General features: G+C 40.8%; 2 protein-coding genes across 4 annotated transcripts; both read right to left on the bottom strand.

Annotated features, from left to right (window-relative positions):
• Positions 1-2,047: 2,047 nt before the first annotated feature.
• Positions 2,048-4,803, bottom strand: LOC129118319 (calcium homeostasis modulator protein 6-like). Its single transcript, XM_054629648.2, has 2 exons — positions 4,270-4,803; positions 2,048-2,464 (listed from the first exon to the last, which is right to left on the bottom strand). The coding sequence occupies exons 1-2, from the start codon at positions 4,801-4,803 to the stop codon at positions 2,048-2,050; spliced, it is 951 nt and encodes a 316-aa protein (XP_054485623.2).
• A 12,219-nt stretch (positions 4,804-17,022) lies between these two features.
• On the bottom strand, positions 17,023-51,347 carry DSE (dermatan sulfate epimerase). Of its 3 annotated transcripts, XM_054630117.2 has the most exons (7): positions 51,223-51,347; positions 50,778-50,847; positions 38,426-38,894; positions 26,792-27,045; positions 22,848-23,087; positions 21,586-21,793; positions 17,023-20,077 (listed from the first exon to the last, which is right to left on the bottom strand). In XM_054630117.2, exons 3-7 carry the CDS (start codon positions 38,839-38,841, stop codon positions 18,316-18,318), a joined length of 2,880 nt encoding a protein of 959 aa, XP_054486092.2. In that variant the 5' UTR covers positions 38,842-38,894; positions 50,778-50,847; positions 51,223-51,347; the 3' UTR covers positions 17,023-18,315. The 3 variants fall into 3 exon arrangements, with proteins under 3 accessions (XP_054486092.2, XP_054486093.2, XP_054486094.2); XM_054630118.2 differs by lacking the exons at positions 50,778-50,847; positions 51,223-51,347 and having other exon boundaries at positions 38,430-38,507; XM_054630119.2 differs by lacking the exons at positions 38,426-38,894; positions 50,778-50,847; positions 51,223-51,347 and adding an exon at positions 32,846-35,866.
• Positions 51,348-55,809: the final 4,462 nt, after the last annotated feature.

Genomic DNA, 55,809 nt, shown 5'->3' with positions numbered 1-55,809 from the left:
CGCGGGCTTTGTCAGAGTGACAGAACCGGTAGCCAACCAGAGAGCTCAAAGGTGGGACCCCGGTCCCTGGCCCAATAATTCAGTGTATAACACCGAAGTTTCTGGATAAAAGGGGGGTATTTGGGGGTGACAGAAAGGCGCGAGTTTCCAGGGTAACAGGTGATGGACAGATAACTGGGAAAGAGGGGGAATTCCAGACAGAACCATTATACAGAAAAAGGGGGTAACAGAACATTCCAGCTTAAACCGGGGGAGCATAATAACGCAACGCAACAACCCTCCTCTTGCCACTCACTTTTGAGAGGTATTAACGAGATCCTCTCTCAATCCTCTCCTCTGGACTAAACAGGCCCAGCTCCGGCAGTCTCCCCTCATAAGAGAGATACTCCAGATCCAAATCACCTTTGTGGCCCTTCTGCTGGGGCCTCTCTAGTAGCTCCTTGTCTTTCTTGTACTGAGGAGCCCAGAGCTGGATACAGCACTTCAGATGTGACCTCACCAGGGCTGAGTAGAGGAGCAGGAGCACCTCCCTTGCCCTGCTGGCCCCACTCTTCCCAATGCACCACAGGACACCAGTGGCCCTCCTGGCTACCAGAGCACTGCTGGCTCATAGTCATCCACCCAGACACCAGGTCCTTCTCTACAGAGATGCTCTCTAAGAGGTCAGCCCCTGCACTGTTACTCCATAATCATCAAGTTTCTCAGAAGGAAAAGAGCACTGAGTAAATAAGTGACTGTGATGAATATGTTTAAAAAATTCTTTTCTACATGAGAATTAAATCTGGTTTTGCCTTCATGTGTTATATTTTTAGTTTATAGTGAGAAAGAAGCTTCAAACTCGTTATATTCAGCTAGTTAAAATAGGCTCTCCCCTTCTTCCTTCCTTGCAAAATGAATGTAACGAATAAATTCTTGGGTTTCTTGCCTGCCTGTCTGAATGATTTTTGAATTTATTGTGTAGAAAGAGAGAATTTCTGGGAGAAGTAAATGGACAGCCTGGACCAAACAATTTGACTTACATATCTAAAACTGTCATAGCATAGCATCCCCAGCCGGGTAATAATTAGCATTGACTCCATGATTCCAGAAGGCTGATCAATTGCTTTATTATACTATACTTATTAAGAAACCCATCATCCTTACAGACAGTCCAATACAGTTTGACCTAATTGGTCCTTTAATTAAAATGCCATCACCATTGGATAATTAAGAAAACACCCTTTGGTAAACAAATCTCCATAACACATTCCACATGTTTACAACAACAGGTGCAGCAAGTGAAGATAAGAATTGTTTATCATTCTTTTCTTCGATATTCTCATAGCCTTCCCTGGGACAATGCCTGGGAAAGTTGTGTGTTGCTCTCTGTGGCTAGAGAGCTGCTGCCACATAAAATGCTCTCTTAAACAACAGCTTTTCAGGACAAAAGTGAACTTTATTATTCTTCACTCAAAACTTGTATCTTTATTTATTATATTAAGATGTTGTTTGATAAGCATACTACTACTTGCTAATATGGATTGCAGATTTTTAATGTCCTTAAGTGTATGAATGTGCTTTTAATACTTGTTAATATATAAGCTTCACCTACATCGCCACAGTATGCATGAGCCTAACCCCTCAAGACAAGCTAAATTTTTTAATCTACAGCTTGCTCTAAGCTTCACTGAAAGCTTCATTTTAAAGAGAGAGCTAAAAAAGTAAGCTGCATTTCTGATGAAATCTTCCATTCCTGTCTTTGTCTCTATGATAAGATTTGGTATTGTCACTCCACCTGCCAACTGCTTTTAAGGTATCGGTAATAATTTGACATAATATGTGCTGATACCTTTGTGGATGCTGATTATTTTACATACAACTCTTCTTAATGGACAACAACATAAGAAAAGTGCCTTTTAAATGTACTTAAGCAAAAAGTAAATCTACTGAGGATTACAACTATTAGCTTTCCCTTTCAGCTTGCATAGATTTCAGTAAGAACAGAGAATAAGACTCTTCTTATATCAGTAGGCTAAAAGACTGCCAGCATTGCAAAGGATTTGTTTCATTACAACCCTGAAACGCTTGCCTGGGCTTCATCCACAAATTCAAAAACATTGAGATGCCGACCTTCTTCCTTGAATTCAGCGTCGTTGCCTCTGACGGTGTTCACATACTTGTGTAACATGCTGTAATACTGCTCTTGTGAATTAAAGGTATAAGAGACTGAAACCTTCTGCCAGTCTTTGTTGCTGGGAGTACGAAATGGTGCTGGGTCAGTGGCTTCAAAAAAGCAATTTGTATTTCTTTCTGCTAGCTTGCTTGCATGCTCTTTGGCTTTGATCTCAAAGAGTTTATGTTCTTTTCTTGAGTAAATTTTCCAGAACTTGAACTGAAGGTAGCTGACAGGGGAGAAGCAGTGGGTGATACACGTTGAAATCAGTGCCACAGTCATGATGCTGGCTATCAGGAACCATCCTATCAGCTTGAAAAAAGGATATATAGGTTATTGGTGGTTTTGCATGACCATATGTGGGAGTACAGAACATAACACTGAAAAAATAAGAAAACTGTAAGCAAAGAATCCTGGAGTGCATGTAACTGTCTGTTTGCTGCCAAAGTAGGGGATCCCATGCATGCAATTCAGACAGACATACAGACCTTCTGCACCCCTCAGCTGATCTTGTCAGATTAAGGATGAATACCGAAAAAAGAGAAGATGGACAGAAGTTATTTACTCAGTTATATCCAGCTTTCTTAAGTTGTAAGGCAAGATACTGACCATCAGTTTCTGCAGTTGTGGTCACATTTATGGTACAAAGGGTGCAGAATCTCTCCATGTGCTTTGTGCTGCAAATTAGAGCTCCTGCTGGCTATGTTCTCATGGAATGTAGTTACTCTCCCTGATGTCTGAGCCTGCAAAAACAGCTAGTTTTTGCACAACGCAGAGGAAAGGTTGTGTCCTGTATGTGTTGTAGGCAGGACACAGATGTGACTATTGAATATGGGAATTCATTCTTGTTTTATAGCTGATTTTAACACCCTTAGACAAGTCTGAGAGGTCCCATCAAAACCAAGTGTCCTAGTAATTGCTGGTGTCTCCTCTACTCAGGGGTACTTAGCTAGAAGCTCTAGGCAGAGATCCTGCAACATGCTCTTTTACCCCAGGATGACTTTTTCTTCAAATGAAAAAGTATTGAGTGCTAAACGAAAAGGAGTTTGTGTTCTTTTTGGTTCTTAATTTTGTTGAAAGTAGATTGGATATAAAAAATAGTGGTCAGTAATAAAAATATACTCACACTTTTCCTATTTTTGTTTGACTGGATGTTTCTTTTAGATTCTACTGCAATGTCAGTAACAGTCAGGCTTCCTTGTTTTTTCTCCTTTCTTATCCTATCTAAAATCAATGGTATAGAGTTTGCCCCTTTTTCTTGGAGAAGCAGTATGCTAAGTATTTAACAAATAAAAACACATTTTTGTTTTAATAGGCTTTTGTACTAAACAGGAACTCTTATAAACTTAACTCCCTTAACCAGCTCTTAATGTTTTCCTGAGAAAAAGTTGCAAAACAGGGTTTTCCTATTGGAGTTAAGACAAAATCCACACAAATATAGAAACAAAACTGCAGTGCTGCCAATAAACCAAACAAAATCCACAAGTGTCACTGTTTTGATCATGCAATTTGCTTTCAGCACAAGCAACTTTAACAAGACAAATATATATTTTAACTATTCTTCTAGAATACAAGTGTGAAATTATTAAGAGTTTCAAGCACTGAGGTTTATAGTCAAACAAGCTGTTCCTATTTGTTTCTCTTTCCAGATGTCCCCTTGCAACCATTCTCTTGCAAGGGGACATCAGCTTCCCCCCTGTGTTAATGATCTCAGCTTCCCCTCAACTAATGCCTATCTGCAGAAGTTTGAGGTATTCAAAGACATAAAAGTAGAGAAGAAGAAGAACTCAAACCATGTCTAAGTTAATTGAGAAGAAAACTTGTTGTGCAAAGTCCCCTTCTCTAGGGTGGTTTCCTGCACATGAGGTTTTGTAAATGACAGTACCAAACCATTACCATGCAGACATGCAAACCCAGAAAGTATTGTAAAAATACACCTGTTTCTTTTCTGTTGCAGCTTTTTTGCCAATGAATATTGGCAAGCCGTGTGCTTTTGGTACCTGATATTATATAACATGAGGGAGAAGGGCTGTTTACAGTTCCCAGCAGGCACTTCTATGCATTGAGCAGCCAGGGTTGAAGCCCATAGGGTGAGGAGAAGAGCAGTGAGGCTTTACCTGGGACTGTGCATGAAAGCTGAGGCATACACTTGACATCGCTGCTGATAACTCTTCATCACAGGGCATTTTGTACAGCTGCTCTTGGCTGTAATTTGTGTTATTTTTACAGAAGAGGTGTGCTGTCATGTTGCTCCCGCTGGCTGCACACTCGTAGAAGTTGGCTCCAAGCAGGGCCACCGCTATCCAGGTGAGCGGGGCCACCGAGGCTTTGGCTGTCATTGGCACTAACAGCTGGCAGACGTGGGCCCAGGTTCGCCAGGAACAGTATTGGGGATACTTCTCCAGAGAGCACATGCCTGTAAACAGGCGCCATGTCCGGGTATTCACCATGTAGCCAAGCAGCAAGAGGACGAAGGCAGGTGCTAAGAGGAAGGAATAACCATACACCAGGTTCTCCGAGTTGCAGGGACACTTGAACACCATCGATGAGAAGATGCGCTCGCTGGCAGCCGTCACAAGGGACACGATGCTGAAACCCACAGTGGTCTGGTAGCGGATGTAGAAATCCACTGCCTTCTGTAACCTATCCATTTTTCTGCCTCTCCTTACTTTGAGAAGAGCAAAATCTCTATCAGAAAAGGAAAAAAGAGTGACAAGTCTCCTGCAGCCCCCACAGCCTAGAGAGGCTTACAGAGCTTTCAGTTTCTATTGGTTGTGGTAATACAGTGAAGCACAGAAGCAGCCCTTCATAGAGGAAATAACAGTCAGTTTACAATGAAGCAGAGACCACACTGGAAAACCACTCCAACTTCAACAGCAAAACAATTTTCCTATACATTTGTTCCTATAAAAACAGTTTGTGTTTGTCCACACAAGCATTGTAACTAGCAATGGCTTAAACCTCATCATCTTGTCAGTGAAGCACCAGATTCAAAGTGTGAATAAAATGTGAAAAAAACCACCCAGAACCATATAAAGATTTTTATCCTGCCTTCTTTTTAGCTATACAATATGGCTTGTTCTCTTATGGAAGAAAATTCAACTATAATCATGTCAATTTTTCAAGATAATCTATCAATTTTTTTAAGTAGTTATGTTGTAAATTATATAACTCTTATTTTTTTTTTTTTTACTTTAAAGTACATTAAATAATGGATTTGTTTGTCTTTGCCTAGGGGAAGGGCAGCTGGATGTTGTTGTTTGTTTAATCTTTAAACTGCTGAGGCTTTAGGTCTTGCTGGACAAGGCCTGACAAGCTCCAATTTAAAAAGAAGGGTGTTTTGGAGGTCAGGAATTTGAAAATTCCCAGTTCCCATTTCAGCTCTTTGGGCAGCAGAGAGGATGACCAGAGGCTCCAGAGCAGGCAGCACTGGTTCACGTGGCTTCTGGGCTCACAGCAGATACGCCATGCTCAGTGCCGAGCTGCTGCTGCTGCAGAGGAAAATGTGCTGCTAAATGAAAAGCTTGCCTTGGCCTGGAGGTGCCTTTGTAATACAATGACATAGCAATCAAAAAAGGCTGCAAAACCAGGAAGAATTAATCAGATTGAAGGTTAGTCTGGCCACATCTCAGCTACAGCCAATAGCTGAGTGGGGAACACAGAGGCAGGAAAAAGAAGTTTGACAATGTCCTCACACCCTGTGTGGTTTCAGGGATTTTCTTTGTATCTAATGCCTTTTGTTTTAACCCATGCAGACTTTCTGACATCCAAAATACTGTACAGCAAGTGTGCTTAACCTTCATTCTAATCAATGACATTTGATGTCTCCAGGATCTGGAAGGGAAAGAGAAAAAAGAATGGATCCTTGGCATCTCCATCAACTCATGGTCTTGTACACCTTCATCATAGCCCTCTCTGTCCCAGGCTGAGGAAACCGTAATATAGTCATTCCTCATCTGATATATACCTTTGCATACTTTCTTTATCCATGTTGCCACCTGAACTATTCTCTAGGATTCAAGTATCATTTTTCACATGAGAGGAAATAGGAAGTATACCAGATTCCCAGTGCATTGAAGATGCAACTGAATCACAGTTTGCTACAAGGGAATACTGACATTTGTCTTCTCTTCCCTTGAAATAATTTCTAGAATTTTTTTATCATCCATGAATTGATATTTTAACAAGATATGCATTATAATAAAAAGCCCTTTAGTCCTTGAGAGATAACCTCAGCAAGCTCAGAGTCTATCTCTGGATATATGAAGGTAGGATTTGGTTTCACTTTGAACACCATTTATTCTATACTGTGTGGAAATGTTGGGGAGGCATTCCCTGGTTTAGGGAGACACAAGAAGCTTCCCTCAAAAAGCTGTTAGACTCTATTGGCTCCTTCCTTTGTTCCTATGTCTGTTCCTATGTTCTTGAGCCACACCTTCCTTATTCCCTGATTGGCCCTCATCTTTGTACCACCCAGAGACCAGGGTCAGCCTCCAGGCCCTTGAGGAGAGAGAGCGAGACCCTCTGTGTGTGGGTGCTGGGACCTGAACATCGCACCGCATGGCTGAATAAAACATCTGTGGATATTATGCAAAGGTCCTTTTTGCTTCCTTACCCTGGAATGCTAGCAGTAATTCAGATTGCTAAAAATGGTGCTTGAGCAGGGACTTCCTCTCCTAGAAAACGTCTGTGCTAAACCAACACGAAAATTTTGTTGTCTTACCCCAGTGTGATGAGTTTGCAATTTTACTTCCTTCCTCCTTTTACTCTCAGGTGTTGAGAAGAGACTAGATTAAGATCGAAACAACACTCACCTACACAAAACAAAAAGTTCACATCCGGCTTTAAAAGTCTTTTCTTCAAGAACATTTTAGTTTTTCAGAGAAAGAGTGAACGTGGTTTTTACACTGGTTATTTAAGCATTTTCCTTATATTTTGTGGAAGGTAGTCCTAACCAATAACTTTGTAGAACTAGTTTGAGAAAAATTAAGACCTGAAGGAAAACTCCATAAAGAATTCTATCCTTTTTTTTGAATATGATAATGATACAATCTCAATACACATTCAAAATCTTGAGGAACAGTTAAAAAATAGTGAACCTCAGCTGAGAACCCCTTCTCCAAGCTCTTCTGTCCGCACTCCTGCTGCCCAAGTTTGCTGTCACTGCATGGCCGCGGCCGCATGCTTGCATTCACGCGCTCAAGATGGTGGAGACTGCATGGCAGGGGCCACAGGGCCCCCCCTTCTGCCCTCTAGTCCCCAGCGCTCCCTGACTGGCAATATAAACCTACACCAGTCTCTTACTACGAAGGGGAAAGAAACCCCACGTGCACAGTGCTGGAAGGGACAGTAAACAAAAGAACGGACGTGTTTACCTCGGTTGCTACAGCACCACAGGACACAGCGTGTGTGTGGCAAGGGCTGTCCCTGCTCCCACCAAACAGCTGCCCCCATGGAAAACCCGCGGCCATGCCGCTGCTGCCGTGCATGGTCAGGGTGAGCCAGCCGATCCTCGCTGCCCAGCCTGGGTCGCGGCAGCCCACAGCAGCGGGGCCGAGGGCGGGCGAGCGAGACTGGGGCGTGGGCAGCCGTGCCAGGAGATGGCTCAGAGCCGCAGTCCTGGCTGGGAAAGTGCCACCCCCGCCTGCCCGCGGAGCCTGCACCACCGCCGCTGCTCTGGAAGCACCGTGCCGGCAGCGCCCGTGGACTTCAGCAGAGAGAGAGCCCCGAGAAAAAGCCAGGTCTCAGTGCGACCGCCAGCACCGGGAGCAGGACGAACCCCACACAGCAGCGCACCAGCCTCAGCACAAACAACACATCCAGCAACATAAACACAAACCCACTGGCAAAGGTAAAAAAATCCTTGCCATGAACATTTTGGGGACAGTGAAATGGTTCAATGTAAAAAACAAATATGGCTTCATAACCCGGAATGATAACAAAGAAGATGTGTTTGTTCATCAGGCTGTTATAAAAAAGAATAACCCCAAGAAATACCTCCACAGTCTAGGAGATGGAAAAATTGTGGAATTTAATATAATACAAGGAAGCGAAGGCCACCAAGCAGCTGATGTGACAGGACCTGGTAGAGTTCCAGTGCAAGGTAGTAAACATGCACCAAACTGCAAACCTGCAAAATATTAACCATGTCATAGAAGTCCTCCACACTCCCACCAAAGAAATAAAACACAAAACCAACAACCAAGCCCCAGCAACAGCCTAAAATCGGAAAGAGGACAGAACACCGATGAGCCATCTTCCATCCAAGAGTTCACCTCCATAATGAAAGAACCTTCCAGTCTGATAAGTCCCACTTCTTCTAATACCCTTCCCCAATTCCTGTGGCCTCCCTGCCCCCCTCCCACTTTCCTCTTTGCCTTTCCATTGGCCTATTACCCCTTTTTTATGTTCCCACAAATTTCTACCTCCTTTTCCCCCTTTCCATGGCCTCCCTCCACTAATCTCTTCTCCCAAATTTCCTTCGTAATACCAGAGGGAGGGTGATTGGGAGGGAAAGAAAAGAAAGTTTCCCTAAAGAAACCATCTTTTTCTTAAAGTTAATGATTTCTATTTGGAATTTCCAGCAGACACACCACCACCTACACTACCTCATACACAGCCAATTACCAGCCAGCAACACTGCCTCAGGTGGCAGAGAACCAATCCCTGCTGAAAAGATTTCTCCTCAGTTTCCTAATAACCGTGCTAAGAAAACCCCACATCCCTCCTGCCAGCTCTGAGACACTCCAAGAAATCTGTTGAGACATTGGAAACTCAGAATTGATTGCGTTTTGAAAAATTGTCTTATGAGTGCTTTTGATTGTTTTTGTCATTTTGTGTTGATTCAGTCGATCCTCCAGAGAAGCTTTCTTAATAATATAAAAAATGGGGAATTGTGGAGACTCTGGAGGGGCATTCCCTGGTCTAGGGAGACACAAGAAGCTTCCCTCAAAAAACTGTGAGACCGCATTGGCTCCTTCCTCTGTTCCTACGTCTGTTCCTATGTTCCTGAGACACTCCTTCCCTATTCCCTGATTGGCCCTCATCTTTGTACTGCCCTGAGACCAGGGTCAGGCCCCTGCAGAGAGGAAGTGAGACCCTCTGTGTGTGGGTGCTGGGACCTGAACATCTCACCGCATGGCTGAATAAAACATTTGTGAATATTATGCAAAAGCCCTTTTTGCTTCCTTACCCTGGACTATGCTAGCAGCAATTCAGATTGCTACAATACTGAATTAGACACATCATTTTGCTTTCTGGTCAGGCAGCCTAAGAAAGTATCTCACCAGATCTTTAAAGCAGTGATTCATTTTTAAATATCAAGAATAACTTTGCATTATTGGCAAGTATTGTTACCTTGATTTTTACTAAGAGGCAGTTAGAGACAGAGGTTAGAAAGCTGTGAAACTAGAATTCAGCTGCCCTATCCATGGAAGTGTTCCAGGACAGGTTGGATGAGGTTTTAAGGAGCCTTGTCTTATGGAAATTGTCCCTGCCCATGGCAGAAGGGTTAGAACTGGATGATCTTTAAGGACCCTTCCAGCCTAATCTTTTTTGATGATTCTGTGATTCTCTGTCAGCATGGTAGAAGAAACAGATGCAATGTGAGATTGCTGCAAGGACACATCCTGACAAAGACAGGGACATGGGCTGCCTCCAAAACTGCACTGAACTGGTCAAAGAAGAGAGGCAAAGGACCAGAGGCAGCTCTCTGGAACAGATTATGACCACACAGGGGAAAGTGTAGAGCCAAGAAACCCTGCTACTTCTCTTTCTGAGCCTAATTTTAGCAGCGTTTTATTTATCTGTAATAAAATACGATTTCAGGAACCAGCTTCTTGGGAAAAGGGAGGGGAGCTCTGCATGAAAAAGGATTAACCCTCCTCCAAGAAAACATGTTTCCAGTAAATATTCACAGAGTGGTGGGCGAGGGAAGAGAGACCACCCTGGTTGGGAAGTGGGGGAGCAGCTGTGCTGGCAGCCAAGTGGGGTGCAGGAGTGGCCAGGGTGAGCCCAGCTGGCAGCAGCTTTGGGAGCTGGGGAGCAGCCCAAGGGTGTGAGGAGCTGTGGGGCCAAGGAGTTACAGAGCCCCCGTTCACACAGAGCTCTCTTCTCCCAGGGCAGCTCTTTCTTGCCCTCTAAATTAACACTTGTCTAGCCACAACAGCTGCAAAGCATTATATGGAAAGTATTCAGAAAAACAGCTTTCTGTTAAAGGACCCAGAATTCCAATTTAATGGTTGTTTTTACATTGATTTGCATTAAATTTCATGTCTTTCAAGAGGGGATGGAACAATGCAAGAATTTAAAAGATGGAGTTTTTTAGAACAAAAGGCCATTTTTTTACTTGAAATATCTTTCTGCTTTGAAATATTCTTTATTAAAATGAAGAGTTCATCTGAAAACAAGTGGACTTGTTTAATATTTTATTTTCTGCTTGACATTTTAACTTCTATACTTTCATTTGCTGATGAATGATCCTCAAACTTTTTCTAGGTGGAAAAATCTGTAGTCTGAACTAATTCTGTAGTTCAATAAATACTAGTGCAACGTGTGTAAGCGTGTGTAAGTGCACTAAAGGGATTTACCAATACATATTGTGCAGATCTTGTTTTATTTATGTTAGTAGGTTATTTCTTAATTTTTTTTTCTGGAACTTTTTCTACTTGTTTAGGATAGCCAAAACTGGTTTTGTTTTGTTTTCCTACAAGTCATGCTCCTTCCAGCTGTTACAGCCAAGGCCTGTCCTGTCCTAAATTCCTTCCATTAGTCTGAAAAAGCTCAATTCCCTCTTCATGTTAATACTGTAGTATCTTGTACACTCATGGTTGCAATGGAAAAGAGCACCTCTGCACTGGTGTTCTGTTTATAAAAACTGCACTTCCTTCTTCAACTGAAAGAAATGGAAGCTGCATTTCTCCAGTTCTGTAAGATACATGGATAATAACTGGTTTTATTCTAGGAAAATTCTTGTAATGCCTTTTGTCTCATTCCAGGTGAAATTAATGCTTAAAATCTTGGAGGTCCTGTCCACAAGCAGCTCTGCACCTACCCTCCAGGTGGACTGACCTCCCCCAGAGGCCCATTGCCTCACTTTGTGAAACTGAGGAAGTTATTCTGACTTTATGGTTAAACCAGCCTTCTTACAAGTTTAGGAAATGTCACACAGCTCAGTGGCACCACATAAATCATTAATAGTACTAATGCTTAGTAGAACAGCAGCCTGAGAAGTAGCACTGTGCTTGGGCCTGCACAGCTTACAAGCATTTGTGTACATTATACTGCTATTTTAAGGCATTACATTTATTAGCAGTTTTTGGCTGAAAATGGATTTTAGCAGGCAGGAAGGGAACAGGTCTGAAAAACCAAGCATGGCTCTGAAGGAGGCTTTGATGGGTGAGCTCTGGTAGAGAGTCACATAAGCCATGGCACTAATTGTCCCTTGCCATTATTTATTGCTGCTCTTTTAACATTGTGGGTCTACTACATGTCTCATTTCTGTACAGGGAGGGTCCTGTGACCCAGTCCAAATGTCCCACAGCAGCCAGCTGCACGAGGGTTTTACTGTTCCTTCTGCAGTCTATATGAGCCATGAACAAATCTGTATGATTCTTTAATGCTGTCTGCAGATTAAGTGGCAAATATTTGCTGAACGTATATGAAAATATATGATAGAAGCATAGGATTAGAAAGGTAGAAGTTATCATGTTTTATGATGAAATTAAGTAGCCTTGGTGAGGCAGATTATAGTTAAGACTAAATCACCCTGGGTAGTTAACTAGTTTAGTTTTCTTTCTAAGAAAGAAAAATTCAGTCTTTTTCATTTACTATGGTAAATGAAACACCATAAAATTACTTTGCAAATTGAAGCACATTAAAGCCAAAATATTTCTATGCTCTTATTATAGATGTTTTATATTCCGTGCGTCCTTGCCTTCTTCAGGTTATACCATCACACCTTGCTGCCTTGGAATTGCTGCATAGCTGAGAGTTCACAGTCACAGAATCATAGAATAGTCTTGGTTGGAAGAGACTTGAAAGATCACCTGGTTCCAACCCTCCTGCCATGTGCTGGGAACCTTCCACTAGACCAGGGCACTCAGGGGCCCATCCAGTCTGGTCTTGAATCTTGAACACTTCCAGGGATGGGGCAGAACCTTTCTGGATGACCTGTCCCAGAGCCTCACCACCCCCACAGTAAAGAACTTCTTCCTGATATCTAATCTAAATCTGCCTTCTTTCTTAAGGGCATTCACCCTTGTCCTAAGATATGATCTGTTCCACTCTGTGAGGGCGTATGTGTGTCCTAATGGTGGCTAACCATGTGCTACAAAACATGCTCTGTAGTTTTCCAAACAATTAATTATTCTTTCTCTTTTCAAACTTGAACAAATTAATTAGCTGTTTAGTTCATGGTAGTACACTACTGTTTCCAGTTTCCCATTTCAGGTTCCTTTGCTGCTAAAATTTTGTTTCTTATAGAGACTTTTTTAACAGTAATGCAGCCCAAGAATTGAGACCCTATCCTTTTCAAAGTTGTCAAAGAAATGAAAAGTTTCTGGCTTCTGATCCTCAACCTCCCTTGCTCATATATTTTTTCTAATCAATCTAATCCTTAGCTACACAATACCCAAGCTGTTTCAGCTCACCACTACTGTACAAGCTCTGTCAGGCTCTCTGGTAACCATGTCTGGCTTGTATTAAAGGCTGAACTCTATTACACTCAGCAGCACTTGTGTGTGCACTTCCATTTTTTTAAATGGGAAGATATGATTCAAAAAGAAAGAATGATATATGGGACATAAGGAGAAAATATTCCCAGTTGCCTATATTTTATGTTAGCAGTAACTTTCCAAGTCTCTCGGTCTGCCCTCATTTATTCTGCAATGTTCAAATACTCCATCATCATTGTCATGATGGCATTTGCAGCTATGTTATTGATCATCTTCTGTTCCTCTAGCTTCCATAAAGGCAGAGTTCTTCAATTGCCCTTTCAGGGACTCTGGTCCTCTGCCCATTTCCCCTTACTACCAACCTGCAATTGGGTCCACCAGAGGAAACTCCACGACAAACTTAGTAAGTGAAAGAATACGATTACTTTACTTGATCAAAATAAGGGTCATGCCATATAAAAAAGGACAAGCATGAGAGAAGTGAATACAGTTCTAAACTACAATTAATAGTAAAGGTCAACTATAAATGCTGTAGCATCTTTACTAGGTCATGGAGAAACTTGGTCTTCCTTAACATGTCCCAAAGAGTTCAGCTCCTCCTTTCAAAGACAGTCCAGTTCTTTAGGGATAGAAAGAAATGCATATGCTGATCACCTATTCCCTCTTGCCACAGGGTGAATTCATCTAGCTTACTCTCACAGCAGCATGGCAGTGTAGTGAAATTTCCATGTCCCAGTCCTCCTCAAGTTTTCTTCACTAGCATTTCCTATAGGCATATCCAATGTGCCCAGCTTTCCTGGCATTCCTTGCTTCCCATGTTACATTAACAAAGACGAAGTGGGAAACCAGGGGTTTTATACTCGTGATTTTAGAAGCATTCCACCTCCTTGAAGAATGCCTTCCAACTGGAGGTAGGTATGAAACTAGACTGAGTATGGAATGTTTGGTGAAAAAATGTATGTCAATATTTTGGGGACAGTCATAAACTCATATATACTTGTTGTGGATTATTGTTCACAGTAACAGAGCCCTGGGGGTTGGAGTGGGACAGGTTTACTCTTGATTGTCCCAGGGTCAGTTAGGAAACCAGTAAAATCATTGATGGTTTTGGACACAAGTCAAAGGGGAAAAAAGTCACAAATGTCTTATACCACAATTCATTTCAGCTAGCAATTTTTCTCTGCGTCCTAAATTTCTGGAAAATCATCATAAATGTTCTGAATGCTTTATCAGCCTGAAGAACCTGGCAGGAAAGGTAGCATCTGGGGAAAATGCTGAAGGAATGCACTCATATATTGTATAGTTGTGTCCAGTCTCCTGCCTGTCTGAAGCATGGAATAATTTTGTTCCTTACTTGAGAGGGTCCAGGGCTCTTATTTGAAGTGCTTTGACATTGTTTCAAGGTTGAACTTGTTTGGAAAACAGTCTCTATTCTGATGACAGTACAGACATATCCAGCACTAGATTGCATAGGCCTTCTGCTGCAAAGAGCTCCTGGAGTCAGCTGCCAAGAAAGGACAGAAAGTGACATCTTGGCTTCATTAGCTCAGTCTGACTTACCAGCCTCAAGTTACCCAACTGATTTTAACAGACTAGACAGAGCAAAGGGATTGAAGTTAGACAAAAGTATTTATGATCCCAACTGAGCCTTTTGCAGACCAAGTAAATGTGAATGCAATGTCCTGGTGCAGAAATACAGCTATTTTCCGAATTCTATATGGTTTCAAACACCAAGAAAATGCTTTTCATCAGTGGAAAATACATAGACTAACAGAATTTCAGACACATAATTCTTCAGAATAAGCTTTCATCTTACAAGTTTTAAGAAATGAAGTAATGTGCTCCTTTCCCTTTGCTTCCTTGAGTCACAATGATGTATATAACATAGATAGACATTTTTTGGCTGGACTCAAAAAAATAATTGAAAGAATCTAAGAACCAGATTCCACTTCCACCCTCAAACATATACACCACTACCTGTGGGCTGAATTGCCATTCACTTTGTTCAGAATACAGTGAATTAACTTTAGACTAAATTAGACTGCAGTCCTGAAATGAAGCACGCATGATTGAAGAGCAGCGATTGAAGAGAAATTGAGTGAAGTCAGCAGGGTCTCAGATGAACACAGGAACCCATCCACATACATCAAGTTCTTGGATAGCCACTTTTTCCTGTGGCCAGAGATGCAGAAAATGAACATTTTCAGAAATGAAAAAGAAGAAGAATAAGAATGGGAGCAGAGGCATGTGCCAGAAACACCTCAGTTTTTTTACTCCACTTAAAAGTTAAGTTTGCTGTTGGGTGCCATACGGTGGCATTTCAGAAGTTGTTCAGTATACCCAGCCTAGATGAACACAGTGGTAAATGCTTCTACCACAGACAGAGCCCACCAAGGCTACTTCTCTTGCACAGCTCAGACAAAGGATGCAAAGGCAAGGAGAGCATTCTGTCCTGCATAATCAAGTGTGGAGGAACACCATCTTTCTTCAGCCCTCCCACAAGCCAGTAGGGCTGTTGGGCTGATCCCATTTACCTGTTCTTCCTCACAACACTTCCTAGTGAAGCAAGGGCAGCTTGAATTTTTCAGGGTCCTTCCATCTGAGGCCTCAAACTGTTTCTTTTCTGTGACACAGACATATCTAGCCAACACCCGATTGCCCATGCCACATTATTGATGGCATTGAACAATCTGTTCTTCCATTGTTTCAAAATCAAAATCACAAAAAGTTACAGTCCTTGGCAAGGACTGAGTGAGACAAGAATAGAAAAAAAGAGTGGAAACAGAACCACTGGAGACAGCCTTTTTAAAGGCTCTGGCCTGGAAAAGAATAACTAAGGATTCTTTTCATATCTAAAAGACAGTCAACACAATTAAGGCTTAATTTGCTTCTTTAGTTGCCCAATCTGAATCAAAGTCACATCTGTGCAAGTGGAGTTCAGAGCAGCAAGTAATGACAGTCATGTACACATAAATCCTTCACAGATGCAAACCAAGCACAGGCTACAAAACTCCTGGATGCACACTTTCTGCTGAAATGGGTCTGGTCTCTCACTGAGGAGGGTCAGGCTGCTGCATTTCATTTCCCTTTACAGTATCATTGCACACACACCATTCGTTTGAATGCTGGTCTGCTTTAAAAGCTGCTTTAAGACCTGGCTGTGAGCACGGGCAGCTCTTGCAGCCACCACTTTCCCTTGGCACTGCTGGAACAGTGCAGAGAAGCATAGTGTAAATGAGAGCTAACGTGCAAAACCATACCTTAATTGCTGATCTCTGCAGTTTCATTTGACAGCTACACAAATCCCATGCTAGAACTTAGAGCCACACTACACAGCAAAGAATTGCAGGCACTTCTTAGTCTTCTAGACTACAGGGTGGCTTTCTGCTTGTTCAAAGCAACAGCAAATTGACACAGGGGAAATGTGCACAGACATTTAATAAACTCTTGATTTTTTTGGTGTTTCATGACAAATAATAGTATCACCTAATAATGGAAAACTAACAGTGTCTTTAAAATGGAACATAAGCCAACAGCTATTTTGGCATGTGTTTATGTCATCACAGTGCAAAGGCAGAAATAAAGAGATTTCCAGTTATCCACAGCTTGTCACAGTATAGTCGCTTTCAGCAGGTACAACTGGAGCTGTATGGGTGATAGTCCCCAGGCTCAGCTCCCTTTGCCTTAAGAAACAAAGTGAGTGAGTTGAAATAGACCATTATCCACCCCACATGTCCTTTGCAATCAGGGAAAAGGGGAAAGTATGTCTTGAAGGTGTTCCAAAGCCTTTGGTGAGCTGAGTTACTGTCTGAAGGCTCTCATAATCCAGACACTATGCATGGATCAGAAATTAACTGGGTACCTAAATCTTTGCTCAGATAAAATGTAGCCAATTTCATTGAATAAATCCAGGCATTGGAGACTGCAGTAGGGCTTATTTATGTGAATACAGTGCTCTGAACTGACTCAGAACCTAGTGAAAATATTCTGACCTATTCACTGAAGATGTTTAGACAAGAAAAGCTCATCACATTTCCAAACACAGACTTGCAGAAGGCTTAACAGGAGTAATGTAAATAAGATACATCTAAATGGCGTGAAGAAGAGGAAGCAAAGGTTTGTGGTTTGAACCAAGTACTGATGAACATAATTACTGTAATTATCAGGAAAAATATTTAAATAAAAGAAAACCAACTTTTCCATAGAGATAATTATAATGCTTTTATTTAGCAAAGGTACTGAAGAATTTTTTTTCTGTAAAGACATACAGGTATGCCCCAATTCCACAGTTTCAATTCTCTCAAATAGCTATGAGTTTTTGAAATTAGTTTAATGACCAGAGGGGAATATATGTGGAGATGTCAAACTTATTTTTGTCATAAACCACATGATTCCATTTACCACTAATCCCCAAATAATTGACCTGGGGCCACCAAGAGCCTGCAGAACCCTTGCTGGTGCTTTATAGAGAACAGGCTGTTCACAAAATTTTAACTGTCCTCTTTCTAGCCATTTGAAAGAAAAAAATAAATACTTCCTTGATACATACTTTTCCATACTGGCAGTTGCTGAGGTTACCACAGGATTACTTTGGTTCTTTGTATTTTTAAAATTACATATGGAAGGGCAGTGATCTAGGACATTATTTCCCTACTAAGATGTGCTTCAAACTATAGAAAACTTTCTTGAAACCCTGCCTTGTAAAATGGAGAAAAGACCCTACATAATTCAGCACTCTACAGCCTACACTTGGCTAAAATAGAAATGGTTTTATTTTCCTGAGAATTGCATTCTGTTCTACTTTGAGTTAAATCCATATTTGCCTTCTGCTACTACCTACTAGTGATGTGCCCCTCACTTGGCAAGCACTGACATGATTGTCATTTCCCCACTGTGCCAGATTGTAAAGCATGTAAGAGATGGGACAACATAAGGGTCTGCAATAATGATACAGGGGTGTCCCATATTGAGCCATTCTTTGGTTTGGCAGACAGAAATGAAGTCTGCTGCTAAGATCTGCCTTGTATAGGTATGTTTGAATGTTGTCCTCGTCTTAGGAGAATGTGCAGAGACATCCCTAGCAGCCTGAAATGAAAACTCACTACATGCAAATCAAATTCTGTATAAAAAAAGACCTTAGAAACAAACCTATCAAGAGGGTTCATCTCACCAAAAAATTAATTACAACTTTACATTACTGAACTCTAATGAACAAAGCACAACATTCCCTCAGACATGAGGCCCAACTCAAAACACAAAGGAGGAGTACTTATTAAGTACTGACTTTTCTGAGATATTAATTGCTTGCCCTATTATTTAATCTCTTCTGGTCTGAAAACAATCTTTCCCCAGATGTTTTTGGAATGTTTCAGAAAAAAAAAAAAAAAAAAGATAAAAAAAAAAGAAGATATAAACTTTGGCCCTATTAGGGTTAATGTTTTTGCATAGACATATATGACCATAAACTGGTCAACTAGTAGAGGTCTTCTGCTAACATTGTGACTGAGAACAGGAAGAATACAGCCACAATAATATACAGCTGTCTACTAAAAGTATTGCATACAGACATCTTTGGCCATGCAGTCTCTTGGCCTTCTGGAAATAAGTGAGCTGCATTGCTAGCATGACAAAAAAAATAGCAATGTTGAGAATTAGAAAGAGGCGAGTATAAGAAGCTGATATCGATGGGGCACTTCGAGCAGTCGCCACCATCTGTGCCAGCCCTGATCGGCCTTTGATTGACACCCCAGTTTTGTGCTTCACATAAGTGATATCTGCAAAGTCCAGAAGATCTTTCATTTCCTCATCTTCGTCTACAGGCAACTCTTTTTGTGCTTGAGTCTGTGCCTTTTGTCGCACTTTTCTTTCATTTACCTCAATCTGTGCAAAAATGTCAGGAACGGCATCAACAAATTTGTAGCCTTTGGCTACCTTTCTGTTTTTCTTTGCTCTGCCACGTTGCTGCTGCTGCTGCCTCTGTGAGATTGCAAATATCCTGTCAATGGCCTCCTCTGTCTGCCTCTTATCTGAAAACCTCAACAGGCGCTCAGCAGTCTTCCTAAAGCTGGCTGTGTTGCGTACACGAGACAGGATCTGCTTCTCAAGCTGCTGGAAGACGGGCTTAAAATGTTGCAGGTTCCTCTCCACGATGCCTATGTAGTCCTTCACTTCTGGCACTGTGGAGCTCCTGATGGCAGAGGCTCGGTCAAAGACAATTTTCTGGCGGTCTGCAATAACCTGTGCAAAGGCAGAGCGGGAGCCATCCTCAATGGGCCACAGGTACACGGCGTAAGCATGCTCACCAGTGGTCACAAAAACATCCAGCTGCGGGGAATCTCCACGCACGGTGAAGCTCTGCACGTCCACAGAGGGCCCAATGAAAAGGTAGATGGCCCTCGTGATGGGGTGCCGCAGCAGGGTCGTTACATTCACGTAGTTTGTTCCATTGTAGGGGTAGCCCCGGGGATACATCCTCGAGGCAATGGTGGCTTTCTCACTGTGGCCAGTGTCGTCCATCCAGTACATCTTATATATCCCATCACGGTGCCTAATAAAGGCCCCATGGACATCATCAACAACTGTTTCTTCAAAAGGCACATCCACATTGTGGAAGAAACTAGTCGCTGCCTCCAGAGGGCTGTCATCTTCTAGGTGGATTTGGTCCACTAGCAAGAGAAGCTGGGGATGGAGAAGTATAAGGTTTCGTTGCAATTTTCTCAGCTTCAGTTTAGGATTGTATGCACCCACTCCTTCTCCCCTGATAAAAACCACCCCGCTTCTCTCCATGGCAGCAACCACTCGTCCCTGACAGTCTCCAGCCAAGTCATGTTTATATTTAAGCCACTTTGAGGAACAGTCTTCTGTAATCTGCCCTTCCCATGGGGAGAAGCAGCTCTTAGACACAGCAGGGGAAAACATCAACACATTATTAAAAAAAGTATATTTTGGCCCATACAGAGCTTCTGTTATGAAAGGTACACCATTGGGAGCGAAAGTGAAGGAGTTCTGGTCTGGGTGTTCGTGGCCAGCATTAAAGTTCCTCCACCCCTTGATCCACTCTTTGTACTTGTTCTTATGAACAATATCATATATTGCACGTCCTCCCAGCTTTCCTGACTTGAAGGAAAGAAAAGGCCTGTTGATTTCAGCTGGCAAAGCACTTCCGTAAGTCACCACTCCCCAGTCCTCAAAATAATGTAGCTTAGGAACTCCATAGTCTGGTGGAGGTACAGAGCGCAAACTTGCATCATACCTGCAAAAAAAGATGAGAAAAATTGGGTTAAAAATCCCTTCACTGATTCCACTATCAGCACTTGTAAAAAATTCAAAAAATATTCTCTATTTACATGAAAGATCAAGCCAACAATATAAAGCTCACAGTTATGCTTCCTAATCATATAGCTGTAATTATTCATCATACTATTATTATTATTCATATTATTCATCATACTAATCCCTATACAAATTTGTTGTGTGCTTTTTACAGAACAATAGCTGAAAGCATCTGCTCTGCATTTAAAGCAAGCAGTCTTTTTGCAGCCCAAAAATAAGAGTACCACTAATTTCAAACTAGCCATGTTTTGTCCTAGATAGTCATAAAACTACCAACTATAACACAGTTAATGTATGTTAGTTTCTTTCTTCAAACTAGACTGAAGAAAAAATTTCATGGTTTTTCTTGTATGAATTGTAAGACATAAGACATTTTGTTTAAAAAGAAGCTTTAATTCTAGAAAAGGGTAAAATTATTACAATTTTATCTGTGGGAGTTAAAACAAGAAAAATCCAAACCAAAACCTTCTGGCATTGTTTTTAAGCAACGAAAATAAACAAAACCATATTAAGCCCACTAACATTTCTGTTAGATGGTTCCAGAATCAGATTTATTCCTACAACTAACCAGGAGTTTTTGGCAGGCCCTAGACAGTCACAGAATTTCCATGAAGAGACAGGAGAAAACAGCGATGGGATGAGGTTGTAGAAAACATATTTTGTATTTTGAAAATAAGAAGATGAAGGTTGCTTGGAGCCTAAGAAACATGCACTCTAATGTGCACATCATAAGGGCAAACCAACAGATATTCAATAAGATTTTTCTTGCAAGAGAGAAAGAGCTACACTCACTCCTCAAAAATATACTTGTTATGTCCACAAAGTAAGGGAATTCATATGTAGATCTAAAGCTTCTTGAGTCTTTTAATTTCTTACTTTAAGAAGATTGACATAGAAGTTAGCATAACTGTAAATTACATGGGAAAATATCCATCTAGCATGGCATTTTTTCCAAGCATAACTTGCTAATTAGTGTGCAAATCCTGTTAACAGTAGCCTTACAGCTTGGATTATTTAACTTTTAAAAGAAAGTTTATACTATTTTACAGAACTTTTGAATGAAAATTTATGCTTTAAATATTCACCTAATTCATCATAAAATAACCCAACAGGATTAAATCCCATTAGAATAGACCAAATTAAACAAAGATTACATACAGGGAAATTTTGAGTTCCTTTGGAATGGCCTGTATTCTATGAAAGCAATAGACAGTGGAAAGAAACCATAAAATCAGATGTAGGACAAGACCAGGGTGCTCCCTGTGGCAACCTGTGCTAAATGAAGAAGTTCTTCTGTGCCTCCTGACCCTGGGTGGCACACGGACAGCCTGAGCCCGGCCTCTACGGTGCACATCTAAAGATAATGAATTAACACTAACAGCAAACAGCTGCCAGGTTCCCTTTGAGCCCACTCATTCCCTTTCATACCAGAGAAATTCAGTGTGGAGAGTGCACCACCTCTGCCCTTTGGATGGTGTGCCTGGGCCCTCCACCACTCGGTTCCTTCTGATCTGCTCTGCCAGCCAGTTCCCGCTGCCATTGCGCATGACAAACTTGTCGAGAAACACCAGCTGGCTCTCCGGCCCGTAGAACCAGTTATAGTTGGAATCTGCGATGGCCACAGTTCTCTGGAACCCTTGGGGAAAAGTGAGAAGGAGAAAGCACAAATAAGCACACAAAGATGCTTTTGAAGAGCATGCCAGTATAGCCAAGAAGCCAAGTGGTGGAAACAGAGGCAGCCTTTTCAGATGCTTATAGACCTGCTTGTAAATGAGCCGTAAATAGGTTACACAGGAGTGGTTTCCTTCTTCTGCAGCTAACTTGAATATTCACCTTTCTTCTTTGGCTTTGGGCTATGGACAGCCAAAGCACTACACAAAATGTAAGACGTAATCCACTTCCTCTCCTCACTCAGGTCTGGCAAAGGTAACTTTCCCTTTACAGTTTTCATGTTTTTATGTGAATCTCTACTCTGCAAAGGAATAAACCAGAGGTGCCCCCAAAGAACAAAATAATCAGCTTCACCTTGAAACTATCAGTGTGAGTTCATTTTGCTCTTAGGAACCTCTTCCCGAAGGATGCCTGAGGTCTCACATGGAGTCAGCACAATTCCTTATGTGCATGTGCTGGCAACACCAAGGCTGCATTCAGCCCCCCTTACATGGGTAGATCTGGGGTTCCAAGAGAGTTATCTAAGTTTTTTTTTTACCTGGAATTTGAGCTAAGTTATTTAGCTAAGTAAGCTAATTGAGAGTTATCTAAGTTTTTTTTTTACCTGGAATGTAAGTTCCTAATGAAGTGTCCTGCAAATAAGCAACACAGGGGGTAACAGCTTTAAACTGAAAGAGGGTAGACCTAGTTTAGATATGAGGAAGAGGTTCTTTCCTGTGGGGATAGTGAGGCAGGTGAACAGGCTGTTAAGTTGTGGATGCTTCACTCCTGGCAGTGTTCAAGGCTAGGTTGGATGGGGCTTTGAGCAACCTGTGCTAGTGGAAAGTGTCCCTCATTTAGAAGCAGTGATAAACAAGGCTGTTACTTTTTTGATAACTGTTGAAGGTAAAATCCAAGGAAATGGTTATTTTGAAAAATATCCAAGTAGAGTGCTATTTTAAAATGGCCTATTTAAAGTATGAAATTTATTGCTGCTTCAAAAATAAAGAGATTCATCTTCATTCACCCAAAGGACCTACCTGGCAGGACAGTCCTATACATAAATGCAAAATGCTGCTTGAGCCAGGGGTGGCTGAAGTGATTGATGTCAAAATGCCTTTGGACAAGAAACATGTACTGAAACAGTGATCTGGTTGTGTAGCTGCCATAAGCCACCCCTTCATAGAGGGAGCCATCTGTGACCTCCCGCAGCAGGACTACTGACTTCTCCATGATTGCCAACACTTGCTTGGTCCACAAGTAAGCTTCCTGAAGGTAGCCTGAAAGAAATGACAATGGCAAAACTAATTACAACAAAACAGTTCATAGATGGTGCTGTCTGTATTCCCACAGTGGGATCCTTCACAGCAAGGAATCTGCAGTCCAGGGGTCTATAATACAACCTACTGCTGCAGCATCCCTGTACTAGGGTGAAAAATAAAATGCTGCATTTAAATACAGCAAAGCAAGGTCACATGAGCATGGAAAAATCTATCAAACACTTTTTTTTTTGTAATAATATGGGGCTATACTTTACAACTTAAAAAGAAAATTTTCTGAACACATTCAGGACATGCAAAAAAGGGAAGAACCAAACCAAGACTATTTATTGCATTTCAAATTAAAACTGTATGTAAACAAACCAATGGCCCCAGTAGAGGGCTCCAATAATGCAACAATTCTGATCGGTCATTTTGCACTGGCAGGATCACCAACATGGTAAGGAGATCCAGACAGACTAAAAAAGTAAAAAAGTTCACATTTGAGCAGCAGTTAACTGATATGACGATGAGCTAACTCATGCTCTATTTTAAGATCTGCTCTGTTCTACTTATATTTTCAGTTTTTTGTACAACCTAAAGGGTTATCCGAATAAAAGCTATTTTGGAAGAGTTTTGCATGCATAATTCCAAAAGTAGATTCCTCAGTTCCAGAATAAAATTAATCTTTCAAACAGATAAATTCTCAGCCTCCAGATATACAAGCCCTGAGCAGTTTCAGTTTTTCTAAAGAAAAGCATTTCAGAGATTTTACTGTTTTGGTCTGCTCTACACAAATCAAGACCTGGGAAGAGGTCACAAGAAACCTTCTCAGTGCCAGTCTGCTTTCACTGAACACAAGCATGAGGGCCTTAGTGCTGCACTTATGTATTGCAGAAGTCAGCATATGGAAACCAGCAGAGGAAAGGCTTTTTGGATTGAGTAGCAAGAGAGGCAGGACTAAACAGACATCAACTGCCTTGTGCTTCTACATGGCAGCTTAGTGTTCTCCCAGTTCAAAGTGTCTGGACACAGATTGAACCAGACTTAACTCCACCCTATAGCAAAGCCCAGCTGGCATGCACATGTTACACCTCACTACGTGGTGAAGCAGTGCCTGCTGAATGAAGCACATGTGCCAGGCCAAGGGAGTAGGAGCTACAGTCAATCCTGTTACTCAGAGTGTTTCATCCCATTGCCACCAACACTGTATTTATGCTCAGCAGAGTGATGAGTAATTCAGGCATCCTACCAGCCAAGGCTGCCAAATCCTGTTCAGTTAACAGTGACAAAAAAAAAAAAAAAAAAAAAGCAAAAAGCAAAAAAGCAGTGTCTAAGCAAAACTTTAAACACCTGGCTGAAGAGAAAACTGTGATGGGGAAGGCCTGAGCAACAGTGGCAGTGGTACTACTTACTTCCACTTCACTCCCAGCCACTAAGACACTCTTTCATTACTCTTCATGGAGTTGGTAGCACAGTGGTCTGTCAGAATAAAATCCTGAATGTTTCCACTCCTGTTTTCCCTTGTGACATAAAAGGGAAGCTAGTTTTTGACTGCTGCAAGAATGCGATTTGCACACTGTTCAGCACAGTGCCTTTACCATTGTAATGCATTAATGTTCTGTTTACTTCAGGTACATCTATGCTATAACACTACACTTGTAGTACACTAAAAGAACAAGAATGCATTGAAATGAAAAAATTAAAAGACTCAACACCCTGTCAGGCTACATGACAAACCAGAACAAATCTCACCTAAATTTAGCAGTATATAAACCAGGTATCTATATTAATATCGAGGCCTTACTCAAGTTTCTGTTTTGAACATCTGAGTGTTTAAATACAAAGACTTTGCCATATGCACGTGCCTAGAATTAACTTCAATTAGTTTCACTTTCATTCCTTTGGAAACATTTACATTCTTTGAAATTGGCTGTTTAGTGTCTACAAGCTTCAATAGCTGAATTGTGTTTAAACTTACTAGTTGGAATTTAAACCTTCTGTGAGAAAGGTCTACACTGGGATACATTATTTGCAATTGCTATGTATCTGTTACAGAAGCATAACATGTTCATTCTTTTTCTCCCTCTTTTTTTTCTCCTTCAGATTATTTTCTTTCATATTGGAATTACAATTTGGTTTTTTATTCATTTTAGACTAACAGAAAAACCTCATTTAAGTTGCTATTAAAAAAAAAGTTTCTCTACATCAAAACAACAGCATTTAAATTTAGAAATATAAAGTCTGTTTTGACCTATTTTCATTTGAAATATTACTATTTTCAAATTGCTCAAGAATTCATTAGTTTCTTGCTTTTTTCCTTCCTCTTCCCCTCAAACACCATCACTTCAGTGAAAAAAATATTGCCCAGCTTTGTGATGCCTTCATTGTTTTACACAAGGCATACTTATGGTCTATACCTAATGAAAAGCAGAATTATCTTGCAAACTGCCAGCTTTCTGCTCCAACAAAGGCTTAGGGAAGGATGGAATTATATGAAATTTAGCAAACCCACTGAATAAACATGGCTTTGAGTCTTCAATTTGTGGAAGGCAAGACAGGAGAATAGGGAATAACTTCCACACATGCTCTTGATGCTTTTCAACATATACACATCAGTCAGTGTGTTTGTTTTGACAGGCACTTAGCAAAAAATGACCCTCCAAACACAGTAGGTGCCACAGTTTTTTGTCACATTTCTTTGGGCACTTGAAAGCTCCAGTGATGTGCAGATGTGCCTCTGTTTGGCAGGGCTGAGCAGCTTGGCTGCTCATCAGCATCCAGAAACTAGATTTTCCTGGACTTGCACTGCATAAGTAATTCCACTGGGAATCATGTTTTCAAAATACTTCTAGCACGTATAAAATAACTACCTGATGAAATATGGATTCATTCTTATAAAAGCGCGAGCTGGCTCCATGACTTCCATCTCTCAGCTGAAGTACCTCTGGGGTTTAAAGTCAAGATTGCTCACCTGCTTTCTCTCTCACTCTGTGACTTGCATTCTCCAGCAGGACAGGGACAGCCCCTTGACAGAGCAGGCAAAAGCTACTGGCCAGAGTATTCACCTTGGAAATGCGAAGGATGGTTTTATGCCCCCGAAGCAAAGAAGAGGAAACCAGGCACAAATGCTTGTTGTGGGGTGCAATAGCAGAGTTCAGAGGAAAAAAAGTACAGCCTCGGGTATCTCCATAGAAAAGGCTGTTGGGAAGAAAAGTCCTAAGCTATGACACTTGGGTGGATAAAGTTACACTTTTGCAGATCCTCCAGGTGACAGGACAAAAGCCTTGGATGAAATTCCAGGCTATCCTGTTGTCTGGCTCCCAGGTCAGAGCACTGGGTGTTTCTGACTGCTGACTTTCACAATGCTTTGTGTAAGGAGCCAAGCATCATTCTGCATTGATGATCTACTCTGAAAGACACTGTCCATGAATCAGGATGGACAAACTGTACACAAGGGGATTTTTAACTCTTATAAACTGTGAGGTAAGAATTTCAGAATCACTTAGAGAACTGAACTTATACACATACTCATAATGACTTGTACATCTGCCCACAGATTTTTGTTCTATTCACTAAATTAAATTTTACTAAGCAGCAAAAGAGTAAACCCAATAGTGCTGTACACTAAGAAGCATTTTTATCAAATCCTGAACTTTGCTGCTTAAGTGGCTGATTTGAGTTGATAGACTTTAGAAAAAACATTCCTATGGCTTAGCACATACCTTGATTCATCAGAACCAGGCTTCCAGCCAGCAGGGCCACACAGTTGGTAGGCTGGTGGTTGTGAAGGTACTGGAAGCCCCATCCACGTCTGTATGATGCTTCGTACATATATCCCGAGGCATTGGCAATTACTTCAAGAAATCTCTCCTGTTGAATCTTGCTAAGGTAGTTGTACAAGAAGTCATAAGCAGTGGCAAAACCAACCAAGGAGTGAGCAAGAGGTACTTCATCCCAGGGGGCATCCTTCACTAGCCTGTCAAAAAATAAAGACGGCAATTAATTGAGTTTCACCTACTTAGCTTTCCCCCTTACTCTACTGTGATATGTCTATGACTTTAAGTCTCCCACATTAGATGTTTGTTGAACATTTGTTAAATGTTCAACAAATATTTTAGAATTTTAACACAGTAGTAAGCTACTTACCAAGTCTCTAAACTATTTTTTCCCCATCCTAAGTATGGACAGCATTAATCTTCAAAGCTCAAAATCTTTTTTATAAAGATTAAGTTGCTAAATGTTAGAAAAATGTTTGAAATATTCTGGGTTTTGCTAGGAGAAAGATAGGTAGAATACTGATTGTGCAGAAATAGAATCTATTCATCTGAAGAATGATTAATATAATTTTTGATAAAGTAATATGCCATGGTTTATACTCCTCCAACCTCCTGTAACAGATCTTTTTTCTTTTCCAAAGGAGTGACTTGATGATAAATGTTGCCTATGAGACTAAAGCTGTCTTTACAGCAAGTATAATAAAACAACTTATTACACTGTTTTTTCATGTCCCAAATGCATTCAAGGACAGAAGTTGAGAAGAGGAAACTTAGTTTTACTACAGCTTGAATTAACATTCTTAATAAACACTGGGGTTTTTTAATGATAAGAAAGAAAAGTGGTAAAATGCTGTCAATACTCAAAAATTATTTTCTAGGAACTACTGGCTTGTGTCCAATGATTACACCAAACTTAGAAAAACAGTACATTTTTACCAAGCAAATTCATAATATAGGTGGTATGGAGAAAATATTCCTCTTAAATCAAGAATACCTTGTGTACCAATGACTTTAGTTTTGCAGTACTTACAGTAGTTCCAGCCCACAGTTCTACAGAAAAAGAAAATGTGAAGGAATACATAGTGAAAGTAAACTCCTATAAACTGAAAAATCATCAGTTGCTTTCATGCTTTCATGTTCTCCTCTTTCACTTTTTTTGCAATCTATTTTTTATTACAGAAATGAATCAAAATTGTTGAGATGAGTGTCCTACTGCAATCAGTAGAAATGATGCTGTGCTCCTGAAGGTACACACATTCCAGTTTCAACTACTTCATGACTCGACAAATATGATTTCATCTTCATTTGTGTAAGCAGCAGTGTGAAGAGATGAGAAAAAAAATCCCCAAAGAGTAAGATAAAACCAAAGAAGTTCTGCTGCAGAAGCATTTATTGGCATTCCAAATGCATTAATAAAGCCTGTAAAAATTACGAGCGTCAGCCTAAGGCACTGCAATGATGGTAAAAGATATCATGTGCAAGTAAAAAAAAAGACCTTTAATTTTTATTTCAGCATATTTAAATCATTGGAAGAACTCAAGTTTGGCACATTCATACTGTCATGTAAAGAAACTATCTGTATGCTTTTTGATCAGATGAATTTCTGATCAATAGTTTTAACTGTTCACCTTCTCTCAGCTTTGATTCCATATTCTGCTTGCAGTAAAGTTAAACATTCTTTTTTCCTTTTTTAAATTAAATATTTGTCTCACAGATTTAAATTAAATAATCAATCTGAGTTATCTGGTTATTCGTCAATCTCAATTAATTCTCTATTTCTGCTTCTTCCTCTTTCCTTATAATTGAAAGGGCTATTAAAATGCTGTTGATCCTATACATAAAACTAAAGTTACATTCTATGCCAATTATATGCAACACTCTGGCACCATGATTCCTGTCAGGAATCCTTTGACACAGAAAAATTCCTTTCATCAGCTATATCATGAATTCTAATTTCCAAGGTATTTTTAGTCTCATTAAACCTTTGCATATTCAGAAATCAGAGTTCAAATAGGTACAGGGAATTTCACTTTAAAGGTATCTGCTTGGAACAATTACAAAGAGTTTGAGGCTAAACTATACATTAGGGTGGAAGAAAAGTCCAATGAAAGAATTTGAGCTAATTTAAAAAATTTAATTCAAAGTTCAGTATCTTTTTAACAACACACAAGCTCCTAATTAGATTCTGCTTAAACCTATTGTGCTGAAACCTGATCTTTACCTAACTAAATTTAAAATGGGATTTGCCAGTGGAACTGATTTATTATAACCTTCACTGTTAAGGTGTATGCTAACTTTATGTTTAGTTTCTAACAGAGTACCACATCAAATTCTACCGTGTAAGAGCATATAATAGTCTCCATGACACTGCTTCTGACAAAATAGAAAGCAGTCTTCTACATGGGAGGTGATAAATTGAGAAGTTATAACTGCATTTAGGCTCCTGATCTCTTCAGGAAAGAAACAAAAACAAAAAAAAACCCCAAAACAAACCCCACAGCCTTTCTGTGTAAAAACCTTTATGTTAGGCACCCTTATCATACATACTGACACAGTTACCCAGCTTGGGTTAGACAAGCAATTTTGTCATAACACCCCTCAAATTGCACTTCTGTACAGTTAAGTCTTGCATAAAATTTCACAGAGGAGATTCACACAAGTAATAGGGAAAATTAAAGATGACTATTTAAAGATCCTAATTTCTAAATACATAAACCCACAGTCAACATCTGTTCTTAAGGTGAAGCTCTTTTGAAGAAACAACTCTTCAGCTGCTATAAATCAGTGCTACTCCTCTTAACTTAGTTTCAAGGGAACCAAGCAATGTACACCAAACGTGGAAAATTATTCACAAGAAGAATGATCGAGTAGCAAACATTACATGGATTTGTATCTAAATGATGTTCTCATTTTTCAAATGCATCTCCCCAGTGTCAGACTTGGTAAATAGCCTGACTGATAAACTGGGGGAAAGCACAGAGCCAGAGGTGTGCACTGAATGCAAGTGAATAAAGTGTTTTCAGAGCTAGCTGTTAACTACTAAGAAAAGTGGTATGTATTTATACAAAGATAGGTAAAAACAAGCCCACACTTTGTCCTGTACAACAAGCTACTTTCTAAGCTACTCAAGACTAAAACTGAACATAACAGAGTGTGAACTTCAGCTTCACAATTACTGTGTCTGATTACAGCAAGTAACCTCTACCTCAAGGCTGCATTAGCCTTGTCAGCCTTTAATGGTATCAGATCTTACAAAAGCAAACAAACAAATCCAAAGTAAATAAAAATATCTATAATGGGTTTTTTTTTAATACAGAACAGCTACATAGTTGCAGACATATGAACTTTGAGCAAAGGCCACTGTTTAAAAATTCTAAAATATATTTTAAAATCTAAAAGATAAAGGCACCCCTACAGTACCTTTTTGCACTTATATACCTGTGTCTGTAGGTATAGGTTTGGAAGAGGTGCCTATCTGGAAACTTGAGAAGGTTATGAAAGAGGAAAAAGTGCTGAACAGGTTTGCTACCTCATGATCAAACTCCATAAACATCCAAAACCATATGCATTGTTCTGCACAAAAATCTGCTGTCTGGACAAATCCTGTGAATGGCACAGGATAAATACATGCCTGGGGTGTTCTTTAAATTTGTGTTCATCTGTATCCTATAAAATATGTTTGTTACATTTAGAGTTTGGTATGAATCCTCCATGAAGAAACTGGAGAAATAAAGAGATCATGGATAAGGCTAGAATTATGGATAAGTAGTATGGTTTTCCTACACGTGTTAAGAATTTTAGCATGTTGCAATGTGGTTTATCTGTTTTAGATTTTTCACCTTCTGCAATGAACAATGAATATGAAGAGAGGGATTAAGACCCTGTTTTCCACTCATCAATTGATGGCACCAAGAAGCTGGTCAAGAATCATGCATGCACTGCATTTGTTCTATGTGTACACAGCATCTTCATTAAATACAATTCCAAGCTCTAAGTAAGTACACCATTTGCATAAAATTTTGGATGGGAAGCAAAAACCAGTATCACCAACAAAGCCAAGATCACTACAACCTCTCAGTTTCTTGACAACATTCCTGATGCTACTACTGCCTCTTCTCTTAGTAGAAATGCGTTTCTTTAATTTCTCACTACTGACTACCAAATAACTACTTCCTTACTGAAAGCAGGGTCACCTGGGCTGGGGCAGTCCCAGACATGAGTGGGAAAAGAATTCACTGAGAACAACCCTACAGAGGTGGATTTTGGGGTTCAGGTGGATGAAAAGCTGGACATGACCAGTGATGTGCACCTGTAGCCCAGGAAGCCAGTTCTAAGCTCAGCAAAAGCAGCATGGCCAGCCAGCAGGGCAGGGATTTTGCTCCTCCACTCTACCCTGGTGAGACCCCACCTGCAGTGATGCAAACTGCTCTGGGCTCCTCAACAAAAGAAGGACATGGACCTTCTGGAGCAAGTTGAGAGGAAACCAGAATGATGCTCAGATGGCTGGAGCACCTCTCCTATGCAGACAGGCTGAGAGAGATGGGGTTGTTCAGCCTGGAAGTCTCCAGGGAGACATTACAGAAACCTTCTAATGCCTAAAGGGGGACATAGGAAAAAGAGGGGTTTTGCATGGGCAGATAATGGTAAGACATAGGGGAAAGGTTTTAAACTGAAAAAGGAGATGAAGAGTTATGAAGAAACTCTTGACTGTGAGGGTGGTGAGGCACTGGCACAGGTTGCCCAGAGAAGTTGTGGATGCCCCAAATCTGGAAGTGCTCAAGGAAGTGCTTGGCTGGATGGGGCTTTCAGCAACATTGTCCAGTCCAAGTTGTCCTTGCCCAGAGCAGGGGTTTTGGAACTGGAGGATCTCTAATGTCCCTTCCCAACGCAAACAATTCTGTTTCTATGATTCTATTAGCATTTCTCTCAGAAATACAAGCCAAGAGGGAAAAACCACTATATGGCCAGTTCAAGGCAGGATTTAAATCAAACTCAGCTGCTCAAGTGAGTTCCTTGATCATAACCTGTGGGATGTTTACATTCATCTTTCCTTCACTGTGTATCCAGTTCTTAAAAGCAAATTGAAGTAAATAGGAAAATAACCCTCTTTAATCTGAGATATAGAATACCCTTCCAAGCAGTGTGAGATGGGATTTCTGGCCTCTAGGTCAACAACTAACATGGTATCAGTGCATGTAAAATGAAGAATTAAGCACATCCTGACACATGCATTACACAAGTAATCCACATCCTGAATTTTAATGCTCCAAACTTTCCCATGACAAATCACTTCAGAATAACTCCTGGAGGAGGAAATTGAAGGAAGGATGCCAGTACTTGCTCCTCAGTACTGAAATTCTCAATCTCACTAGATGCATGCAAAGGAAATGAGTGAGAACTCTCTCCTAATTGCTTAGAGGTGAAAATTAGTTCTAAGACAGCCCTGTAGTGCATTTTGATGCCATCTACCTCAGATATTGGTACCCAGCTGTGAGCATGGTTGAGCTTAATGCACACAAGATGTCAAGTGTGGATGTAAACAAGGCATGCAAGGGGGCCAAGTGACCTCTTGATCGCTTGTGCAGTTGTACAGCCCTCCCAATGCCACAGGCAATGCCTTGGCACTCTTCCTATTGTCCTGACCCACTTCTGAGGGTCTGTCCTGACCCACTCCCTATCAACAGGGAGAACACCTTTCAAGGGGAATGAGACTACCAACATTTATTTTATAAACCAGACCAAATCTTAAATATTTTTCTTACAAAGTCTCCAAAACAAAGTAATTTTTTTGATCAAGTGGAATATTTCCTTAATAAATGGAGCAATACTCTACAATTGTCATTTTGGGGAGAAAAAAGAAGACTCTCTGAAAAAAAACCCCAACCTCTCAGCTTTTACCCTTCCCACATTTTTCTGGTTGGCTGCCAAAGCAAAAACCCCATTATCTGCCCAACCTTAGTGCTTGGTCCTTTGCAAAAACAAAGAAGTTAAAAAACATACTTGAAAAACTGATGTTTTATGTTTCTGGTGTCTAAGGTAAAACAGGTTTGCTTCTCTCTTTAGCAGTCATGTTTCAGCAGCAGCCAATCTCACATGCTTGTGTTCATTGCAGCTCAGTTGACAGAAAGAAAGGCAAAGGAGTGGTTAAATGTAAAAGGCTACATTCATGTCAGTATGGGGAAAAAAGGCAACATATAGACAGATGTTTTAAGAGCCTACTATAAAAATAGAGTTGTACTGCTTAGGTGCTATGGGGAGGAAAGTAAACTTTAGCTCCTTAAAAATCTTAATCTACTTTTTAACCTCTTCCCTTCTGTTTCCTCGTAGGTCTACGATCATCATTCTGATGCTTCTAAAGCTTCTTTCAGATCTTATCTCATTTTTGTCTTTGATCACAAGAGTCCTTCGCACACAGGGCTTGCTTTTATGATGCTTCTGTGTTGACACATTAATAAACTTGAACTGACTCTGTTTCATTTGTTCTCAATGTCATGTTAAGCAGACATAGAAATTTAATTATGTTATTTTTTTAGGAGATTGCCTCTAGCTCTTGTTTTAGCAAATTTTTATACCAGTCATGCCACAAAGTGAGCTCCCAGTAGCTACCACAGAATATCAGCATCAATATATCTTCTATACCAATTTAGATATTAAAGGAGCTCTCCAAAATCCAGCTAGCCATTTAATTTCATAAACATGCACAATTTCTATTTTTAAACACTACATATGTAGAAGATAAAAACAGCATAAGGGTTTGATATTTCACTTACTAACATAATACATATTCCAGATATCAAATTCATCCTCCTACCCTCCCTTTTCTTTCTTTTTCCTCTTTGTAGGAGACAGTGTATCAGCATCCTCCGAGCTTCTTTTATACTAACTTTTATTCCACAGTCTTACAAAGCCCCCTTAAGTTTTCTTTGAATGTGATTGCTGGTTGATTACTGGGAGTCAAACAGATGCCATAAATTTCTGGTGTCAGCACGGAGACTTGCTTTATTGCAATTTGACATATATGAATTCATTTTAGTTAAATCATTATCCACATGTTTAATTATTTACACATATCTATTTTTACCTTGCAATCTGTATTGTTCAACATCAAGCACTATCTGGATACTAACAGCCAGGGTCCCATAGGATGCTCCAATACTTTTTAATAAGCAGTGAATAACAGAAGGCTACATGATTGCTAGTTTATAAGAAAGCAGCAGAAAGGTCACAGATTTGTTATTCCAAAGCCTCCTGTTAGTTTCTCCTTAGTTGCTGCTATTGCCCTGGAATGTCTGCATGTGCTTGACAGTAGTTATCTGCCCTGTGAAACCCACAGAATCCCACACCTTACTGCACATTGGTAACATACTTGGCTTTAAAAGTGGGGCATCAACTATGTGCAAAAACACCCAAAAACAAACCCACAGAAATTTCTTTCTGGCCATTGCAAATTGGAACCTCTCTCTTGCTAAAAGAAGGGTGCAGAATTTGTGAACTCCCAAGGCGTTTGTTTGTAAGGTGGGCTTAGTAAAGAAGAGAGCTTTTGGCTGCTTTGTCCAAACCAGAGAGTCTGACTGAAGTGTTATTTCTGCACAATGTGTGACTCTGATTACATCATTCCGCTCAGCACGGGAACGGGACGAGCCAGCGGCATATGGAAAGAATCACGAGCACAGATCTCCTTGGCCAAAACGCCCTTCTGGTGGGGACTGCTCTAGGGGCCACTCGGAGATAAAATGCCAGAAAACACATCAATATCCTCTGTCCCCTCTAAAAAAAGGTAATATGGTTCAAATATAAGGACAAACTTCCCATAAGATTTTAGACAGTATCTAGATATCCAACCCATGGAAAACCAAGGGGGTTTATTTAATACCAGCTTTTAATTTTTACAGGCAAAACCATTAATGCTCATCTATTTCAACTAAAATATTAATGCATGTTTGTTTGCTGTTGCTAGTCTCCACAAGTGTCGTTCCCAGATTATTTTGGGTGATTGTTATAGTTAGCTGTTACCCAGTGCCCCTCTGTTTATTTTAAAATGTAAACCTACTCCAGGATGTAGCCATTAGGGATGCTCTGCTAATGAGCAGCATGCCTGTCCACATGGGTTGTTATGACAAACGGCTCAACCTCTGTTAGTTGACACAAATGGGACCTCAGTTATGGGTGTACTTTATTATGTGACATAAAATGACTAATAGATGAGAAAGGACCAGAGTTCTTAATTACATGCCCCTTCCATGTATATATCAATTACCAGTAGACTTTCTCATAATTGTATCCTGGGATATTTGGACTATTGAGGATTCCACTAATGTAAAGAAGAAATTTAAAATGTCAGTCTCCTTAATCTCCTAGCATTCTGAAACAAATAACCAGTGACATTTTAAACCATATTTCTTTTATTCAGCTACTGCATATGCTAAAAACATATACTTTTGTTTTCTGGTAAGGCTTAGATTTTACTCAACATTGCCACAAAAACTAGAGAAAACTCATTAAGATGATTTTTTTTTTTAATTCCAAAGCTATTTTAGAGTCAATGCCATAACAGCAGAAGTCAAAAGAAATCCAGATTATACTGCTGAAAGAATTAAGTTGCCAATGCCAGATTTAACTTTCCAGCTTTAACTTTCATGTTGATGAATCTGTCAGTGACAAAAAAGATATTTTTCCAGAAATTTTACATGTCAGTCTTGGCACCTACATTAATGAGGAGGTCTAAGGAGAGACCCATGTTACTTACCTTATGGATACATCTTTGGAAAAGCCCTCTTTCCTGATGAAATAAAAAGTTATGGCAGACGATTCTCCTAACACGCAAGGCTCCAAAGTCAGGCAACATCAAGACTCCTTTTCACCCTCCTGATCAGAAGACACATGCCCTCAAATTATTTAATAAGGACAATAATAATAATATATCATCCAGAATGGTATTTTCCCAAAGTCTGAGGAAAACTAAACATGCCTAGATAGACTGGACAAAAAATTCCACCACTCTGACACTGCCAGAACAGCTTATATAACAGCCATAACTCCTATTTATCATGCTTATTCTCCTAGTCTTATCCTAAGTGGAGAAGTACGTGCAGTAACATTTTCTGGTACTTTTAAATTGAGTTAATTAGGAAAAACAGATTTACATAATCTGTCTGCCCATCCTTCAGCCTCTGAACCCAGCCTATTTGAGCAAAGCCAGACAGTGCAGCACATGCCTCGGAGATGTCACATTCCTACTTTTCTGAAAACCACTGTTGGACAAGGGAGAAAGATCTGTATTACTGCCACCGCTGATGGGGCTACAGTATAAACTCCATGCTGACAGCATTCAGACATAAGTTCTCAGGGGGAAAACAAAAATGGAAACCAGATCCATGTTTCTGCCACAGCATTTGAAGAGCTGGCCAGCTGGAGGTTATACAAAGGCCAGCTTAGCCCAGCTCTATTGCCTATGTTTAAAATTTCCTCCTGCACTTTCACTACTACTGAGTATATTGCAGCCACTTCTTTTGCCAAGCAGAGAACCCTGATTAAACCTTGATTGATTTCTGAATGGGATGTCTACACCAGAAGGGAAAGATGGGAAAAGCATGGTTTCTTTCACCAGGGTAATGCAAGATACTTGCTTGAGAAAAAACAGTACTTGGAGGCAAGTAAATAACATCAAAGCCAAGTGGAAATGGGATATCTGCTTGGTTCTGATTGGTATCTGGTCCACTGGGACAAGGGAGAGCATTATAACAAAAGACAGAACAACCACAATTAATCCAGGGCAGGAATCACAGGACATAAGGAACTTGAATAACATTGAGACAGAGAGTAAGATGTAGGAAACTGAAAAAAACAGACACAAACAAGTCCTCCTACTCAAAATAATGCTTCCCCCTCTTTCTTATTTCATTAAAACAGATGGCCATGTAACTATAGCCTTCCCAAAACAAGTTAAGAAAGAGTGTGAACAATGAAACTAAGGAGGAAGGTGTTGACTTTGGAGCAGCCTGTCTCCTACTGGAGATGGTCACACATCCTTGGATTCGCCTCTGTAAGCTATATCCCTCTGTCAGTGTGCCAAGAGAAACCGTCTCCACACTGTCTCCAGAGCTAAGGCTGAAGCTTTGTATTGCTATGCTTCAGTGCAAGATTTTGGAAATTACCACCACTGTTGAGACAATATTTTCCTTCCTAAATCCCATGTCCTGTCTTCTGTGACATGCAGGCAATATATGGCCAATGTGTCCCTGCTATGTCCCACCACTTCTTTTGCTCTAGCTCATATATTTCTGTGGCATTCACCATTTTAATCCTTAGTGCAGGGGAACCCAAACACTATAATGGCTTTTCAATAATGCCCATCAGGATCCCAAATATAGATATAGATCCCAAATTATGCTAGCTCAAATCCAGCATTATTCCAGTGATGGCCCATGGAAGGATAACATTTATAGGATATTACTAGTTGGTTACTAGAGGGTAAGGAATAGTAGTTTGAGCAATGAACACCGCTTGAACAGCTGATGCTTCTCTTCCTGTGCTGACTTGAATCTTGACGTACACTTCTGCTGAGCTGCTGTCACCGCAGAGCTGTAGGAAAGCAGCTATGACAGAAGGGAGCAGTGCCCCATCCAGCTCTATCTTGCTGCCCTGGGCAGATGCCACCCTCCTGGCAAAGCCCACATTCCCATCTTCTGACCTATTCACAGTGACAGCAATCCTGGACCATAGTCTGCAAAGGTGCACCAAGTGGCAGCTGCTGCAGGGACGTAGGGGAAATGCATCAGCCAGAGCAAAAAGAGGAGATAAATTGCAGGTGGGTATGAAAAGCAGGAGACCTTGGGGTCTCAATTCTAGAATCACTCCTATAGTGAGAACATCAACTTCTGTTCCCATAGAAAGAGTGTGGCACAGAGAAGACAGAGTAACTTGTAGGGATGGCAACTCAAATCCAGGGGAAGTTAATCCAGGAGGATCATCAAAACACCAGTTACCCAGGCATTTCCAGTAATCAGATGGACAACTATCATGTCCTAGTATGTCTTAAGGAGAGGCCGAAGAATCATGCAGCCAAGTGAAGCTGTCAGCCTGAACTAAAGCTCAGACAGATGTTAGAGCAAACTGCAGAAGCCCAAGAGTGTTATTTTTACCTAATTATACCTTTTTCATAGGTCCCTCTTTCCTAAATTCTTCCTAAGGAAGAATTAGTTACCCAAGATATGTATGAATCTGGGGGGAAAAATTTCGAAGTAACACTTTTAGCACTTCTTGCCAAAAAACAAATGTGAAACTCTTCCTTCTGATTTAGAGTGGATTACTTTTTGGTTTTTTACAAGCAAACAGGGTGGTGCATAAACAATCATGCTCCTTTCAGCACCAACTTTCAAGAAGATAAGTCCAGTGATGGTGAAAAGCTGTGTGTCACTGCTGATCCCGATGAGGGTAAATGCATTCAGCAAGTTAGTCACTGTTAAAATGAATATTAGTATAACTGACATAATTTAAGCTATTCACTTATCCACTTACTCCTCCAACTGTAAGCAGTTTATACAGTAAGAATAACTTAAAAAAAAAAAGACAAAAATCTACCAACTAGGCTGAGCCGCCATCCTCTCCATGTAATCCTTAGCCATGTTGATGGCCTCCATGTTTTCAGGGAAGAGCACACAGAACATTGCCAGGGCCCCAAGGTTGTTGCCATAAATTTCATTCCAGCGAGCGCTGAACTCCTTTGGGTCCCAGGGAGGAAGGTATTCCAGGGGATTTGACAGCATGGTTTGCACTGCTTCGATCAGACGAGCCGCAATGTGCTGGTGTGTGGTGCTGGCTTGGAGCCGCAGGGTCTCCACGTCCCCTTTGGAGAAGTAGAGCATGGGGTAGCTGTCATAGTTGGCGTTGACAAAAGGAACCATCGTGTCTTGGTCCTCCCTGGCGCCGCAGGCAAAGGCGAAGCAAACCGCGTGTATGAAAAACACACTTGGGGCTCCCCGTGTGTGAGTCCTCATTGTGGCATCAGATCTCCAGGTCTCAATGGCAGCCAAACCATCTTTGAAATGTCCTGTGGTAGATGGACATGAAAGAATGAGTTAGAAAATGAATTTGTGACACACTATCATTCAGGAAATATGATTCTACCTAAAGAACCCCATGTATTCTCCAGGTGACTTTCAAATCATATCTACTTGAATATGTCAGATGAAACATCTAAACAGCAATTCACCTAAGAGAAACAACACTGAAGAAAACCCCTTCCTTCCCATACCTTGCCCTCTAGTAGCTGATACCAGCTGAAGGGACACAACAACAGCTCTTGTACTCGAGATTTGAAATAATTGCAACGGTGCCTAATATGAAGCAGCGCTGACTGCACTGGCAAGGGGAGCAGGGCGGGAAGGGAGGAGGAAGGGGGAGAGCCAGGAAGCTGGCGGCAGCCAAGCCTGCGTGCTGCCTTGGCTGATGTTAGCAGCTGGAGAGAGGGAAAGATGAGGAATGCTGGAGGTTTGCGCCGGGGTCACTTTATACAGGGCTCAAGGCCTCCGGTTCTGACACGTCCTCATTTTAAAAAAAGAAAAGAAAAGAAAAGAGCAAGTCAGGAGTCAAAAAGGGAAACAGTAAGTGGTAGAGTCTTAGAAAAACAGCTGAAATACTTTGCCTTCCGGGAATTTAGGGGTTTGCATTATTAGTATTTTTTTCCAAAGGGCTTTCCATTTTACATGTGGAGATTTATTGCCAGTTACCAAGAAGGCTAAACATTGTATTAAAATGCATATTCTTCTATGTACATTATTTCTTGAAATGTGCTCAAATGAGAAATCTATGCAGAGACAAATGTAATTTAAACATAGTAAGTTACTTTGTAGAAATTACCAACTATCTGGCCTAAAGTCACAGATAAAACATGGCCAAGATCCCCCTGAGGAAAGCCAGCAAATTCCTAGAATTCTTACGAGGGAAAAGGTTATGGAAAGCAGGCTCAAGTGAGACAGTTTTATGTAAATAATGAACAGTAGTTTTCAATTATTAAAAGGAGAAATAGAAGGAAAGAAAACTTAAAAACAGATACTTTTTTTTTCTCCCATGGAAAACCAGTTTCATAGGATTCAGTCATAAAACTTGTAGGAAGTTAAAGTACAAAGCAACCTTTTACTTCTCCCCACAGGTCCCTATTCCACAGCCAAAATTTTCTAATAGAAGCTAGACTGCTAAAACCTTATTTAGAGACCCACATCCGGTTTGAACAAAGTCATTAATATGAGAAAACTTTGACAGACGAGGACCCTTCATGACTACTGGGTGCCCAGACCCCCTAGATTTTTGTGCTCAGATCCTAAAATTAATTTGTGAGCAAATCTCCTTGGCCAAGAAATACATCATTTCTTGTGAATTTGTACCTACAAATAATATTGTACCCTGTAACTGCTTAAATTTATCTATTACAGCGAGCAGAGTAAGTGCTTAAACAGAGTGTAAGGGAAGATGACATTTTCATAGTATTCTAATGCATTTTGCAAGTACATTTTGCCCTGTTTTGGATGTAAACCAGTTGTTACAGGACACATTATCACAGGCTGGTTTATTTGGTAACACTTCTACTATATCTACAGAGTCTCTCACCACATACACACGCACCACAGTTTATCCAGACCTACTAAAATCTACTTGTATATATTCTTCCCTATGCTGAAGGAAACTATACAACAGTGTATTTTGAGAGGATGGAGGTAAAAACCAGCCAAAGCAATACATTATGGTTGAAATATGATGTAATGTTTTAATTGATGAAAAAACTGCTTTATCATAATAATAAAAAAAAAACCCACTACAGTTTTTTTTAAAAGCCTCTGTGATCCTTAGAACTGTGGGCAGAGGAAAGAACCTAAAAAATACCTCAAAAAAAGGCAAAAATGCCTGTAGCTTTTTCTGTGTTAACCATTTATTGAAAAAAACTTCCTGGTTCACACAAGCAGAAAAAAATCCCAGCTAGCAGTAAGGACTTCATGCATTCTTTCCTTTGGTTTGATTTCTGTAAGTGTTCTGCACATCAGTGACAATTAAGAACATACATAAATTTAGGGATGGTTTTAAGAGCTCCCTAAATTAAGTTATTTCTGACCAACCATTAGGGAATATACAGTAAAGTTTCCCAGAACTCCTTTGCAAATCTGAACACACATTTCCCAGCATTACACCATCATCAAACACATCCAGTCTTGCCAAAAAGTCATAGTCTGTACTCTTAGGTATTCAATAGCCTCCCACATTTTCACCCTTAATTCATGTGCACATTTCACTGAGAAAGTAAACCCTTTTTTTTTACCTTTACATGAGGAGGAACCACTGTGCCACATTCTTTAGACTAACAACAGAATAACTGAAAACAATTGTATATTTATTGTATATTTATTCAGAGTCATGATCTGGAAGAAAATCAATAGGCAGTGGCAAAAGCAGGAACACAAAATCATTTATTCTTGGTTAAATCATACTGGCACCCTTCCTATGATAAGGAGACAATAACTCTCAGCAGCCACGACTCACTAAGAAGAGTGAGCCCTGTCCCATAACCTTGCAGGGCTCAGCCTGGTGTGACTGAAGGATGGCAGGAGGCAGCTGGAAGGGAGTGCACCTTCCTTTCCATGCAAACCTCTGAACCCTGGTTATGAGCATAGCTTAGGTAGAGCTGGATCTGTGCAGGTAACTGTCCACATAAGCTTCAGCTTACCAGTTGTGAGTGAACTTCTTACAATTTTTTTGTACTTTGCCTGATACATAGGGCTTGAAAGAATTGGAGTCTGGGCCTTCTGATCATTTAATGTGCACTCACAATACCATTTTTTAAAGCTAAAGGAATTTCTTACTCTCATATTACACCGCATCATTACCAGTCATGTCTTCCAAGAAAAACTTCACCAAGCAACTCAACCTTTTCTGAAAACGAGGGGGTTTTATTCCATTACAAAACCATGATCTGATAACGTATTAAAAATTAAAAGGAGAATGAAGGATGCTCGCCCCTGAAAGAAAATCATATTATACGGTATGCTTTGAAAATGTTGTCATTTAGTTCTAGATTGAAAGAGTATTTTGCATGATTTCAACTCCACTGCCAGCAGAAACAAACAGTAAAACACATCAATTATTCCAGAAAAAAACACCCAACACAGATTAAATCTTAACAATTTTAGTTCTCCCCATCTGCATCAACTGATACATGTTCAGCTGTAGGGAAAGAAAAAAAAGTATTGTAAAACTGAAACCACTAACTAAACTAAACATTTGTTTATACAGATAACTTTCCCAAATAAACTATTTAAAATAAAAGAGAGGCCCATTTACTCCAGCCACATGTGCACAGAAATGTCACTTCATCCGTGAGAGCAGAGGAGTGAAAGAGGGCAGAGGAGGAGGGAGAGGAAATGATGGCAGTGTTAGGATCACCAGCTTGCACAGCTGTGTTTGAAGCAATCTGACCTTCTTGTGGGTGATAAAAATTAAAAACAGGTAAGGAACCATGTTTTTCTGTAGTATCAGTTCTGAAGAGCCACTCTGCTTGGTAGCTGCTTTTACCTCGGACCAAACTTGCAACACTTCTTAAAAATCAGAAACTGCAGGTGTCTCTGCTGGCATCTCCCATGCTAGCCATGACCCATCTCTGACATGGGCACCTTGTCAACATTTACAGTCAGGAACAAAAAAGGTGGGATTTCAGGTGACTAAAACTTCCACAAAACGGAGGCATTACAACACCATAGATTATTCAGGTTTCTGAATAAAAGATCTTCCCAGAGCCCAGGACTGGGACATGAACACATCAGACTCTTTGTCTTCTTTTGGGAAGCAACTATTTTCCACAAAGGCTACAGTTCTCATTATGGTTACCTGAGATACCTGAGAAACAAATGTTTGCCTAAGAAATGTGTTCAAATATTTAAAGGAAAATCTGTTCCACCATACTGACGAAAATCAAATCTTCTGGTTCAGTGCCCGAACTTTTACCTTAGTAAATGACCTCTGAGTTAGCACGGATGTAAATTTCATCATTTCTTTGCACTTCATAAATTATTGACAGTGAAAATGAACTTTTTTTACTCCATTTTTTTCAATGCTTGTAATAGTATAACATGCAGTTTCATTCTAAACAACAGTGTCATTACAGTTTTGTTACAAATTGCATCACAAGAACTGGTATTAAAACTAAAATAAGCAATTTTAGAACCCAGTGCTAAAACAGGTAAGAAAGTCATAGGTATTTCAACAAGAAATGGTCAATTACCAGAAACAGATGCTGTCCTATCAAAACTGTGAAATTAATAGATAACATTGCAATGAGATGTGTGTGGAATATTGTTCCATTAAATGGAGAGGGATGCACAACTGCCAAAATGTAACACAAGAAGCGGTAGGTTAGATCACAGCAGAGAAAAGCAAACTTCTGTAGGATCTCTTTTTTTTTTGCACTTTGTCCAAATATCTGAAATATCTTTTCACATACATTGCAATTGACTTTGCTGCTGATGAGAGATGCAGAATCTATAACATGGAATATATCAGCTGGAATTTTTGGTAACATTATATAATGCTAGAATTCTAAAATCATGCCAGTTACACCAACTGAAGAGCTGTTTTGTTCAACAAGGTCTGTTTCACCACCAATCTAAATATTTTGCAAACGTATTTAAGAATGGGAGAGCAATTTAGTCTTCTAACTGAATGCAGTGACATTCTGGTACTAAAGAATGCAGGATAAGTCCATGAAAACAGAGAGGTGAAAGGGTCAATGGAGACTAATTCCCATATATATATTGTCACTTGGTTCCAGAGAACCATATCCAATACAGCATAATTAGATGCATGATGGGGCAGAACCAATAAAACTATAAACTTATCTTTGTGCTGTAATAATCACAGTCAATCTGCTGACAGGAGTCCCATGCTGGATAGCTTCTACATCAACAAGCAGTACTGTTGAGACCCTTTCAAAGCAGGACACCAGGGTGGGAAACTCCCACGTCCCAAGAGACAGGAGCAGTCAGGAGTCCTTCACCCACCTTTTGACTGGTGAGCCAAAACCAGTGACTTTATCTCCAATAAAAACACTGGAAAGGTGTAAAAATCACTGCTTAAAACTTGAAAAACACCTATTACAACCTTAATCACCAGGGGACATTACTTCATTTCTTCCTCTGTTTTTTTCACTATGAAAAACATACTACAATTATATAATTTCAAAGGTATTTCAAAACTTAAATACAGAAATCCCAAAAATAATTCAGAATTACATCTGCCATAAAATAAAGCACAGCTCAGGTACCCAAGTGTTAGTACTGCACTCGTTCTGAAATGATTGGAAATACCTTGAAAGAAGTTTGTATCAGCTTTTATGTCTGACTAACAGCTGTGCTATGAAAATCCCAATGGCAACCAGAAACAGCCAGTTCCTATAGGGATTATCAGTATATGCCATCTTGTCAGCAGTCAAGATTTAAACTTGTGTCTGTCCTTTGATCTAACACAAAATTAAATGGATCTGTGTAGAGCAGTACACAGCTGTGTCAGACCATAATTCCAGGAGAATGGAGGGTTGCATTCATTCTCCACCATGCTACAGGTAAGACAGCAACTGCAAAATATTTTTGTAAGTTCACAGTAGGATCTGTAAGACATCTGTGAAGGAAGTTTCATCTGTTCATTCCTTCCAGTTAAAAGCTTGTTTGTCTATTTTATCACAGTATATATAAATTAACAGAGCATGCACACACACACACATAACCTTCTCTCTGCCTCAAGTGAAAACATGATTTAAATAGTCTGCATGTCCAAACCATAATCAGGGAATTTAGAATTTCCCTCTATTTTACAATTTATCCTCCTGTAAAAAATGCTTTCTCAGTAATTTTTTGGTTGCACTAATACCACTATTCTAACCCTTACTAGGATCTTTTATTCCATATCTCACTCTGTAGAATGAGTAAAGAAGTAATTTTGACATCTAGAATCCTGCAGATGATCATTCCCAACCAGTACAGACATGCCTGTTAAGGCATCCACATTCAGTGAATGAAAGCCCAATCACTTTTACCACTGAAGGCGTAAAACTATAAGCTACGAGAGAAAGATTCCTTCTAGAACACCAGCACTGTATCCTGTGCTGACATAATTTTAAAAGGCCATTTCAATAATTAAAATTAGGCTTTGTTTTTTACTTCAGAAGTGTTTTCACAAATGTTAACACTATAGGAAGGCAGTTTGAGAATTTTCATGGAGGCCAAGAGGATATACTCCCTACCTTTGCTCCATTAATGTCCCAGAAGCCAAGCAAACCACTCATCCACGTGTTACACTATTACAGCATGTGGGGCACCTCTGGGGTTTAGGACTATGACAGTAAGAGGCACTTCAGAAACACAGAACAAAGGCTCCTGCACAATCTGGGTGGTGAAACAATATTCCTTTGGCAAGGACTGAGAAATAACTCATCTTCCTGGCCCGGCAAAGAGGCCCACTTGGGTCAGTAAGGCTGTGAACCCTTTGGAGTTAGGTATCAGGAATGATGTTTAGGGTTTCCTCTGAGAGCAGCCCACAGCCCTAAGGCACAACCACCCACCACAAGAAGGGAGCAAGGGAACAGAATGCCTCTTCTGGAGAGAACAGAATGCCAGGCTGGAGCCTCTGTGTGGATCCAGTGGTACAGCCATGGAGCACAGGGGGAACTGGAAAAACTTCACATGGCAATGGCAATGCCCAGGAGGCACAAATAAAGGACAGGAAAAAATAATCCTACATGCAAAAGGGGAAAGCCAATTTACTGCTGCCAGAATTCCTCCTTGTGCCTAACCCACCCCAGGGAATTGCATGCTATCCATCTTCCCTCACTTCTGAGGAGGCTGATTACAACATCAGAAACTTCTGATACCAAAAAAAGTGTTTTAATTTCAGACTTTAACTTTTATCCTCTTTCCAACTAACTCTACTTTGCTAGCCTTGACCTTTACTCTTCCAAATACTTTCAAATGTTTTAAGCCCCCTTATTTGTTATTCTTGACCATGTGTAATTAATAGTTTTAATATTCCCTGTTTATTGTTTTAATTCTTGTTCATTTGATTGTCTTCAGGATGTTGTAAACAAATGATGCGATTCTGCTGGAGTGTTACAAAACCAGTTCTCACTCTCTGTATCTAAAACTACAAACTTGAGTAGCTCAAGATATTATTTGTTATTTGTAAAGCATTTCCACAGAACTTCATATTATTAGACAGGAATTCTAAAATGCATCATATCCTTCAGTTGCTATGGGATCAAAACTCATTTTAACTATACTTCCATATCCTGTTTATGACGCAGTGTTGCACACAAAACTATATTAATATTTTATTGTTATTTTTATGTGATGGTTTTGGCTAGGGTAGAGCTAATTTTCTTCATAGTACCTGGTAGGGGCTATGTTTTGGATTTGTGCTGGAAACAGTCTTGATAATTTAGGGATGTTGTAGTTACTGCTGAGCAACATTTATACAGTCAAGAATTTTTCTGCCTCTCCCCCCCACCCCAGCAGCAATGGGGCTGAGGATGCACAAGGAGTTGGGAGGGGACAGTTGGGACAGCTGATCCCAACTGACCACAGGGATATTCCATAACATAAGAAGTTATGCCTAGCACACAATATTGGGAAAGAAGGAGAAAGAGAGAAGAGTTCAGAGTTGTGGCATTTGTCTTCCCGAGTAACCATTCCATGTGATGGAGCCTGGGGATGTCTGAACACCTGCCTACCCCTGGGAAGGGGTGAATGAATTCTCTGTTTTGTGTGGCTTTTATCTATTATACAGACTGTATCTCAATCCACAAATGTTCTCACTTTAATTCTTCCAATTATTTCCCTCAGCCCACTGAAGGGAGGGAACAAGTGGCTGTGTGGGGCTGGAGCTGGGATAAAACCATGGCAATCATATATGTTAAATTATTGTGGCAGCGTAGAGGAGCACCTGCAAAGTCCAAAGATGCTGATGCTAGTCAGTTTCTGAAACTAGGAAATTTGTAATCTACTCAATTTAAACCAACACTTACTTTTATATTATCTACAGATAACCTTAGAGTGTGAGTATGCAGACCCCAAATCTGTACTTACACAGAAGAACCACTGGTTCATTTGTTACAGGATAAATGTCACTGTGGTTATAGACCTAAATTGTATCACCCTACTGGTCGCAGCATCTCTCTACAGAGGAGTGTGTTGTTCATTGTTATTGATACAATTCTGCTGTTATGTCATTATCTAGGGTTTCTCCACAGAGAGATAGAGCATATAGGTTCTCTCTCTCTCTCTCTCCATAGATGTAATACACATATACCCATATGCAACTGCTTTTTTCAGGGTACAAACTGGGACAGACAATAAAATGTATTGTCCTGTAGTTCCTTCAGGGCTATTATTGTTCTCCCAGTGCTCCCCAGAATACCCTAAACAAAAGCCTTGAAAAATGTGGTCATTACATTTTCAAGGACAGAAATCTCAACTGCAGATGGAGTTAAACAGCTCCATGATTCCTGCAAAATGTAGTTACTCACAGTGTGCATGAGCAATCTGTGAGCAGGTGTCAACACAACCATTAAATTATGGGTTAATTTTGAAATTTAGAATCTTATGATCTCATTTCTGACTGTAAGTTGTGCAGGCATGGCTCTCAAGCAGAACTGAAACTGGACATATTTTGGTAAAAGGTGTGATGAACCATGATTGCAAGGATATGATTAAAAGGAACATGATATCCACAGAAATGCTTGCGAACAACTTTTCAAAATACTTTAGCAACTCTAGCAGCCACTTGATTAGAAGACTGAAGAAGGCATACCAGGTTTATGTAAAATGTTCAGAATTATTAATATTTCTGATAAAAAACCTCCACAAAATAAAAGCATAAACCAGGACAACCATGGTAAAAGAGCTTGTACGTTAAAATTATATTTCTCTTGTACTGAGATACAACACCTACCAAAGTCAAATTACCTACAATGCTTTGCCCATTCTAAACAATGCTACTGCTGATTCCTCTTGTATACTCTCAGTCTAAGCAAGGGGAAAAACAGAAAGAAAGACCAAACAAAGGTAATTTCAGACTGTGTACATAATAGTCACATTGTACCTGTGCTTCCACACCTGACCATGTCCCAAGAGTGGATGAAAGTGTCATGCCAGCACCTGATGTGAGAAAACACTTCCAGTGCTCTGTCCTTTGTGTGATTCCCAAAATGACCCGACCCCTTTGGTCAGCTCTCCGTTACCAGCCCTTCACTTCTGCTAAACTTTTACTGACAAAGCATTCATGACAGAGATCTCTGGTGGCATTTGTGAAATTTCCCTTTTCCTAGCAGGTTCTCTGCCCAGTTCTCATCCTGAGCACACAGCAGAATCTGCTCTAAGTGCAGTGCACAAGGGCTGGGGGGTTTACTAATGCAGCACTGTAGGACCTCACCCTATCCCAGCTGGGCTAAGAGACATCAGTACAAAGTTTACCCATATAAACAGAAAACTGGCTCAAAGGGAGTCAAATGCAGAATTATTTATACTAAACTATTTATTAGTAAATTATTTATATTAAGTATGTGGCTATAGTCTTGAATGTGAACCAGCACCATGGTTTAACAGCTTTAGGAGAATACAGTGCTGTAGCTATGCTCTTTGATCTACCTCAGCTGAATGGAGACAGCAAAGAAGGTGAGAACAGCCAGGACAAACTTGCTGCTGAGATGCCATATTTACCAATTAAATGCAATTTGCTAAGAAAAAGTCATAAACTCTTTCACTCACCACACACTTGGATTACCCAGTCTAAGCAAGAAAACAATGGTTACAGAAAGTTGGGGTTTTTTTCTTTATTTTTTAATTCCTTCAGCACCCCCGCCCCCCTCCCCCCCCCCCCCCCGGCTTTATTTCTTGCAAAATATCCAGGAACAATAGCAATAGTAACTAGATTTATTTCTGCTCATTGCTATAGTATGCTGTGGGTGCCAGATGTGCAAGTTTCCATACACAAACTAAGAATGTGACTGAATTTTAGTTAAATGAAATCACTTCTAAGAGAAGGGACACTTCAATTTTATGGACATTTACCTCCTTATTTAACCTAGTTTTCACTGCTCAGACTGCTGGGTACTGATGGATGTGATCATTTCTCTACAAAGATACAAACTTCCTATGTTCATTCACAACCCAACAGCTGCCTGGTGATATGAACCACTCTTTACCACCTCTGATCTAGGTTTTACTTGAATTCAGTTTTAAAAAAAAGCTTATGTACTGTCATTGTCCTTGAGGAAAAGAAACAGTACACACAGACCTCATGAGCCTTTAAAAAGTACCAAGCCAAAGATGCCGCTCTAAAACCTTCTTTCAGCTACTCATTTTTACTTATAACTGTATGCAACCTATAAAAATCACATCTAACATTTGGCCAGGTAATAAAATGCATTTTCCTCACCATTGTAGTGCAGATATTTACCCAATACCTTGTTACAATAACTAATACATACTACAATAAAAACTGAGTTTGCCTAGACAACCAAAATCTATCAACCTTTACCATAGGTAATCAATGGTTCAGTTTATACATTTCTTTCTTGCAACATTCTCTATAACCAAAGAGCAGGTTGTAAAGAAGACTGTATATCAATGTGTAGTGGAAAATCAGCACCAAGTGTCTTCTGAGGTCAGTGCTCACAGTAGAGAATACAGATGTGTTTAAAAGCTATTCTCATATCTTTCTCTCATATTATCTTAAGAGCACTCAGGTGTTTCTCATGGCAATTCAAAACCATGCAAAACATCACAATACTTCAAACAAAGCAACAAAGGCAAGAATTTACTTTGAATAACAAGAAAATGACATTTTTAAAGGCCCAGTAGCCCTGCCCCATTAAAATACACTGTGGTTAGTATATTTCGGTTTCAAGTCCCAGTGAAGTTTACAGAGAGTCAAGACAATCCCAATCCAAAACTGCTACTTTGCTGATTTCCCCTAAAAGCTTAACAAATTCAGGTCACTTAAAAAAACACGTGTAAGTGATGAGACACAGTAAGGGAACTCTTAGTTGAAATAATACTTAGCACTTCAGTAGAACGATGTAGCCAAGGATCTACAAGTAGTTATGAAACTAATTAATTAATTAAACTTCTCAACACCCCTGTGAAGCAAGCAAGCACATTTATCTGTTTTATGAGGAAGAAAAGAGAGCCATGGGGAGGTGGAGTGACTTGCTCAAGGGTACCCAGCTAGAGTCTTTCAGAGTAATAAACAGCATCTGAATTATTGACTCCCACTGCTGCCCTTCAGCTGAATTGTTCCTTTTTTTGAAATACTCCACTGAGTTATAATAATAGTTGGCATGATAAACATAATGTGGCAATATTTAGGCTGAGATTTTCTTCGTCTTTGTTTAGACTACATTAAAATTTTAGTGTTATTTAAATTGCAGTTGATCTTCTTAGTGTGACTGAAAAATCTCCAGGGTTGAGCAATATTTCTTGTATTTTATTCACAGTTGTGACTACTTTTTATGTTGCCATTGCTTATGGCTAAAACCCAAGCCACTCCAACTTGAAAACACAGGAAAATATCACAGTTTTATATTGCTTCAAGAGCGAGCAACAGATCAACAGAGAGGGTGGTTACTTTCATTCATACCAAACTGAATTTTAAGAGCTGGCATGAGACACACCAAGTGATGATGCACTGCTTTCATGCAATAGGAATTGCAACTCGCTGCCTGGGGCTGAGAAGACTGAGCTTCCCGAGTTGACAGCTCTGGTCCCAGGTCACTTAAAACTTTCCCAATTAAAAAAAAAAATAAAAAAAGAAGTGGCAGGAAGTTGCATCGGGCAAGTCGCTAAGTCGCTCTGTTCCCGTCTCTCAGCTTGCCTAGGCGCAAGACAAGGATGCTACCGCTTACCTTTCACACATGCATGCTTGGGAGGCTGAACTCTTTGGCAAAAAGCTCGGAGGGTGCTGCGGTCCCAGCGCTGCGGAGGAGCAGAGCTGTTACCCACGGCGTCCGCAGGTGAAGCTTCGCACAGAAAGCGCCACGTCCCCCGCACGCCCGCACCTCCCCCGGACTGCGGGGCCCGTCCTGCGGGTGCCCCGACAGCAGCTCCGTTCCGCTGGGGCCAGCCCAGCCGGCGAAAGCCCGTCCGTGCCCGGGGCTGCTCCCGCGGGACGCCCCGGCCGCGCTCCCACCGCCCGGCCCCGCCGGCACCTGGAGCCGCTCCCGCCGCTGCCCCGGGCCTGGGCACCGTGTGCCGGCGGCAGCGCTCGGACCGACCGTGCCTTCCCAAGCGCTCCGGCCAGCGGCGCGCCCGCCCCGCCCCGCTGCGCGCCCGCCCCGCACGGGCACTCACCGCCCGCGGCCCCCGCCCGGCTCCGAGCGCCCACCGCCCGCCAGAAAGTTCCTCCTCCGCAGCCGCGGGGGACGGAGCGGGGAGGGGGGTGAGGGGTGCGTTTTTCAGCGCAGGAAGAAAGTGACTCCCCCCTCCCGCTCCACCTCCCGCTTCCCCGCCCTCCTTCCGTACCTCTCCCCGTCCTCCTCCTCCTCCTCCCGCCGCCGCTCCGCCGGCCCCTCACGCCATGGCGGCCCGGCGCGCTGGAGCCCGCCCCGCAGCTGCCCCGGACCGGCCCGGGCGCTCCGCTCGCTCCGAGTGTGCCCCGTGTTTGTTTATCCCCGGCGCGCACACAGCTTTCCTCCCCCGCCCGTTCCTCCCCGGCTCGAACTTCACGGAAATGCCCTCATTCTCCCTTTTGGAGGGAGGGCTCGTTTCTCCGCAGGGAATGTTTTGGTTCAACACCAGAGCGCTGGCAGAGGATTCCCTGGAGCTCGAGAGTACGGCAGCGGTACCACGGGGCGGGCAGGGTGGCTGTGGAGGTGACAGCATCCCGGGTGTCCCATTCATATTCATTGTCCATCCCTGCTGCTGTCACCATACTGCTTGACAGGAATAAGACCTCCCACCCAAAAGTCCCCTCAAGCCAGCAAAGAAACAAAAAGCCGATTTGTCAATTTGCTCTTTTAAGTATGGTGTGGCTACTTACATTAACGTTTCCCATGTAAAAGAAGAAAAAAATAAAAGTGAAACGCCGTGACTGTTCAAGTCAGCCATCCCGACATTTCTCACAGCCACACAATTTCAGAAATTAATATGAAAGAGGATAAAATAAATGATCCTTTGGAACATTCCTTCTCAGTCACTATTGCCAAGGCAAAGTTCGGAGTGAAGAATTCTGAATGCTGGTTGGGTTTTGAAAGCTGAGCATATTTTATCGACTATGTAATGAAAGTAAAAATATTTACATGTGATAGATCAGGATAGTCTCCAATTACCTGAAGCTTATGTCTCACAAAGCATATTCCTCATTTTAGTAACGTGTTTACTGATGTTATTGAATCAGTCAGCAGGCACATAAGTGCTCAGTTTCCTGTTCTAAAATGCAAAATCTGTATTTTCTGGGGATGGTTTTAGAGAGATTCATGTGGTTTAAAGTGTGATTTCCTGCTGTCCTATCAGGACTAATAAACTTGTGGAAGCCAGAAAAAACCAGAAACTACATTTCCCTTCACCCTTCCATTGCTGGTGTATTTCTCAGCAATATCTATTGACAGTCTCAGCCCTAAAGAGTAGGGATCCACATGTTGTTGCTGCAAACTCCAGGAGCAATGCCAGAACCTGGAATGAAGCCTTGCTTTTTCACCAGTAATGACACGCCTAAAGCACAAAGTGCTTCAGTTTCAGTCATGCAAACACTAGATTAATCATTAGAAGATATCTTTCTGAACACCTATTTGAATGGCATTAGGATCCACTGAATTGATAGTAGAGTTGTAAAATATTGAGGCTGTGATACAAATGACATGTGAAGAGCTGCAGACCTCACAGTCAGACCAGATGTGGTGGATAGGCTGATTCTGCTGGAATTTCTAAAATTACCAGGGTGCCTAAAGTGATCAGGAGGAAGGTGTTTAAGTACTTGTCACATGTCTGCATCATTAGGTATGTAAATATATTCAGTACCTGACTCTAAGTTAAATGGAATTAACCCTTACAATTCTGAAAAGCACAATGTCTGGATGGCTTTTGAAATCCTGCCCTTGGTCTGTGCATCTATGTCTCTGTATTGTAGAAAAGCTGCCCTGTGCTGCCCTGTGATCACAAATGCCCAGGCAAAGCACACCATGGCTCCCTTACAGGATGGGCTCTTGGCTTCCTGCCTCCTAAGGGATGAGACTGGAGGTGCTGCTTGGATCTTGCCCTGGTGTGCAGTTAGAACATGGTGGAGATACCAACAGGATGGAGAGCCATAAATCCCCTCTGCCTCATGTGCTCTTGTGTAAAACAGGGCTTGTTCTACTTCCCAGAAATTCAGAGTGCTTGTCAGGCTAAATAGATAAATTAAGATTTATAGGATGATTCAGCAGTATCTAAGAGAAGCAAGATCTGTCCACACTAGATTAATTTCAGCATTGCCACTGGTAATTTTGAAGTGAAATGGCCCCAGCTTTAGCAAGCATCATGTACAGTGAAAGACTGAAAAAATTTGCCTCAGGAATAGAAGCTGGAGAAAGATTGCCTTCAGCTATATAAAAGTTGCTAAAAAGAAGATAATAATCTCTTATCCTCATCCTCTGAAAACAGCATGTAAAATGCAGTAAGAGAAATTTAGACTAGCTAAGATTAAAAAAAAGTATTTGTAAGGAGAAGTGAACAGCACCTCTCTCCCCTGGAGGCTTTTAAAGTGCAGGTTGGACATATATTTGACAAGAACAGTTCAGAGCTAGAAAGTCTGATGAATATTGCCTCAGAGCAAGGGGTGGACCAGATGACCTGTCAAGGTCCTGTTTCATGTGATTATGTTCAAAATGCTACTTGCACAGGCAAGATTACAGATTGTCTTTGATCTTCTTCTGCCCCTCACTTCTTTAGCCATGGGTATAGCTCCTCTTGCTGAGGTTCAGTTTCTCTCAGTGGTTTGCTGGCCTTGCTGCATGCCAGTGAATTCAGTGCTGACAGCAAGAAGAAAACAATTAAACAATGAAACAATGTCAATTTGGAGCAGCAACTTTGGGTGGGATCCATCTAACCTCTGAATGTGTCATGCACTTTTGTTCTATACTGGACTGGGAACTACCTCTGATCTAGTCACGTTAGACTTTGTTTATAACACTGCAGAGAAAAATAAATTCTTTTACAGCAGAATTCATCTGACCTGTTTTAGATGTCTTCATTAGGATGTGATGAATCATGTCCCTAGGCTATCTGTTCTTGCCACCAACCATAAAGTAGGTTTAAATGACTGACTCAGTAACATACCATCATATATTTTCCATTCCTCTGGTGCTTCTGTCCCTGAAATCTCTCACTCCCTTTCTCCTTTCAAGTATGAAACCCCTAGTTTATTTGTTCTTTTTTTTTTCCCCATTATTTAAAAATTTTATTTTATTTTATTGGAAAAGTCCCACCAACGTTAATAGTTTTTGTAGCTGTCATTTCCCTAAATTGCATCATGTGACACTGAAACATACAGCAACCTGACCTTTTGGGTGGCATTGCTCCAGAATGGATTTAGGAAAGGAGCTAAATTTACCTACTGGAGCTAAGACCATTGACTTGGCCAGTTGTGCAGAGTATGTTTCATGGAAATTGTTTGAACACTGTTCAGGTCAGACACTGTTCTACTCCTACGTCACATGCTCATTATTTTTCCTTGGTATTTATGGCAAGCCCCCATTACATGCAATGTCTGCTGTCTGTGTGACTGAGCCAAACATATGTGAGAAATATGCTCTTTTCCAACAATGGCAATTTTTTCAGGTTGCACTCAGAGAAATCACTGTGCACCTAAGTACAGTGCATATCTTGAAAATGTCTGTGGCATCAGAGACACTGTGAGCAGCCACCTCTTGGTAATATTTATCCTTTCTTCTTTGAGAAGGAAAAGCTTCCAAGAAAGCCCAGCAGTTATCTGGCTTGCAGGGGAAGGAAACACACTTTACTTTCCTGCTGCATTGGCAACTGGACCATGAGGATGTGAAGAGGAAACAAACCTAGCCACTTCAGGAGGACAGGGAAAAAGAAGGCAGCAGGACCACATGGAGCAAGGGATGTAGGGCTCATTCTGGGGCAGACACCAAGTGTCTGCTGATGCTTCATACACTTAAAAACCTTTGATTCTCACTTTTTGGAGTTTGGATGCTTGGAATTTGTTTCTCTTCCTTGCTAACTGGAGCCTAAAGAGGGAAGCTGTATGTTATTCTACCTGTTCCACATATGCAGCTTTGGCCATCCTCTTCTTTCTTCCTGCCCAGTCTATGCAACAGCATTTTTTTCTTCTTTGAATTTTCCTCTGTGTGCTTGGGGCTTCTTTTGTCTTATTTTGCTTGTTTGATTGATTCTGTTTATTTTGGTTTGGTATTTTTTATTGTTTTAGGTACCCACCTCTCACTAAAGACCCTGTGTTCTCTATGTGATATGTTTGGTCACTAATTTCCATGTAAGAAACAATTCTACAATTGCCATTAAATGTCAAAACTCTTCGAATAAAAAGAGAGAGAAACAAAAATTTCTCCAGATTCTTTCAGTAATTCTTCAAAACAATTGATTTGGTTATGACCATAACCCTTGTGTTTTCTTTGCCTTTTGTGTCCAGCTGTGATGATTTCTGATCCTAGCGCTGTGAGCTGAAACCTGTAGGACAACAGCACTAGGCCAATCTCTTCTTGTAGCTGACCTGCAGAACTGCAAGTCTGGATACTTGCATATTGCTCACTCTGCCCTTCTTGATCTGAGATGCTCTGCCCAACTCTTCTCCTTGGACTTTATTAGAGACACATGAAGGCAGCTTTAATTTTCCAATCTTATCCCTTATATGGGAGAATGTTGGCTATCTCCTATTTTCCAACCAGGGTGTGGACCAGACAGTGTCCCAGCTTGGTTGTT

The sequence above is a fragment of the Agelaius phoeniceus genome, chromosome 3 (assembly GCF_051311805.1).
Source record: "Agelaius phoeniceus isolate bAgePho1 chromosome 3, bAgePho1.hap1, whole genome shotgun sequence".
Taxonomy (NCBI): domain Eukaryota; kingdom Metazoa; phylum Chordata; class Aves; order Passeriformes; family Icteridae; genus Agelaius; species Agelaius phoeniceus.
This window is presented reverse-complemented; position numbering and strand designations above follow the sequence as displayed.

Excerpts from the sequence above, each read along its gene's own strand:
- LOC129118319 (XM_054629648.2), bottom strand. The coding sequence starts at position 4,803 with ATGGATAGGTTACAGAAGGCAGTGGATTTCTACATCCGCTACCAGACC. Across the intron at positions 2,465-4,269 it reads GCTTTCATGCACAGTCCCAG|CTGATAGGATGGTTCCTGAT; the intron begins GTAAAGCCTCAC and ends CCTTTTTTCAAG.
- DSE (XM_054630117.2), bottom strand. The coding sequence starts at position 38,841 with ATGAGGACTCACACACGGGGAGCCCCAAGTGTGTTTTTCATACACGCG. Across the intron at positions 27,046-38,425 it reads ATGGCGGCTCAGCCTAGTTG|GCTAGTGAAGGATGCCCCCT; the intron begins GTAGATTTTTGT and ends ATTTTTTGACAG. Across the intron at positions 20,078-21,585 it reads CTCCACACTGAATTTCTCTG|GTATGATGCAAGTTTGCGCT; the intron begins GTATGAAAGGGA and ends CTTTTTTTGCAG.